The 72,089-nt window shown below is 37.1% G+C and overlaps 5 protein-coding genes across 7 annotated transcripts in view; 3 read left to right on the top strand and 2 right to left on the bottom strand.

The window, feature by feature from the left end:
• The window catches only part of IAA33 (indole-3-acetic acid inducible 33), a 1,330-nt gene extending 1,032 nt beyond the window's left edge, over positions 1–298 (bottom strand). Inside the window, exon 1 of one of the 2 annotated variants that reach the window (XM_088683214.1) lies at positions 1–298. This exon is cut by the window's left edge and continues 436 nt beyond it. The gene's annotated coding sequence lies outside the window, so the exon portion shown is untranslated. The other variant, XM_068475826.2, reaches the window with a different exon arrangement.
• A 15,867-nt stretch (positions 299–16,165) lies between these two features.
• LOC137737420 (putative small nuclear ribonucleoprotein F) lies at positions 16,166–19,526 on the top strand. The gene is made up of 5 exons (XM_068476881.2): positions 16,166–16,305; positions 16,857–16,944; positions 17,073–17,110; positions 17,235–17,299; positions 19,194–19,526. The coding sequence occupies exons 1-5, from the start codon at positions 16,300–16,302 to the stop codon at positions 19,261–19,263; spliced, it is 267 nt and encodes an 88-aa protein (XP_068332982.1). The 5' UTR covers positions 16,166–16,299; the 3' UTR covers positions 19,264–19,526.
• Positions 19,527–22,596: 3,070 nt separating this feature from the next.
• On the bottom strand, positions 22,597–27,735 carry LOC137736987 (NADPH--cytochrome P450 reductase 2). Its single transcript, XM_068476321.2, has 17 exons — positions 27,194–27,735; positions 27,000–27,059; positions 26,830–26,906; positions 26,676–26,733; positions 26,469–26,552; positions 26,300–26,336; positions 25,981–26,050; positions 25,679–25,876; positions 25,483–25,575; positions 25,032–25,341; positions 24,760–24,911; positions 24,431–24,527; positions 24,021–24,170; positions 23,842–23,919; positions 23,601–23,723; positions 23,392–23,505; positions 22,597–23,082 (listed from the first exon to the last, which is right to left on the bottom strand). The coding sequence occupies exons 1-17, from the start codon at positions 27,548–27,550 to the stop codon at positions 23,002–23,004; spliced, it is 2,139 nt and encodes a 712-aa protein (XP_068332422.1). The 5' UTR covers positions 27,551–27,735; the 3' UTR covers positions 22,597–23,001.
• A 17,308-nt stretch (positions 27,736–45,043) lies between these two features.
• On the top strand, positions 45,044–50,927 carry LOC137737588 (uncharacterized). 2 transcript variants are annotated; one of them, XM_068477120.2, is made up of 16 exons: positions 45,044–45,176; positions 45,259–45,287; positions 45,409–45,520; positions 45,641–45,738; positions 46,025–46,121; positions 46,205–46,294; positions 46,404–46,466; positions 46,618–46,692; positions 46,788–46,853; positions 46,930–47,007; positions 49,166–49,276; positions 49,360–49,437; positions 49,524–49,643; positions 50,048–50,091; positions 50,157–50,217; positions 50,655–50,927. In XM_068477120.2, exons 1-16 carry the CDS (start codon positions 45,144–45,146, stop codon positions 50,667–50,669), a joined length of 1,170 nt encoding a protein of 389 aa, XP_068333221.2. In that variant the 5' UTR covers positions 45,044–45,143; the 3' UTR covers positions 50,670–50,927. The 2 variants fall into 2 exon arrangements, with proteins under 2 accessions (XP_068333221.2, XP_068333222.2); XM_068477121.2 differs by lacking the exon at positions 50,157–50,217.
• A 2,371-nt stretch (positions 50,928–53,298) lies between these two features.
• Positions 53,299–53,970, top strand: LOC148691763 (uncharacterized). Its single transcript, XM_088682365.1, has one exon. The coding sequence runs from the start codon at positions 53,313–53,315 to the stop codon at positions 53,922–53,924; it is 612 nt and encodes a 203-aa protein (XP_088538491.1). The 5' UTR covers positions 53,299–53,312; the 3' UTR covers positions 53,925–53,970.
• Positions 53,971–72,089: the final 18,119 nt, after the last annotated feature.

Genomic DNA, 72,089 nt, shown 5'->3' with positions numbered 1-72,089 from the left:
ACTGAGAAGGGTTTGGTGTTTTTGGAGGGATATATGTTAGGAGAGAAGGATTCGAGTGAGGAAGCTGATCGAGATAGGTTTGGTATTTGTTGGGTTTGGACAAGGAGAGTGGGTATTTAATTGTGTCTTGGTAAAAATGAGTAGAAGAGTTAGGGAGAGGATAGAGAGAGGAGAAAGAGAGGAGAACGCACAAATGTCGGAAAAGTGGTCAGTTCAGTTAGGTGTCTGAAACTGCCTTAACTTGGAGAGTGCTTAATTTTCCTTTGTTTTATCAAAGCCATTATATAGCATATGTGAATATACCGACCTCGTCGATATATTTATACGTATAGATAGATGTAAAGGCGATTCTATCTTTCAAGGCAGGTCCTAAAGTTTAGAAGAAACTAATAACTATGAGGAACTAATAACTAAACCACATAAGGTTTCTTCTTTATTCTTGGTCCATATTATTCTTTAAGAACCAGAATTGCTACTGATTATTACAGTCTAGTGGAATTCATTTTCAATTGTAAGTGAGAGGTTTTAGTTTTGATTCTCCTCAAAAGCGAATTTAAATCATATTATTACTAGTTCAATGTAAGGCTAAGCTCACCCTCTCCTTATTAGTGTAGGTAATATCGTTTGTTCGAAGAAAAAAACTCAAAATTTGTAGTTGAAAATCATTATTCGGGAAATAAAAGTCTCAATTCCAACCATATATGTCTAAATAATAAAACAAGTAGAGTGTGGCTTTGTCTAAACCAGATAAATTAAAATGAATGAAGTGGAATGTTCAGATTGCCTCGTTTGGTATTTAGGATTTAAAGATCGATAACACCATTAAACTAGTATGTTGAAGGAGCAAAAATGAAAAAATTGTCTCTGACGTTAGAAAAAGGATTACTCTCATTAAAGAAACTTATCCATTCTAACCATTTCTCCTCCTCATAAATATGAGGATTAGAAAGGGAAAAGTTTCTTTCATGTCTAATCCTCTTCTACTCCACTGAAAATGAAAAATGACTAATCTCTAACTTCAATACACCTTTAATTTAGTAAGTTATCCATTAAAATCCAATCTTAGATATCAAACGAGGTCATATGGTATGCCACATGTGGTGTACGATTCCCATTTACCAAACTGTAAAACATTACATTCACAAAATATACCCTATATGTATAAAACTATTATTATTGATCTCTTGTTATAAGTTGAGTAGATTGGTAACACGGTATAATTCTGGTCACACAATAATTTTCCTTGTAATCACACACCAGTTGAGTAGTACTCAAGAAAGAATTAATCTAGCCATGCAACACTACAAAAGTTAGTGATTAATTAGTTATTTACGTTGATCCCAGTTCACTTAGTATGTACCCATGAGCTTCCTTTATTACCTGGTTTATAGGGAAAAGGGCAAAACCTAGATAACAAATAACAATGCGTAGGGTTAGAAAAGAGTAAGGGATGTTTGCTTGTGAAAGCAAAAAGCAAAAGAGGGTGTGTGCGTGTGTCCCCATTCTTGTACTGTTCTCTTATATTTAACTTCAGTTTTTTTGCATTATATCTGTAGGGGTTAGGTTGCTGTCATGAATTTTATTTTATAAAATAATTATGGTATTGGGATGCTGATAAAATGCGTGAACGAAAAGCAAGCTGAAACTGTAAAAAGACAATAATAAATAATTAAAATAGAAATAAAATATTGTTAAACATAAACAATGAATCTTGTAAATTGAAATGCATGGGCTGTGGTGACGACCGCGCTGCGGTCGCCGAACGGCTCGTTGGTTTGACTCTCAGATGGTCGGAACCCACACATTCCTATGTGTGAGAAATTTTTTATTATGACGAAAACATAGTTGAAATATTATGTGTTTTTATATAAATGGTGAAAATTTTTATTTTTTAAGTTATTAACTTTGTAACACACATATCCCATTATATATATAATAATACGTTATGTATTATTCCGTGTTTCTATCTCACTGAAAAATCTCTCCTTCTATATGATCATATCAAAAGTAGGTGACGCTCCTAGTTTCTACCCTTTTCTTTCCTAGCAAAAGACCACTCTGTGCCTTATTAACGGATCTTTAATTAAATGCTAGGTTTAGCTAACCATAATTGAAGCTAATTACAATTCCCTCACTACTAGATAATACTACAGTGATTTTTGTCACGACAATAAATGAAAGACTCCAAATATTACAGTGGTTTAGCTAACTTGATATGAATTATGCGTTTATGACACTACAGGAAATGAAAGACTCCAGTGATTGGCTATTAATCGTCACCCCATTTTTAAGGCCTGGGTCTATCCCTGTGCAGTGGTGAAGCCAGAAATTGTTGGGAGGAAGGGTGAAATTTAAAAGAGTAAAAGGTTCAAAAAAATTTAGACATTCAAATCCCTTAGATAGTAGACAATATACTAATGTCATTCATAATTTATCAAGCCAATCGTATTACACACTACGCGTGATTGCCTACAAATTCATTGAAAAGGGAATGGAAGACTTGCCAACCCTGAACTACATGGCCCACTACCTAGTAAGTATTTAACTTAACTTTTCTTTTGGTGTGAACATCCCTGGGCCTGAATTCGGAGTATCTTGACTTATCTGACTTTGCAGAGCAACTTGTTCATAGAGATAGAAAGAAGGAATTATTGGAATCACATTTGCAGCTGGATCACTCTTTTAACGAGCTTAGAAAGAAGAATGTTTCCTTCTCTGCTGAATAAAGTCGCATTCCTACTATCTCTCAGCAGCGGGAATTATTTTTAATTTGATTCTACAAATTGGCAAGCAACCTTTATTATGTGGAAAGGTTATTGATGGATCTCAATTATTGAAAGAATGCCTAGTTTCACATATTGGGTTTGGTAATAACACTAGTTTTTTGACAGATTCTTGGTCCAAATGTTGTTTCCTTCAACATCATGCTTTACTACCTCTCTCTTAGAATATGCTTAACTCTCATATGACTTAATTTTATTTTAATGGATGGTAGAGTGTTGAGAAGCTTTTACTTGTGCTTCCTAGATATATTGTGGATGAAATCATTAACATTCTTATAAGAGCTACATAGAAGCCCAAGATAAATGTATACAGGGTGCCACAAGTGAAAGTAATTTGACTGTAAAATCATCTTATAATCTTGTCATTCAAGGTCCTAAGTTGGTTTATTGGAATTGAAAGTTTAATTGGAATATGTGCAATCCAGAGACAGGCTATGTGATACTCAATATGGAGAAGCCAGACTGGAGGGTCAAGATAGAAGCCAATTTGTTGGAGCATGAAACTAAGCTCTTCACCAACTTCTTACAACCTAATAGGGATATTTTTCGCACTTTGCGTAAGACATTCCTAGGATCAATCAGGATGTGATATGCCATAAACTCCACCAGATCCAAACTGTAAACTAGTCATTTAGAAAAAATGAAATCACAAGCCGAATCGTGGCAAAATAAGCGTGGTAGAAATTGACAAACTCAGGTAAGACGAGTTTATTGTGGAGGTGTTCCACCCATAGTGGTTGGTCAATGTTGTTTCTTATAAGGAAGAGTAATGAAAAAAGGCTTGTATGTGTAGATTTCATGGTTTTCAACAGGGCATGCCCTAAAGACAACTTTCCATTGTCGTAGATTGGCCAACTCATCGACTCCACCTCGAGTCTGGAGAGGCTTAGCTTCATGGACATTTACAACGGCTACAACCAAATCCACATGCACGAGTCCGACAGGGAAAATACTTCATTCATAACCGACAATGGCAACTGCTGCTATAGGGTAATGCCCTTTAAATTGAAAAATGTCATGGTAAACTATCAGAGGTTAGTCAATTGAAGCTTTATGGAAAACATCAAAGTAACTATGAAGGTTATATCGATGATATAGTGGTAAAGAACAAGCGAAGCGGAGACCACCTTGCTGACCTTGCATAGTCCTTCCACATACTCCATCAATACATAATGAAACTCAATCTGGAGAATGCATCTTTGAAGTCTCCAGTTGAAAATTCATGGGGTATCTAGTGGCAAATCAGGTTACCAGGGAGTATAATGCCCACCATCCAACCATGGCTCTGTATCTGGAGAAATCCAAGGAGTTACTGGCCAAATTTACTGAGTATGGCATCCACCGACTCCCCTAAAGTGAGAATAGTCACATAGATGGACTAGCAAACCTTAAATCCTCAATCAATCATCAACCTTGAAGAAGCATTCCATTCTAATACTTAGAAAGCCCAAACGTCAATCAAAGCAGGCTAGAGTCTGTATCTACGATCAGTACTCGTGAGAGTTGGATGGATGAAATCCTGACTTACATTATAACGCACCCGTTAGAATGATCGTCACCATAGAAAGAGGATTGTGCAGATATTGTATCAGTACGTTATCTTTTGAGATAAGTTATACTGCCACTCCTACTCTAGCCCACAATTATTTTTTGTCCATCCAAAACAAAGGTTATGCATCCTGATAAACATCCATTCCAGGGTCTACCAAAACTATTTTGGAGGACAATCACTCCCCCAAAAAGCCCTTACCATTGGCTATTACTGGCCTTGGATGCTTAGAGATTCCCAAAACTATGCCCTAATATAAGAAGCTGCCAAAGGTTTTCCCCTATGGTTCATCAACCTATGGAGGAACTGATCCCAAAACAAGCACATAGCCATTTATGTAATGGGGAATTGATCTTGTCGGGCCCTTCAAGTAAGGTAGGGGCAACAAATAATAACTAGTAGTCGTGACTGACTATTTTACCAAATGGGCTAAGGTGAAAGCACTTTCCAAAATCACAAGACCCACTATAAAGGCGTTCATCTAGAAGAATATTATTTGTCATTTTAGCATTTTGCACACTATTGTCTCCTATAGCGATGACCCTTCCGCGAATCAGCCCCAAGTCCCCAATGTCTCCGCAAAGTCATCCCCCCAGCAGTAATAAGAGTTGACCAAGTCGTTGTCTATTTTATGGAGTTGAAATTTCTCTCTTTATTTTTGTTCTGCAATAATTTTCGAACAATTTTTTTTTTATTTCCCGCATTACACTTTTGTTATGGTTTGGGGTGATTCCCTTTTAACTTTGATGCATATTTTGCTTATGGAAGGGAATGGATGTGTGTTTTGCCCATTGATTGCTAAATATCTATTACTATATATGTTTTTATTTTGACCTAGTCCATTAATCACAAAGTGACTGAGTTAAAACTTGTTGCAGTAGGAGTAAAGAGTGATTAACAGTGTGCCATAGATCTAAGGATTTAAACTTTAGCTTGAGGGTTCAGTTGGATAATGAGCCTTTGCCCTTGTCTATTTGGAATTCCCTAAGTAGGCTTGCTTTGGATAGACAATTTAATTCCCCAACTAAAGGCTTTTTGTTCAGCTCAAGGTAAAGTGGCCCTTTTTTTGTTTGTTACTCTCTTTCATGTGTTAATTGCTCTTTTGGAGTTTTAGGTTCTTTAATGTTTTGGCCCGTTCCTCTTAGGTGTCTCTTAGGACTAGTCAGAAAGTTGCGAAGTTGCTCTCTCATCATGAGATTGGTTCTGAGCGTGAAACAGCCTTGGACGTTAATTAGGTCTTGGCAAGCCTTTTACAAACTAGGGATTTAGTTATACTTGCACCCTCTTTGAACATGTTGCAACAATGCTAACAGCTACAAAGTGGGGCGGAAAGCTCGCTTCAGTTGTTTTGATTTCGAGGTCGATTATTCCTAATTTACTCTCTTTCGGGTGACAGCTCTTCTACCCTCCGTTCCACCCTAGATGACTCCGGCATAGGCTTAGATTTAATAGGTTTTCCTATCTCCTCTTACTCCTCATCCCAGGCTAAAGTTTCCTCCACCTTGTCGAAGCACTTCGACATAGTGATATACGCATATTTTGGCTTGTGGAGTTTTCTACTGAGTTGAAACTTAATAAGGAGTCCCTTCTTGAAGGTTATAGCTATCATTCGCTCGTAATCCGTCTAATTCTATGAACTCCATCAGAAATCGTTTTATGTATTCATAAAAACTTTCTTCCTCCTTCGAAACTTTCTTCCTCCTTCTGTCGAATTAGAAGCAAAGTGTATGTCACTATCTTTACTTTTTTGCAGGCAGAGGAAGCTTTCATGAACTCTTTGCACATAGTCCTGAAATCAAGAATGGATCCAAATGGGAGTTTATCTTGCATATCAAAAGGTCATTAAAACTATATAGAGCCATTTCTCTATGACATAACATGACTAGATGGATTAGACACTCCTTTTAAATAATTTCCTTGGGGTTGAGTGAACTTATCTAGTGGAGCCTCCTGTACCAAATCTGCGGAGATAGGGTTGTCTCCGATTTGCATCAGTGGCATGCTTTCGGAGTGAGTTTTGGTTGGGTCCACCAAAATTAAAGTTTAAGCCATCCAGGGTTGCTCGGGGGCATCTTCATCTGGCTCATTGTGCCACGTAACTACACAATAGGCAGCGCCTCTGCGAAAGTAGCTCATGTGCGATAGGGTGTCTCTGTAACTACAGGAGTGGATTCCTCCAACATATTAAGGAAACCTATGCTTGTAGCAAAAACTATGTTGGCCTCTCAATCCAAACAAGAATAAAGCCTCAACAAACACATTTTGGTATCAAAGGGTGAAGCTACATGGCCACATCGCAACCCCTCCATATCAATGCTCAATTTCTTCAGCATTTCTCAAATGGGATCCAAGAGTGTAAACAAGATAATCAAAAGAAAAGGGTTACCCTTCACACTAAGAACTTAGAACAAGGTTATAGTAGGCGCAACACTGGCCTCGAGGGTAAGAGTGTCCATCTTAACTATGAAATGATTAGATTGCACTGGGTTCGGTTGATCAGGATGAGGAAATATGTATGGGTATGGGTAGAGTTGTTTTTAGGGGAATAGGAACTTATCTCTCAATGAAAGCGCCAAACTATTCGACCCAATTTTGTGCAGCAAAGGATGATCAAACATGCCAGAACAAAGACTAAGAAAGATCATGAAACCAAAAGCCGGAGAGGGTAGTCCCCAACATAGACATTCTGACGGTCATCAGGAAGTTAGAAAATAGGTATAAAGGGTGTTAAGTGTATATAGAGAGCTCAGAATTTCTAACCATTTGTGAGGAAGCGAGATGCCTATTTATAGGTTTTAGGATCATCCTAAGTGTTCTGCCAACTCTTTGAGTCGTCAGAATGGTTGAATCAGAGGTAAGGCCCTGTTCACTCAAATGTCTCTACTGCATGAATTAGAGCAATCTGCCCCCTGCACAGCATGGGTCAAAACTATCTGTCCACTACACGGTATGGTCATTCACATCACCTATGTCAATCACTCTGCCCAGACTTTTCGTGTAGCAGAGTAAGGGTGATCAAGATAAGACTAGAAAGACTAGTATCTGAGTGGAAGTGGTTGGACATGACATGGGTGCTTGCGATGTCCACTTCATCCAGAGTACCAGGGCGAGACAAATTGTATGACCCCGTTAGGACTTTAATTGTGGAATAGTCGTATAGAGTTTGATTAACAACCACCAAGTTTTAGTATCTCGGGATGAGAGGAGTCTGATGCCTTATTCACTTAGTCCATGAAGTGGATTCATATATTCACTATTTCAGGGAGGTGGAAATATGGTCTCACATTGACTTCAGACCAAGCTCTTATGTGGCTAAGCAAGAAGCCTCCTCTAGACATGGGTTCTTTCCTAGCCTTGAAAACAAGGCTTTGATTGGCTTTCACTCCCTTCGTTGTGTATGTTCCACACAATGATGGAAACCATGTGTGAAAAAGTGCGATTAATTGTTAAAGTAAATTAAAATTTCAAATTTGTTGCTAGGAAATGAAATAAATTAAAGACAAGGGAGTAGCAAGAAAGGTGTTTTGAAATCAAGTAAAAAGTACAAAATAATACATAAAGTAAAATGCGTAGAATAAAGAATTAAAATGACAAGTACAAAATTGAATTGTACGAAATAAACTAGTTAACAAGAACAATATAAAGTAAATTAAGACATATTGAAATTGAATTGAAAGACAATACGTGAAACATAGTAACATAGGAAAAGAATTTAAATATAAATACGGAAATGTAACGACAATTAAAATCCATGGAAGCTAGAGAGGATCAAATATAAGAACTAGTCTACTAGGTTATGGATACATTACGCTATTCCTAGGGTAGGAAAAGAAAAGATAGTAAAATGAATAGATATTTTCAATGTTTACATTGTATGCCTCCTTCATTTGCAATACTTGATGTGCATACTCTTCATTTCCAATACTTGATGCGTATACTCTCTTGTGGCTCCAATTTGGGAAGATCTTCATTCATCTTGATTTAGGGCTCATCTAGCAAATCCTTCCTTCTTTGATTTCAATTGTAGCTTTGACTTGTCTTGAGATTCCTTCCTTCCCTAGTCGCATGAATTTGGACGATATGATGTGCTTTAATCATGTCTAGCTTTGATCCTAATTTACAGGCTTGCAATATCCCTGATATTTTTGCATGCATTTAGCATGAATGGTTCATCACTTTTGGGTCGGCCCCAGCATGTCTAACTCATATCGCAGTATGCAGTTTCTCCTACGCCTAACCTAGTGAAGCCTAACTTATACGTCTAACTCATATCGCAGCGTGCAGTTTCTCCTATGCCTAACCTAGTGAGGCCTAACTCATACGCATCCCAAATCATTACGGCCTACCTTAGCGAGGACTAATCCAACAAGGCTTAACTCATATCGGCCAAATATTGGTAACACGATTAGGATGTCAAAATTGGGCTTAAACAGTATGAAAAAAATCGTAAGGCATGACTATGTTATCCATAATATGATGACCAAGAATGAAACTGACCTGTTGGGAGTTGATTAACTTAGTCAAGAGAGGCCTGAGGTGGTCAACCAATGTTTTAGTGACAAGTTTTTAAAGAGTACATCATAAGCTAATTAGATAGAACTGAGTGATTAACTGAGGCCTGTCAATTTTGGGAACCAAGGTAATAAGTCGTGAGAAAGCGATCCAAAGTGAAAACATTGTTGTATCACACTCACGATGTCATTACCCCACATATCCCAGTAGAGATATGAAAGAAATGAGTATTATGATCCTCTTCCCGCAACCACTGAACTTTGGACTTTAGCATCCAAAAATTCTTCTCTTGGTCAAAAACATCGATTAGTTCCTATATAAGTTGTTGGTCAAGATTGATGAGGAAAGGATTCGAGTTTCTATCCAGTACCCGTTGATTCCGCTCAATCCTATCTAATGACTTCTTTTTTGTGGAAAACGTGACCGAAAACCTCATTCTTACCATCACCATTGCCACCACCATCTCCACCATCTCCATCTTGAGATATTGGGTCTTCAAGCTAGTTACGTATGAGGATGTCCTTCGGGTAAGATATTCCAATCTTTCCACCATACCATATGAAGCCCAAAGAGGCAGGAAGTTGACCTTTCGGAGTCTCTCTTGGGTGTCCACCGCTACTATTGTGAATATTTAGACAGTCAATAAATAAAAAATCTAAACACAAATTTACACCTCGCAAGTATAGAATTGAATAAGATAGTATAGCAACAAGCAAGGATTGATCCCATAGAGACAAGATTAATTTAAGCAAAAATAATAAGTACAACTTAAGAATGCAAATAATGACTCTTTTTATTTTATTTTCTTATTATGACTCAACTAAACACTAAAGTAATCAAATAAAAAAGACGATTTGGTTGATTGATAAGCAAATAAGAAAAGCCAACGAAAAAGAATAGTAAAGGGAAGAAATAATAAAACACGACAATGAACAAATTATTTTAACAAATTAGGGTTGTACTCTATGGATGGTGAGCCTAAGGTTTCGGAATCCACACTCAATCATACGTTTCTCAAATCAATGCACCGTTCATACAATTTCAAATTTAATTCTTGAAGTTTACCTACATAAAGATCTTGGTCTTACTCAATATTTAGTTGTTTCCCTTAAACATGATTTCTCTCAATGGTCATGGCAAAAGTCAAGTATTTTCGTATGCAACTAGCATGTGGTCAAGGTCTAATTTAACGTACAACAATCGTTAAGCTCTTTGGAATCGATAAAAATACACACTGTACAAGTCTAGGTCTATCTCAAATGCATATGCAATTTCTAAATCGTTGTGCTTACATGTAAGTCAAGATGGTCTCTCAAGACAAACAAACACACTATATCGATGGAATAATGGTAGCTAAGCATCAAACCATAAATAATCAATGAAAAATTACGTTTAGAGATTCAAGAATACAAATATGAAAGTTACATCAAGTTTGCATTGAAATTGAGAATAAATCAAGTGTTTCATCCTAACCTTAGGATAATAGGTTTAGCTAGATAATAGGTTTAGCTAGACATGGAATTAAAGTACATAACAAAATTGTTAAAAGACGTTGACAAACTACACAAGGGAATTGAGTAGAGAAAAGTGATGGCAAGAATTTCCCTTGGTTAGGAACAGGTCTTTGACAATCTTCTATGCAATTGAAAGGGATCTTTTATAAAAGTTTTAATCCCTTGTTCCAAGCCTGCAATTCTTTACTTTATTTGGACTAGCCTTCTTGCAAGCACTCATATACGTGCATAAGGTATTTTTTGAATCACGATATGTTACACGCGACTTACACATTTTAAATGTATTTATATGCGTGAATTGACAAAAGGAAATCGGTCTTTCAATTTTCATCTACATTCTATTGAATTTACATTAAGAATAGAGAAAATAATATTTAATAAACAACTGATTGAATCACATTATTGCCCATCATCTCCCCCTTAGTGTAGATAATATCGTTTGTCAAAAAATAAAAAATCATTTGACAACTAATTTAATCACATTATTATGTGTGTGCGAAAGACTTTGTTTTATAAACGGCATTACACGCTTCTTTAGATGTTTTGAACGTGTTTAAAAATAGAGAAAATAATATTTAATGAACAACTAATTGAATTACATTATTGCTAGCCTATTGTGAGGTACTAACTAAAAAAAAATGTACAAAAAGAATTAATTATTAAAAAACACAGTTAAAATGATGAAAATACCCTATATTATTTGGTGCATTATTTTAGGCTACTTTTGAAATTTTTTTTTTTTTTTTGGTGGCGCATTTTTGTCCAAATATTTTTTGTGAAGCTTGTGACCCCAAAAGGGGTTGTTGGCTTTATATATTAAGATTCCAAAAAAACCCATTTGAAATAAGTAAATATCTTACGAGCCCAATTAGTCAGCATATATCTAATATTTATCCAACCTTAACTCGCAACTCAAAAGTATTGCCATCATACTAGTCATCCACAACACCTTATTGTCAAACCATCATGAATTCTTCCCACTAAAAAAATTTCAAACTGAACAAAAATCTCTAAAAATTCAATAAGTTCTTCTTCAGACCTCAGTATCACAAACCATAAAATTCTCTCAAAACTTAATATCAAGATCTTTCTATCCGTATATGGATCACCACCTGGATCGTCCTGATTTGTTCTTGATAAATTGTTCTGGTTAATGTAATTGCCGAACCATTCCAGCACTTGGCATAAATTGCATCCAATTTCTTCAACAATTCTCCTTTATCTACTTTTGCTCCAATTGGCCTAATACAAAAACAAAGTAAATGACTCAAAAACAAAAATACAAGTAACAAAGTTGAGGAAAAACTAATAAGAATAAAGACTAATTAAGCACTTATCAGCTACAACACAGTTACCAACGAGAGGCTTCCTAAGGACTCCTCATAATCGACTTCCTGCCTCCTTGGGCTGGGTAGTGGATTGGTCATTGTTGTTTTTGCTCGTGGCCCTTTGTGTGTTCAATATAGTCATTCAATGTAAACAATGGACGATGAATAATGAACGAAGAACGAATAGTGATGAAGAAAGATTTTGAGATTTACTTTCTTCGCTCAGATGTCTAAGCACTTGTTGAGTATAACTCAGTTTCTCTCAATGAAGCACCAATTTGTGGACGCAAATTTCGTCCAGGGTTGAATTGATGAAACTCCACCTTTAAAACAAGAAACACCGTTAGCCTAATTGACAAACACCAGAGAAAAGGGGGAGGGTGTTCGTCAAACAGCCTCCGATGTCTAAGTTAGACAATAGTATGAGAGAAACTAGAACATAGAGAATTATAAGTAGTAAGCAACAATTACCAATTTTCTTGTTAGACGCTATTTTTAAGGAGGGGAAGTCATAGTTTATACTAAGCATACCACTATGTTTGGCTTATGTCACTGTCCTAAAAATCCCCGCCTAGCACCGCCTAGGTGCTAGGCTGCTGGCCACCACCCTGATTAATCTATATGCGTTTGAAAATTAAGAAAATGACGCCTAGACCTGCCTAGTTGCCCGCCTAGCCTGCCTAAATCCACCTAAATCGCGACTCTCACTTAGACATAAAATAGATAACTTTCATTTTGTATTTTTTAATAAATTATAAGAGACATGAATGCTTGGATGAACACTCATTATATGCTTGTTCCCCATGTTTTCAATATGTTCTAACACTTTATTATCTATATATCATTCTATTATGCAATGTCTGTATCACAATAAAACTATGTATATAAAAAGTCTAAGTAGAAATCTATTTATATGTTATATAATAAATTTAATTAAAAATTAAAAAAACAGCCTAAACCCCCATCTTGATGCCTAGGTGATACGCCCCCTACCCGCCGCTTGACTAGCACCTAATCTTTTAGAACCTTGGCTAGTGTGATACAAACCAGTCTCCGCAGACAGTTACCAGGAATCTTTATGAGGCCTCTGGTAAGTAACTATGCTATAGCCCAAGAAAGACTCTGAATAGTCAAATTCCTACCTCTTTTGGGCCAGGTATAGCCTAGTGGCAGGATCTGGATATCATGGGCCCGAAGGACACCCATATATGTAACTGACCCAAATGCCTAGTACCTGTAGGGCAAGCAAATGTTAGGCCTTTTGAGGTACTATGTGGTTTGCTCACGATATCAAAGGCAAAACCATCGTATTGAGTTGAAAATTCACGTGCCTTTATCATATTGGATGTGGTTAATTTTTGTTTCCACATTCTTCATTTCTTAATTAGAGATTTTCTAAGTGTTGGTTAAAGGTAGTTCAGAGCAAGTCTAGTCGTTACCCAAAAGGCAGGGCAAGGCTGCCAAATTACCTTTTAGCCCAAAAAATTACTTCCATCAATCCATTTTGTGGGGGGCCATTGGTGGGACAACAAATGCCTAGCCAAAAACCTGAGCAATTTGAGCCCAGCCTTGCTCCAGTAGCCAATGATGATGTCAAACACATGCTTCCTTTTTTGTGTCTACCGCGTGTAAAACACACGAAGGCTAATAGGCCGACAAATTCTGTTGTCATGGGCCCGTTGCTGTAAATTTTGTACCAACTGCTGATTGACATGGCCAGATGAAAGTTGTGACAGCCCGTTCCGGATTTTCGAACCGTAGGGATGAAATGATGTTTTTGCCCCTAGTGTGGTTATTTAGTTGTGTGGTAGTTTTTGGACTTTGTTGGCAGGTTTTGGGCCACACACACACTCCCCCACACCTCCCTCACCCTTTCCCTGCCCTGCACCCCTGTCCCGAGCCTTTCTCTCTCCCATTTCCATCCCCATTTGTACGGACACACCCCAAAACCCTCCAAATCTTCACAGATCGAGGAAACAAAGTACATATTCATGCTCGTGAGGTCCATAGGAGTTTAACCATACCCATTTCAGGTAAGGATACCTTCATTTTTACGTCGAACTCGGGATACCCCGATTTTGTCACTGTTCATGCACACGTTAATTCTTGTGTTTTTGGGAATTTCAAGCTTGTAGGAAGCTTGGTGAGGTCCTTAGGAAGCTCGGGGTGGTTCATTTGAAGGTTTTGGACGTCGGGATCGTGAGTTTCAAGGTTGGCCGGAGTTGGTGGTGTTTTCCCAGCGAGATTCCGTGGATTTTAGTGCTTGAAAGTGGTATGGATTTGTTCCTCTCGTTGTAAGCTTCATTTTGGAACCAATTTTGTGAAATTTGGTTGAAAAACGAAGAAGATATGAAGTTTTGAAATTTTCACGATTTTCCGGCGCCGACGACGGCACCGGAGCTTCGCCGGAGAAGACGACGGAATATTCTGTCAGTTTGGACGGAATATTCTTAATGGCATCAACGGAATCCATTAAAGTTAACGGAATATTCCTGACGGCGTTAACTGACGCTGTCAGCATGCCAGGCACGTGCCTGCACGTGGCCGACGTGCGACGGTGGAAAATTTTTCTAAAAAATATGGGGATGTTCCTGAGGTTGAGTAGATCACGTTGGTGTATTCATACACCCCATTTGAGCATTGTATGAGAAGTTATTTCATAAGGTTGGTTATGTGCTTTAAAATTAACGTTTTTGTAGTTGTTTCGCATATAGGTGAGACCTATCCCGAGGACGAGCGCGGTCACTCGAGACAAGGGGGTTACGACCCTTCTACATACCAGTGAATGGGCTTTTGGTTTTCCGTATATATCTATATACTTATACTTTTCCCATAAAGTGAATTGAAACATTTATACGTTGCATGCCATGTTTATTATTTGCCATTGAAATACGCATTATTTGTCGCATATGTATATATATATATATGTTTGGTGCCGCGGACAAACAGGTAAGTGCCAGGTGAGTTATGATTTATGTTATGTTTAGTAATGGTTTGAGATGCATAGAGGGCTCATAACCTGCACCCCCGGTGTTAGTGCTCCCGCCCAGAGTTGGGCACAGTCCTTCACGTGATGTTCACCTCCCGCACCACATGCTCATCTTGGATCCAAGTTAGGTGCACAGTCCTATCGTACAAACCACTTTAGATGGTTCCGACTCGTAGGTGACCCGCGATTAGTCGCCCAGCCTTCACGTGATCGTAGCACTTGAGCGTATATATATTACACCCAGTCCTGTCGTACAGACCACTCTAGGTGGTTCTGACTCGTGTGCAGGTACAGTTAGTGAGATAGAGATTTGAGCTCTAGATTCAACCATACAGGTCACGTTAGGTGACTCCGGCTGATAGCTTACATGGCATTGTTTTGATATTCCTGAGCACTTGCATTCTATTTAGAGACATTTGGCATAGCATATTTTCTGAGCATGATTTATGTATATATATATATATGTATTATGTTTTCTGGGAAGTATACAGGTTTTACGGCGAGGGGTTAGAATCTTGTTTATGAAATGGTTTTTGAAAAGCTTTGTTTTTGTCCACTCACACTTTTGTTTTGCGCCCCTCCAGGTTCTAGTTGGCTAGCACTTTTGGTGGCTCCCCAGAGGATTTTCCCCGGCATATCTGACAGATCATCACCAGTGTAGGACCACCTTCGGGTGTGTTTATGTAGTGTTGTTTCTCCCGGACTGCATTAGGTCTTCGTGCTCTGAACTTTATTTTTCACACTTACGCTTGCACATGTATGTTATTACTTTGTGTAAAGCTGGATTTTATTTATTCGTACATTTATTATTATTATTTTATTTAGCTTCCACACTGTGCACATGGTTACGTCACTTCAACGTGACGGCCAGCATGCCCTGATCTCGGTCGAGGTGTGTCAAAAGTCGTTCAATTTCTACGACTTGATGATCATGACTGTTGGATTTGTGAAAAAAAAATTTGAAAAAGTTATTCATGTGCCACGTGGCACGGTTTGGACCGTCGGATTCAATAATAAAGAAAATCAACGGTCAAGATTAATCTAATCATTAAAAGTGTAATATAAAAAAAAAGAATATGGGGAAAAAAATACAAAATAGGAAAAGAATTAAATTTTTTATAGTATAATTATCCAACCATCTTCTTCATTCGCCTTTTATTTTTAATTAATGCTTTTTCTTCCAATTTAATTGATGCTTTTTTGTACTATTATTATTATTATTATTTTCTTTGTATTTAAAATTAAATTATTAAAGTTAAATAAAGAGTTTTATTTAAAAAAAAAACAAACAAACAAACAATCAAAGTAGATATATAGACACACTCACAAGGCATAGTAATCGCAATTGCACTTACTTTTATTTTTACCTATGCCAAACGAATGAACTTGTACAATTTCAAAAATCGATTTACATGCCCCTGCCCTTGCCCTAGAAACAGTTGGACTTATTTTAGTGATTTTTTAGAACAAAAAGGGCAAAAGAATACTAAGAATAAAATATCATATTATTAAAACTGACCCAATATAGCTCCTACCCCAAATACAAAAAAAGTGAAGAAAAACCCTAAACCTTCTCGTCAAGCTCGACTCTACCGCTGAAGCCCCTCTTCTCTCTCTGTCTCCAATGGCTGTGAGTAATTTTTTCTGCATCAATTTTTCTCCATCACATTTGAATTTTCTTAAACTACTATGGATATTTAATTTACTGGGTTTTTTCGAACTGCTATTTCATGTTTCTGAGTTTTCCAATTTCTCCCTAAAATATACGATCTCTTTGAGGATTTTTGAATGCTCATGATTTCTTATTGGGTCGTTGAAATTAAATGCAAGTTTTGGAAAGGTTCCATTTTGTAACCAAACTTTGTTCCTTTGGAGATTTTTTGTTTTAGGAGAAATTCGGGTTTGTTAATTTGTAATTTAGTACTTGTGTGATATGGAAGTATGTATGTATGTTTCAATTCATGATGTTGTCTATGGTAGATTATAAAACAGTGTTGAAGTAGGGTAAATTGCACGAAAATATCATTGAAATCCGTCCCGTGTTTAACTAGCAGTTGATGAGTAAAATCTGAGCATTCTGTCCTCCAAAATATTTGTATGTGCTAATATAAATTAAATTCACTTGTTCAACTTAAAGGCGTGCTTCGGATTTTGATACTTTTGGTTATTTGCATAATGCAGACAATACCAGTTAACCCGAAGCCGTTCTTGAATAATCTGACTGGAAAGACTGTCATTGTGAAACTTAAATGGGGAATGGAGTACAAAGGTATGTTGCGTACGGTTCTGTAAAAGTATTGGATACTTATGCCGTGTTTTCTTTTGTTTCCTCGGGCAAATTACTTTAATTATCCCATGCTTAGTGTATTCCTAATCCTGTTTTATGCCTCAATTCAGGTTTTCTTGTCTCGACAGATGCCTATATGAACTTGCAGGTACTATTGTAAACTTCAACTTTTTGTTTTTTTTCTTTCCTTTTGTTTTTTTTTTTTTTTTTTTCAGTGAGATATAAATTTGAAGCTGATGGATGTGTTTAATATTGACATCTTATATGCATAGTTGGCAAACACTGAAGAATATATTGATGGGCAATCCACTGGAAATCTTGGAGAGATTTTGATAAGGTGAGTTCATTTGAATGCTTTGAACTTCGTAGCTATATTCTTCCTTGGAATTCCATGGTCTGGATGTGCTTTGTATTTTATTTTTGCTAGTTTTGTAGCATATAGTATGACTTTTTTTTTCCTATAAAGCACATATGACATGTAATGTATAGGAACCACAAATGACATAGGGAGTGTGAAGGCTGACAGGGGACTTTGATCAGTCCCTAACTGAATGAAGCAGGCAATCGCTGCCTGTACATTCCAAAAGTTAACGTCGCTATCGATTACTGTTAATGTTGATGGTCCTCCCAGCTCTCATTGAGAGCTCCTCCGTTGATGGTGGTGTCATATCCTATTGCCTTGTGGAGCAGTGTCACTGCCTTTATCATTTGGGATTGGCCATGAGACCAACATTTTGTTTTCTAATTTTACACATAACATATGGAGTAACTTTGAAGCTTCCAATGGATTTGGTCAACAATGTATTATAGTGTCTTGTATATTGTGATTCATACAAATCTCTCTGAACGGAGTGTGACGAGGGACATTGATCAGTCCCTAACTGAACGGAGCAGGCAATCAATACCTGTACATACCAAAAGTTAACGTCACATATCAAGTACTGTTAACGTTGATGGTCCTCCCAGCTCTTGTTGGGAGCTCCTCCGTTGATGGTAGTGTCATATCCTATTGCCTTGTGGAGCAGTGTCACTGCCTTTGCCATTTGGGATTGGCCATTAGACCAATATTTTGTTTTCAAATTTTACAACTAACATATGGAGTAACTTTGAAGCTTCCATTGGATTTGGTCAACAATGTTTTAGAGGAATGTCTAATTTATTGTGATTCATACAAATATTTCTGAACGGAGTGTGACGGGGGACATTGATCACTGATCAGTCCCCAACTGAATGGAGCTGTCAATCAATGCTTGTACATTCCAAAAGTTAACGTTGCATATCAAGTACTGTTAACATTTACGGTCCTTTCAGCTCTTGTTAGGAGCTCCTCCGTCGATGGTGGTGTCATATCCTATCACCTTGTGGAGCAGTCACTGCCTTTACCACTTGGGGTTGGCCATGAGACCAACCTTTTGTTTTCTAATTCTACAAATAACATATGGAGTAAATTTGAAGCTTCCGCAGGATTTGGCCAACAATGAATTAGAGGAGTGTCTAGTCTATTTTGATTTTATCTACATTAAAAGGCTGCAATAGTAATCACACGACTCTCTCTCTCTCTCTCTCTCTCTCTCTCTCTCTCTCTCTCTCTGTAGAACATAGTACGTAGTTACCAGTCTAATTAACTCTTTGCGTACCTCGGCTCTTCTTATCACGGTGTTCAAATTTCAATAGAGAATGTTCTGGTCTAGAGTATGTAAACTTACTTTCAAACAAAGAAAAAGGGTATATTGACATAATTATGAACACCCCTTGAGTAAGAAAGTTGGGAACATATGAAAGAAGATAATACAATAGTCGAGTGTTAATTCGATGAGAGCGTTTGAAGAGAAGGTTGAGCTTAGAGATAACTAGTGGAGTTGATCATGGTCTACAAAAGTTGCAATAGTGTGGATCACGTAGTAGTTTATTCTGCTAGAGTCCATATGTGGCAGGAGACCTCTTGGGGTCTAGAGAAGCCTAATATTTGTTGATTCAGAAATGTCATTCGATCATTCATTTTGGGCATTTGTATTTCTTTCCCTTTGTATCGTAGGATTTTAGTGAGATTTGTAACAAATTGCTCTGTAGTTAAGGACAATAGATAATTCGAGTTCTCAAATTTCTAGTCTATAAAATCCGTTTCCTCAGCGAATAAGATAGGGGATGTGTCCACATGAAACACAATGGACATACATTCATGAACCGTAGTTTTCAATGAGTAAATAATCTTTTCGTGTTTCCTTCTGCAGATGCAATAATGTTCTTTATCTTCGTGGGGTGCCAGAGGATGAAGAAATTGAAGATGCTGAACAGGAATGAGTTTTGCAGCAGTGATCGTGCTTGAAAAACAGTACTTTGGTAACCAATATTTTTTCTCTACTTCTGCTGTTGCTTTTCTTCTTTTCACCTGGAGTGGTTAGATTGTATTTGTATTGAATGTAGAGGTGGGTATCCTACTATCCTTGGATATTAAATCGACATGCCTGTGCCATTTAAAAAGGGCTGTAACTGACAAATGGTTCTCTAACTTGAAAGAGATTGTTTGCAAGACCATGTGAGTTGAAATGAAACCTTTTTGGTTATTCGCTGAGCTAAAATTGACGCATGGTTTTGCAGGATCGTAATTTTTAGTTTCATCGACTTTGTTGATGAATTGCGTTTTATTAAGAGTTAATAGTGGTAAGACAGTTGAGACCGCCCGAGTAGTAGCACGTAGACAACATTGTGGATCATGTGTAAATCCTTGATCACTGGTAATTACATTTCTTTTTGCAGCTTCCTATGTGATGCATCTAATGTTCTACTGTATCCGCCTCCGGCAACTTTCGAAGTGAATGATACTCAATATGTGACTTTTAAGTGACTACTTCTAGTTCAAAGGGCTTGTTTGGGATGCAACCCCCAAATCTTCACAAGTAGATATGTGAAAGGGGTAAACAGTTACTATTTTCCTCCAAACTTATTAGAAAAAAAAAAAAAAAAAAAAGAAAAAAACGCACGAGATCATTTTTCACCCGAGCTATGAGCAAAATAGCATAGGCATTGAATTTATTTTTTTTTATTTTTTTTAATATACAAACTATTTCTACATTAAATTCATCTAAACAAGGACAATGATTTGAACTTGGTTGCAGACGAGCATACTTTTGAAAACCATACACATTTTTCAGTGGAACGGGGCCGAACAACTTGGTTCGGCGAGGTCCTTCAAAACTTGAATTTAACTTTCAGCTCCTGCGCACCACATGTTTCTTAATATTCGGTTCTAGTGTACCGAATGAAAACACAATTTGCAAAATCTGATGAAAATCGTAAATATTTTAACGAAACTGAAAAAGTCAACCTCATACTGAATAGGCTAGAAAGAGAGGATTCAATATTTACACAAGTGGTAGTTTATCCTAGTAGTTAAGTTTTTCTCTTATTTTGTCCTCGTTTCAAACCCTTTTTCTGCTCTCAATGTAGGATACCGTTTGTAATAAAATAAATATTTAAAATACGAGAAAATTGTAGTAATGGTCCTCCAATTTCAACCCAATTGGAGTAATGATCACTCAGCTAAAAATTCATGCCTATTGGTGCCTTAACTCAACAAAACCTAAAGTTTTGTTAACTCCATTAGAACTTTTGTCATGTATGTGAGGCTTAATCAAGAGGTTAATATGGAAAATCAAATGAGAAAAATTGTAGCAATGATCCCTTAATTTTAACCCAATTGGTGAAATTGTCTCTCAACTTTAGCCAAATTGGAGATATGGTCCCTCAACTTTAATCCAATTGGAGCAATGGTTTCTCAACTAAAAATAAACATAATAAAAATATAGAATTTGTTTCATTAAATCTCAATGTTCATTTCACGTTGCATTGAATACAACGTACTAGTACTGTAACTTTTCGACAAAAAGTAGTTTGGCTTCAATTGTCATTTTATATCAAGTGGTATCCTACATATTTTAAATATTTATTAGTTGTTAGTTGTTAATGTGGCATCTCACATTTTATATCAAGTGGTATCCTACATATTTTAAATATTTATTAGTTGTTAGTTGTTAATGTGGCATCTCACCTGTGTGAGGACTTGCATACCACAAGCGTCGGTCACTAGCATTCACCTTTACAACAACAAACACTTGAACTCCCATCATTCAATCATTCCAACTTCCTCTCAAAGTCAAAAACTCATCTGCCCTTCCAATTTAGCATTTGGTGCTTCTTGACTTGGAACGCCATGTAAATATTATATAAATGTCATCATCAAAGGATTGGACCCAACAAAAATGTCCCCATCTCTCTGTCCACCCTGCCCCAATTCCCAGCGCTGTTGTCGGTCGTCGACTCGTGTGTGGGTCATTTCCAACCGCCAGCCATAGCACTGCCCATTGCACTAAATCGAGTAGTTCCTCACCTAAAACTGGTGCTTGAAGTAAAGTGCGAAGACATCATCCTCATGTCCCAGTGAAAAATGACAATTGAAAATTACTTTTTCTTTTTTGAACAAACGATATTATCTACGCTAAGAGAATGGTGTGAATTAAACCTCATAATGAGCTAACAATAGCGTGGTTTAAATTTACCTTTGGCGAGAAACGAACCTAAAACCTCTTACTTAAAAGTGAAGAGAAATACCACTAAATGTAGTGCTAAGTGGCGACAATTGAAAATCCCTCACACATGACGGACTGCGTGGTCTTAAATTTGCTGAAAATTTTATTTTTTTAATTTCTTTATGTGATAGAAGGACGTCACCATTAACATATGCCCGTCATTGCAGGTAAGGAGGAGTAGTTTCTGGTTGAGCTTCTGGCGGACCTAACCCCCTTCATTTTATTTTACATTCTAATTTGTTTTGGAGCGTAGCTATAATACCTCATGACTTTAAGTGCACCGTAATATTAACGGAGTAGATAAAGATGATGACAGTATAAAGTTTGTTTTAAATCTCACTTGTTTATTTTACTTTGTACTGATCGCAACGTGATATTGTAGATATTCTGCTTGTAGTGAACCGTTATCATCGCATATAAATTGTTTTTATTTTTTCAATTCTTTAGTTGCTGAAGTTCAAATTGTTATATTATTTTCCTAAAAGATTGTTGAATTATTTATGCTTTATGTCAATTGTGGCAGCCGGAAATTTATATTCTTAAATAATTAGTTCAATTATCAAAGAAAAATACATTATTTGTCCAAATTTTCTGCGTCAGTATGGACTACTAAGGGCTGGTTTGGTATTGCTATACTTTGAAAAAAAAACTGATTCTGCTGTGCTGTGAGAATAAGCAGCTGTAAAATAAAGCAGCAGAGTGTTTGGTAAACTTTTTTGTAAAAGTGCTTTTGAAAAAAAAAGGCAGTATTATAGTGTTTGGTAAACTTTTATGTAAAACAAATGTGAAAAAAAACCGGTTTTTCAAAGCTGGGTTTTGCAGCTTCTTCTTGTTGGCTTTTTTTCACCCAAAACTGTGAAACAAAGCTGAAGCCTTCAATGTTTACCAAACACAAAAACAGCTCCCAGCTTTTTTTGATATCAGCTTTTTTTCAGAATTACCTCAGTACCAAACCAGGCCTAAGTCAGAAGGGGTTGCAAGAATTTCTGCATCAGTATGGGGATCTGATGGATCTTTGCAACTGTTAGATCTAGCATAAAATAGAAGAGATGATAACTTGCACTCAGCATAGATATGATCCATATAATACAATTACAGAGAAGAATGAAACAACATTTGACTGTCATTTGAACCTTCTTGTAGGTTCATACGAGGAAAATTAGAGACACATAAAACCTGGTTCCTATTTATAATTATAATTATTATTATTATACATATCGGCAATATATATAAATTACACGAACAAAATAATTCTACATATTGGATAAATACCGTAGGGTAAAAAGAATCACAGAACCGAGTTGCTGTAATCACAAGAAGACCAATTGTTCTTCCAAGGCTGGCAAAGGGAAGGCGTCCGAAAAATCCCTCCCGTAATGTGTTCATCCCGAACTTCTCCTCAGCAGATAAATAATTTCTAGGGATCTTACTCTAACAGATAGAGGAGGAACTGTTACCACACATCACGCAGATATCTTCCGTTCATTTGCAGATTTTTCACCAGGCTCTCGGCTTTGGAGCTGTCCATGCATCCCTGAAATCAAATAAACAATAACCGGCTTAGTACTGCATAAAATTACAATGATCGAATAGATTTTACCGCAGTTGTGAAAATTACAATGCCGGCAAGAATAGGTTTTCCAGGTACTGCATCAAATTACAGTCCTGTATCCGCCGGTTTTGTTTTATATTAACTTCATTGGTCCCGACAACAGGGATCTATATGATATGCAGCCACAAAGATGTGGTAGGTGGTTTTAGTTTGTCACATTCATAATTGGTAGGTGACAATTGCAACCACATTTATCAAACCAGTAATTCATATGCACGCATATTCGCACACCTGCTCCTGCACGATTGTGTGAAGAGTCCGGTGGACATCCCTGGCCATGCCCTTAGCATCACCACAAACGTAAATATAACCTCCCTGAGATATCATGTTCCAGACGTCTGACGCCTATACACAAGCCGAACAATGTCGTTAACATCTCAAATTAACCGAAAGAAAAACGTCAAACTGTTAAAGTATGTAGGCAAGAGAAGGTGCCAAACCTTCTGCATCATTCTATGCTGCACATATTCCTTGGTGGGTCCCTGACGTGAGAATGCAACCACCAGCTCAGAAAGTGCACCGGTTGCTAAAAAGTTGTTCAGCTCATCTTCGTAAATGTAATCCTGCAATATTAGGAGTACATCAATTATCAAATGCCAGAATCAAATTAGGCAAGCAACCCAGCACGCACTGACGCTCACCCGCCAGAACCATAAATAGATCTTTCTAGAGCATACTTACCATTTGACTATTTCTACATCCAAAGAATAATGTGGAGGATCCCAATTCCGCTCCATCTTCTTTAAGAGCCAATCTTTCCTGAAATGGTGAATCCATAATAACTTATAGTTTGCTCGGATACTGTAACTTATAAAGAGTGATAAGAAAAGTGAGTGGAAATCAAGTTAGCCAATAAATACCTGCAGGAAACCCCTGAATGGAGCAAATCCGGTTCCAGGACCAATCATAAGAATAGGTACTTTAGTATCGGCAGGAAGTTTGAAGTTGGATTGTCGAACAAAAATGGGTGCCCAGCTACAGTCATCGCTCTTCTCCAAAGGAATGGAATTCTGCAAAAGGATTAAAGAGAGAAAATTGGCATCCATTCGAAATTAAAAGTTACTAAGAAAGCCGAACAGAAGTAACACAACTAAGTTTAAATCAACGCAAATGACATGCAGGAACAATGGCTTAAAATAAGCATATGTACAATCCCAGAAGAAGACAAGTGATTCTAGAGTAAAGACAGCTCAGATACAAAAACAAGTCTGCCACAATGGTTAAGCTCTTCTTGAGGAACAAGAATGCAAAAAGAAAACAAGTAAATTACCTTCATCCAGGTTGAACACACTCCTTTGTGGATCCTTCCTGCTCGTGTTTTCTCATGAACTAAAGCACAAGTAACGTGAATTCTAGAAGACGCCATCCTGTGGAACATATTTGTAACAAGTACTTGATCACGTACATGTTAAATAAGATGTAAAACAAAAATTCAACCACAGAAAGTGATAAAGAAAAGTCACTTTATCTCATAGCATTCCTCCATTTCAATAGATAGTCCTTTTTGTCTGAAGGAAACTCTTGGTATCTCAAATTGAGTTACTAATACGGAAAAGAGACAATTTGAGAGGAGAGAAGCAAGAAGAAAGAAACATTTACCTTGGGGATGATGAGATTGAATAGTATCTAGGCTGCAATCTTGGAGCGACTGCCGCGAAGAAGACACCAAGCGGAGGCTTGGCTGATGGAAATTCAGCCATGACCTCAAGAAGGCTTCTCTGACTTGCAACCACCCATTGTGCATATTCATCCTGTGCAAGCTTACAATAAGATGTTAGATACTGACAAACATCTAACAATTAGAAATTGGTGACGTAATATTAAGAGAGGTACTTAGTAGTTGGTTCATATCAAAGTACAAATTATATTACCTTCCCAGCTGGCGAAGCAAGATGTCTTAATTGATCAGCTTCAGTTGGGTCAGATGCATGTGCTGCTAAAGCGAGTAAGGCAGACTTTTTCGGAGAATTTAAAACATCAGCATATCGAGTTAGTGCTGTTCTTAGTGTGCATGGTGGGAAGGGAGGTGTCAAGGAGCTTCCACTTAGTGGTGTGCCATCCTCTCTATCAGTGTGTATTGAGAAGTATATTTCTGGGGACAAACCCAACAAACTTAGCGCCTCTTCCACAACTTCAGGAAGATTCTCACAGTAAACACCAACATGATCCCCAGTTTCGTATCTGAGAAGGACAAAAAGAACAGGCATGCATTAACCACCATGGGTAAGCAGTGGGCATTTCACTTTCAACATTATTTTAAAGCTTAAAACAGCTTGCATTCTCATAAACAAGGGGATAATACGCCTTGGAAAAGCAACTTACGTAAGTCCAGTGCCAGAAATATCAAATTCGAGATGGGTGCAAGAACGATCAGATGCAGGAGTATGAAGTTCTCTTCTGACAGCCACATTAGCTCTACATGTAGCAAAAAGTATGTCAAATAACAGATACCAGAAAGTTATAAAACAAGTTGCAGTCTTAGTCTTAGAAATATAAAAGATTATTTCATCTTTGTTACCTGCATGGATGTTGGGCATCAATGACAGCATGACCATTTGCATTATTCCAGCTCTTACTTTCAACTGATGCATCTGCAGCATCCTTAATTATAACTCGATACTCCAATACAGCGGCAGTGTACGGTGTAGAAACAGGTGACTTGACATCATCCTCATCTCGAAGCAACTGATCCAACTCAGGCCACATCAACTCTCGCCTAGAAGAGCAACAATGTAGAAATGTATGAGATTTTAATAAATAATTGATGAAAGATTATGATCTCAAGCGATTAACTCAAATGATTATCAAACTTCTTCATACCATGCAGAGAAGTCATCCTCAATGCATTGATCATCATCTCCAAGACCGACTTTAACAAGTCGCTTCCCACCTGAATGTGGTAACATTCTCGTTAGCTAACAGGAAACTGGAATGTGAATAAGTAAATGATAACTATGAACCAACTCTAAGCTAGAGTGCAAAAATCAACAACTCGATCGAGGATAAAGCTACATCATAGCAATGTGAATCATCTCAGAATGGCAAATGGTCACACTCCAACACAATTTTCATCATAACGGAACAAAACAAAAGTACCCAAAATAACATGAAGGCAAAAAAATAAAATGTAAAGGCATACCCTGTGCAGCGAGGATCTCATCCACAACCACGGCAACCTGATTAACAACAATAAAAATACAAATCAAAACAGCCAAAGAAAACAGAATAATGTAAACTAGAATTCAAGCTCCAAATGGTAGAGTGACATGAATATTGGCTTTACTTATAATCAGAATTGCATTGCAAACCTTATTGAAATGCTCATACTGCCTGTTTCCGAGGCCAAACACTCCGTAGTGAAGATTCTTAAGCCACTCCCCTCTCTCTTCACCCTACAACAATCACCACAATTCGCAATTATAACCAAACATTCTAATTAATTTCAATCCAAAATCGAATTTCACACCACCACCTGAAAAACTTTGTTAATTACAATCCAAGAAATCAAAATTTACCTCTGTAAACCATTTGTAAAACCTTGCAGCGTTGTCGGTTGGCTCACCGTCACCATATCTGCATCCACCACCAATCAAACATGTCATTTACGAAACCCAAAAATCAAACTAAATCATAAAAATTATAAAAAATCTAGTTGAATTCGGAACTTACGTGGCCAGGAAGAAAAATGCCAAGCTCTCATTCTTCAATTTCTCCTCATATGCTTCGTCATCGGCAGCGTAATCATCCTACCAAGTACACACAACTCCATTCAATCTCATGATCTCCAATATAATTTTACAAAAAATACACCAAATAATCAATATACTTGCGAAGCATACCAAATCAACAACTTTGAATGTGACCTTCTCGTATCGAGCTTTTGCTTCCTCGGCCAAAGCCTGCATTTTTGAACCAAAGGAAACGTTGAGACAACGAAACGACGCCGTCGAACAAGTAGAAGCAAAGCATGAAAGGAACTAATAACAGAGCAAAAGTATCGATTGAAATTGAAGTGTTGATGGTAAAAGCAGACCTTGGCGAAGCCTTCGGCGGTACCAGTCTGAGTGCCGAAGAAGATGGTGACCTTCCTGCTGCCGTCGTCGACCTCCTCCGGCTCCGGCTCCAGCACGATGAGGGGCTTGGGATGCTGGAGGACTCGAGGCTGCTTCTGGGAACTGGATCGCCGCAAGACCAAAACGACGACGCAGCCGATGAGGACGGCAATGGAAGTGGTCAGGATCATGACGAACTCGCGGTTCTCGAGAATGACTGAGGTGACTTGGGCCCCGGAGAAGTCGGCGGAGGCGTTGGCGGGGTCCATCTTGCCCTTGATGATTGCCGCCATCAGATCCAAGGGTGAGACTTTCATCGAGTTGGAAGAGGACTCCATCTGAAAAGAAGCTGATTGGTAGCTGCTAAAGACGATGTGGTGCCCGGAATCCGGTGGCGGCAACGGAGGTGTGAGAAAAGGAGTTGTCGGATTCCGGTGACGGGAGAGTAATTTTAGCGGGGAGTTTTGGTGGTTGGGGTAGTTGGAGAGAGAGGGAAATTCCGCGTGAGGGGAAGGAGGGAAGGGAGTGGGTTTATAAACGAGGCTGGTGTGCGTGTGTTGGCTGCGAAGGTGTGACGGAACCAAACGCCTACCAAACCAGACTGGTCAAATGCACCTAACGCTAACCATGGTTAAGTCCATACCTTTTTTTTACCATTTTTTTTTTCTAAATTTTTATTTTCTGTGGACGATATGTTATTTGTACAAAATACATCTCAATTATGAGAGATGGATTCGAATTTGAGAGCAAATGCATCTAAATTATGAAGGGAAAATTCAAATTTGGATGCTAATTCCGGACATGCTTTTCTTTTAACTTTTTTTGATCAAATAATTTATTAACATACTCGGAACACCAACATCAAGTAATGATTTGGCTAAACTCATATTTACTTTAATTTTCTTTCTTTTGATCGAGTATCATTTTATGATACTCAAAACATCGTTGTTTGATGTTATTATGTCGTCCACCTATACTATAACATGCAACATAAAAACATTATATGAAGATTTGGCTAAACCCTGATTTGCTTTCTTTTTTCTTTTTTGAAGCGAGTAATTTGTTATGGAACTCAAAATGTTGTCACGTATGTCATTGTCTATCTATATTATGACACGTAACGAAAAAACATGAGTTAGGAAAATTTCATTTTGATGGTGATGAATTGGTAAGAGTAAAATGATGATAATAAAGTGAAACGAGTGGAGAGATTTGAACAAGAATAATAACTATGGTAATGGCATTGTGTATTGGTGTGGTGAGATGGTGGTGGTTTAGTGCGGCATGACACGCTCCTTCCTGTCGTTTTCTAATTTCTATGCGAGGAGGAAACAATACACAACCGGAAGAAAGATGCCTTAGGGTGTTTTGTGCGTTTGATGGAAAGGAAAAAAAATAAAATAATATTATTATTATCTTTTTCTTAGTCTTTTGTCATTCCCTTGCGGGATGGCATCTCAAAGTTGATTAGCGAGATCCCCAAAAGAGGAGGAAAAGTTTCAACAAGGAGCTCGTCAACCAGGCACGAGAAACATGTGAACTCGTAACTCTTTAACAATTCGGTTATGTGTATTGGGATGATTGGTCTAAAAACTCAATTATTTGTTTTTTTTAGTTGGTATGTGCTTCATTTTGGACTCAAATCTCATATTGAAACTTAAAATTTGGTCCCAACTTCAGCGGATACTTGCCTGTAAGTTTTAGTTTTTGGTGCATTAGAGAACTTTAGACTCGTATTTAGACTCAAATATAGGATTGAAGTCCAAATTTTCCGATGTATTGGAGATGCTAACCAATAAAGATACCAAAAGTGCATAACTAATAGGTTATTTTTTATGGAACACTTCTCATAATTTTGGTCATCTATTATCTCTTAAGGTAGTGCTTTTCACCTCACGCCTTATTAATTTTTGTCAATTAATCTTATTTAATTCATTCTATCAACGGTCAGAAATTGAGAGGGAATGTAAGAGGTAAAAATGGGTATGTAAATATATAGCACCACCTCTTATTTGTTCAATCCAAAAGCTAGAAAAAATGTGCAAAAACAGAAAATGAAAGTGCATAATAAATCAGCTCCTTTATCAAATAAATAAATTGAATAAAAAAGACTTGTACCAGTTCATGAGGTGGATACCCCTTTCAAATAACATGTTTTTATCATACAAGTTCATAATCGGAACAGTTTAATTTTTTTAATCATTATATAAAGATTATTCTTATAAAAATTCATTTGAATTGGCGATCATTTAGTCATCTAAATCTATCATATAAATGGATAGTTTATCAAAAATGTGTAACTTGGCACCAACATCGTCAATTGGTTCCACACTCATTATATGATGATTAAGAAATTAAAAGGTTTTGAATAGGAAATAAATGAACAATTCATCACAAAAATGTAACTTGGAACCAAAACCGTCTATTGGTTCCACACTCATTATATGATGATTAAGAAGTTAAACAGTTTTGGTTATGAATTGTGTACAGTAAAAATATGTTACTACATGTGGAAATATGTATTCGCATAAAGTGAATACAAGTATTCCCTTATATACAAAAGGTCGTGATTTTTCCATTGGGATTTTGTGCTCAATCTCGGCCACATCTTTTAATATTGCTTGTATTTAATAAAAATGAAAATCAATATGACATGGGTTGAGAAACATAATTCCCAACGAGAAATACCATAAAGATTATTTTAAAGTGAGACTCATTATAAACTTTCCACCAGACATAATTTTCGTACTAATATTATAAAATATTGTGTCAAAAACATAAGGTGACAGAGAGTTTATGAAAGTTTAATTTTGTAAAAAGTCTCCTTAATGTTTGTCTTCTCCCAACAATCTAATGAGATTCCAGAGTGGACGGAATTCATTGAAAATTTGAACGACACCAACTGTGTTGTAATCCGTGGAGGGAAGCCATTCACGTGAACCCATGCCATTGCCATTAGTTCATGAGCTAGACAAAATGTGTGAAAATGTCAAACATTCAACACGTTGTCGGATGGATCGACAACTGCCATGTATATATTATTAAATCCCACATCGGCAGTAGAAAAAGAGAAGTAACAGTTTAGATACATTAACTCTACTTAACTAATATCGAGGTTTTTTATGATAAAATTTTACATCTAACGAATTGTGCAGGTGGTAATTACCAATTTGGGGACAGTATCAGTCTCGTTGGAAGTGGGTCTTTGGCCCGTCTCTCTGATAATTCTACACGGTATCAGAGCCAAAAAGTTGACTCGTACTACCATGTGATGGGTGGTCCCCGCAATGATGGTGGGTCCCTTGACCCTGCGTGTAAGGTGAGTTCTCTTGGCTTCACGTGGTTACTAATGTGTGGATCTCCTATATGTGATTCACTAATTGAGTCTCATGTGAGGAGGTGTGTTCAATCCTACATTGGCTGTAGAAAAAGAGAAGTAATAATTAAAATACATTAACCCTAGTCTAATTAATACTAAAGATGGTGCAGGTGGTAATTACAAAATTAAGGACAATATCAATATTGTTAAAATAAATCTTTGACCTGTTTCTCTAATCATTCTACATATATATGTGCATATATATATATATATATATGCTGTATGTAGCCGTAGTCTGGTTCTGGTTGTAAGTTGTAAAACCTGAGTTTGTATTATTATTATTCAATCAGATCTTCAATGTTGAAGATGATTGGTGGTAGGTGGACGCGCATGGTGCGGTGCCCCTCTCTCCACCTATCACTATTAACTTCCATTTGCTAAAACTCTGTGGTACTGTAATTGGGATTTGGTTTGCATCCGAATCCTTTTTGTAAGAATTTTAGGGATCTTTACATTTTATCTGCTCATTGTATATTATGTGGTAAAAAATTATTATAAATTTTTTATTTAAAATTAAACACAAATAGTACCTAACGAAAACTGACCGCAAGATGGATAAATGAACAGATAAAATGTGATGATCCTAGAACTCGGAAATGACCATCATCCCTATAATTGGCCAGCCCCCACTTCCCTACATGGATTCCCATTTTCTTTTTGAAAAAATCAAGACTAAGTCGTACTACTTTCCTTATAGTTATTTTTATGAATTCGAAAAAATTGACGGTTTATCGTTAGAATGTTATTTGCTATCATAATTGTTGATTTATTTAACACCTTTAGATAGCTAAATAGCATCCAAATCGAATGTATTTTTCTAGAATGATAAAGAGAATAAATAATTCTAATTACGACGTTAGTAAAAGATAATTTTAACACGGCCACACCTTTCATGAGGACTTGAGTTAATTCCAACGGTTTTGGTGGTTTTCATTGTTAACTTTGATCAAACTAGTGACTTATTCCAAAGATGATCAGTCTGCTGCCTCATAAGTGCGAGTCTTTGTCACTTTGGTTTGTCTTCATTTAGTTGAGTTGATCCTTTGTCAAACCTTTCTGAACAAGTTTTGAGGCGTTAATAACACTTGTTACTTATTAGTTTCTTTTAATTTTTGAAGGATTGATATATTTGTTAGTCCTCATATTATTATTTTTTTATGGGTAATTAGATTATTTGGACTATCATTAAATAAGCTCTCGTTTTCAACCAAATTGTCACTTATGCCCTTAAATAACGTTGAATAATATGTACAAAATTAAGATCTTAGTAACTTAATCATACACATATCTTCTCACTTACACCTCATAACTTATTTATGTTAAATTAAGGGAATTGTTATTAGCACTCTAAAAATCTCATTTGACACTCCAAACTTTCCATAATTAGAAAGAAAAATACACTTAAGAGGAGTGTAAAATGAGATTTTTAGAGTGCAAATAACAATTTCCTAAATTAATACTTCCTAACTTGAATCACAGGCATAATATGTTCTATAATATGTGATACAACGATAAGAATAACCAAGCAGTGTTATACGATAACCGAGGGCCAAAGGGCTCATTTTAGCCTTGTCACAAAAAACCGTCTCCAACCGAGGTCCAAAGGGTCAAACACAATTTATTATTTCAAAACTACAACTTAAATTCAAATCTAACGGCTAAGTGACGTCAGCTAGCCGTTGGATTTGAACCAAATTTTGTAAAATAGAAGTTATAGGAAAAAAAAAATAGAATGGAAATCTGATAGTTTTAAGCAAAATTATGGACAGCTCTCTGGCCCTTTCAAATTCCATGGGGCCCACGAGCCCCCTGTCTAGCCCTCTGTTAGAGATGATTTTCGGGCTATTTTCGATTATTTGGACCCTTCGGTTGGAGATGGCATAAGACCTTGTGCTGCCGTGCGGATTAATAAGATACACAAATAAAATAGTCAAAGTCCAAGGCCTTACCATAATTTATTTATTCCTATTTATTTTTATAATGAAATAATAATAATTATCAATAATGTGTGATTGATACGGTCAAAGGCCCTCGAAAATCATTTAACTATTCTTAAGAAGATGCGCATCGAGCTCTAATCAAACCTGCAGGTCAATTTGGACTTGAACAGCTTTGCCTTCTTCTCCTTATTTTCCCTATAATTGTTCATATTATATACGTGCATATGCATGTATGATGTATAGGCACAGCATTTGACACACTTGAGAGTATGAATTTCATATCGAAGAGCTAAGAGACTTTGTAAGTGTTTATAAAGAGTTTGGTTATTTTTAATTTGTCAATTGGCTTTATGGTAAAATCTCAATTTTTTTTTCATGCTATCAGAATAGTTTGATCCATGTGTGAAACTCAACGGTCACACGTGCTCCACTTCATCTAATTTTGTGTTGTTCACGTGTTAAGCTTAAAAAATCATTACATGTAATGGAGCGTATTGAGAATATATGAATTTCACGTCGAAAAGAAAAAAACATGCATGTGTATTATAAAAAATTAAAGTACTCCCCATATTGCTATTGAATCAGTTCATGTTATGACGTTCTGAAGCCAAAAAATATTAATTCTTTGTTTCTAAGCTCATCTTTTGAATTTTTTTTTTTCGCCCCTTTTGTAATTCAGCCCTTGATTTTAAAGTAGATATACCTTATAATCAGCATAAGGTCAAGACAGTTGATGATCTTTGCCCTATAAATAAATGAGAATATACGATATATTTGCTAGTACAAAAGAACAAAAAACAAAAACAAAAGAATTATATATATTGACGTGTATATTGTATCCTTGCATGCATGCACGGTGTGCGAGAGATACTATATAGTTGTTGTCCACGAACCCGAATTATATTAAGTGAATTGAAAACAGAGAGAGAGAGAATAAAATCACACACAAATACAAAATAATCAAATATATAATACATAACCTCGTACCATATGAATCATGGAAATAGAGAGACCGGTATAGTTGTCAAGTTTTAGGTCGATCCAAAATTGTAAATATTACCTCGACATTTTTGAAACACAAAGGACTCAATCCCCGCCTCTACAAATCTTGCTTATCATGTTATGACCTTCAATTGATAATATTTAATCATTTCTTTGGATATATGTATCTCACTCCTCACGAATTGCGTATCTTAATCTTACAAATATATAATTGAAACATATCAAATCAGAAACTGTTTAGTCATTTAAATATATGAAACATATCGACGGTGTAAGTACCAGTAACATCTTTTCATTGTTTCATTTCCTCTTCATAATTATAAAGTATTACCATACACAAATTACAATCATAATTTGATTTATAATTTGAACAAATTACAATCATAATTTGATTTATAATTTGAACGTGATGTACAGGTGTTTTAATCTTTTTAAAATCATATTTTAAGTTTAAAAAAGAAGCTAATGAAGAAGTTGTGCAAACACAAAGTTCATGTTCTTTTTTAAAGAGTGTTAAAGAAAATATAAAGGAAAACTAATGAAAATGGTTTGAAAACTTTGAGTTTTAATGATAAAGACAAAATAAAGGGTAAAGTAAACAGTATCAGAATTGATTTTTTAGTGTAAAAATATGATTTTTCGTTAAAGTGAACAGTACCGTAGATTTTTCGTTAAAACTTCCAATATATAATACTATTTTCTCTGCATATCCACTTTCCAGCAAACCAACCACCCTCCTTTTATTGACAGGTGCAAATTATTGCTGTAGAAAATCCAGAAGAATCACCATGAGGAAGATCTAGAATATCATCTTGGTCTCAAAATTGGTTGATTTCCTGCTGGCCAATAACAAGCCCCATTTATAGTTGTCACATATATATGCCCTAGCTCTCATGCTATTTAATGTAATTCACATGTTATAATGTACGTTTGTGGAGCAAAATCCTTCAAGACAACCATTGCTGTCAATTAAATAATCATGGGAGACGACGTGATGTCACCAGCTATATTCACCAGTCACCATATTCACTGACACACCTCGATCCGGAAAGTCCACTTGGACTCCAAATTGAGTTGTGCTGGTCGACACCAAGAGGGTGACGAAGCCATAAAGTATAGTGATGTGGGAAAATGTGAATAAATTTAAATCTAAAAGTACCTAAATACGAGAGTGCGCTGTGAGCGGAAATGAACCCATTTCACACGTGATGTCAGAGCATAAGTAAAGTACAGTAGAGTTGATTGAGAATCATACCATTGAAGGTAATCTCTAATACCAAGATTTGCCACGAATCCTCGTCGATAAGAAAGCCCAACAAAAAAAAAAAAAAAAAACCTGGAGGGTGAAAACAAAGCAAGGGTGAGTGGCCATGGAAATAAAATTTTAATAAAAACCTTCTAAATCATTATAACCCCTCGCTGTGACACCTGTAGAGTTTCAAAAAAAAAAAATCATACCACGTATCAATGTAAAATCAAAATTATATCAACAGTAAATCCATAAATATACCACAACACATCATCTCATGAGCAATATAAATAATCATGTGCTCAATAAATCAATACTAGCACGTAAGTCGGAGTCACCTATAGCGACCTGTACAACAAGTTGGGTGTAAATAAATACACTCACCTTGGATCCAAGGTAGGTGCCAGCCTGTCGTACAAACCACATTAGGTGATTCCAACTCATAGATGACTTGCGATACTTCGCACAACCTTTACCGCCTGGACCGGGACGTAACATTCACACACACATATTATATACAATGAAATTAATAAAATGATTTTCATATGCGCCACATGTGTCATATGCTGCCCGCCGCCCTTTGACTCCATCATACATGTATTGTGTGCTTGTTGTGTGACCAATTCTATGAGAAACTTTACAACCAACCATCAGCCATCTCATATCATTATTTTTCGAGAAAACTAGAATTCTCTTGCACTTTTTTAATACTCTTTAAATCAAACATTGGTTCTCTTTTGATATTTGATTAGAATGCCTAAATGATAGCCATGTCAACAATTTTATATTTATTTAGGTTACATGTCATTATTGTGTTTTTTTTTTTTTTGGGACATGCTATCCACACACCCCAAATTACTTCTCACACACCCCTTGTTAATTTCTATCCATTGATCTTCTTCAATTCATCTGATCCGACAGCTGAAATTTAGAAGGGTGTGTGAGAAGTAATATGAGATGTGTGGATATCACACCTTTTTTTTTTAAAATTTAAAATGTTAATTATTAATTTCCATATATATCCTTTTAGGCTGATATATTTCTGTACATGGCCTTTTTTGTAGGAAGACATATGGTTTGGTGGTAGTGTTTCCAAGAATTCTTCTCCCACGTTTGAATTCTGTGATCCTCATTTTTGAATTCTGTGATGCTCATATGAATATCATTTTCTAATGCTCCCTTGTGGTCATACGAACGATTGCTATTCTTTTGTACATCCTTGTCTTCTTCTTTTTTCTTTTTTTCTTCTCTTTTTTCAAACAAATCTATAAGTTCAGCCTGTTAAAGTCACATAATTGAACTCAAGTCGCAGAAAAACTTGGCTGCAATAGTTAGGATTTTCCTAATCCTTCCTTCTTGAAAAGAAGTATTTTTCTTTTCCGCAGACACCAAAAGATTGAATATGGCAGACAGAAGAATGCTTGGTTGATAAATAACGAGTTATACAAGGTAGCTACTTAAATGGTAGAATTTGATTGAGGCATCTCTGCGGCAGGCGTCGTTCCACACTGGAGCTAGGAGCCACCAATCTCAGTGCTCTGCTAGAATGAGTGCGAACGTTCAGCCAATGAGTTGGGGGCGGCAGACTCCAACCTTCTTTATGTCAGTATCAATCACCAGGCTTGAATTCCGAAAGTTTTGCCTTCCCATTCACTGTCAACAACGAGAACGTCTTTGTACCAGTCATTGTCTTGTTTTGGCAAATTGGTTATGTATGTGTCCTGTTGAAGACTTGCACTCGCTCGGAAGTAGCGGTGCTCGGTATTCTGAAGAATCGTGTCCTGAATTTCGAGTTCTGCTCCATGCCATTAATTGAGAAGTTTGAAACTTGTGATGATCTAAAACGACGTTGGAGAATGCAGATCCAGGTACCACGGATGAATCCTAGTATGCAGCCACTTTAAAGTTGAAGGATATGGAAGAGGAGCGAACACATCCTCACCGGTCTCCCACCCAAGGGTGTAGCAGTTGAGGATATTTCACCCTTCTCTAGCGAAGGTGTCATAGTCCTCTTGGTTACGAATTCTTATCATGGGCGGCTCGTACATGGTGTCATAGTTGTGGCTGGGGCTAGTTGCACACTAAAAGAAGCCATTTTGCTCCCAAAAAAATGAAGAGTAAAGTCAGAACTTAAAATTTGAAGGAAGTTGGGAATTTTCAAAGCTTTTTGCAAAGAGAGAACCTAGAGGATTTGGATGTGGCGAAGATAAATGAGAGGGGAGATGTAGATATTTATGGACAAAATAATAGAATTTCATAATCATCGACTCCAGAGCTATTTGCTTCTAGATTCGTGATCCAACAGTTGAATCCTTTCGAAAAAGTAAAAATTCGTTCCTCAATTTTTGTGAACATGCGATGTGAGGGCTTTCCATACATGTCTTAATTAGATTTGACATTCGTGTCGTATTTTTCGTGTTCAACTCTTCCTTGAACATTGCATACAAAGAAATGGAAACAGATATTAAGATATCAATCTATAAACTGAACCGGTGTTGCGTGCTTAACTTACATACAAAATAATAATAAAATGAATGCAAACTTTGCTGAACCAGAGGAGTTTAGAAATCAGAAACAAAGTACTGAATCCACTAAATTCATAGTTAAGAAAAATGAAAATCACTGTATAAAAGAATATCTATCAATAAAATAGAAATAAATAGTTAAATACCCAACATTAAACTGAAAAATCAGCACAAGATTTGTAACTAATTAGCACAACATTAAACTGAAAATCAACCAAATAAGAACCGACCTTTCCTTCCAATGCTTCAACTACAACAAGGGCCTTGTCCACTGCACGAGGGAGGAGAAAAGAGAGACTGAAAGAGGCTACATACAGCGGGAGAGAAGGGCTAGGAAAAACAGACGGCGGGATCGGGAGAGAGGGTTACTAGAGTGGGGAGAGAGAAAGGGATTAGGGCTTTTGTTTTGATCAAATGGTAAAATTGGAAAATAATGGAATAGAGAAGAGGTTTTTTCGTCCAAAAAAGTTCTAATAATATAAGTGAAATAGAATCCAACGGTACATATTTACTCTTATTTATCTTACGGCTGTTATTTAAGTAAAGTCTTTAATAGTTTTTTAATTAATGTAGAAGTGTAAAAAATATATAAATTGTCACATCCCGGCCCGGGCGGCACCACTTCCCGGGCCCACTCCACCACCGTAGCACGATATTGTCCGCTTTGGGCTTACCATTCCCTCACGGTTTTGTTTTTGGGAACTCACACGAGAACTTCCCGATGGGTCACCCATCCTGGGAGTGCTCTCGCGCGCTACTCGCTTAACTTTCGGAGTTCCAATGGAACCCGAAGCCAGTGAGCTCCCAAAAGGCCTCGTGCTAGGTAGGGATGGGAATATACATATAAGGATCAATCCCCTGGGTGATGTGGGATGTCACATAAATGCTTGTAATGACAAGTTTTACAACTTTCGTGAAGAGCTTAACTTCGAAATTCTCCACTATAATCATATAAATCATAGATCAAAATTTAACCATTGATTGTTGTTTACATTTACGCTTCATTTTTCTGATCAAATTTTGTTTTTTCGGATTTTCTTTTTTGAAAACATGATCTATTAGAGGATGCAAGAAGATGAACGGTTTGGATTGTTGATTTTATGTTCAGAGTTTTACAGTTAGTGAAAATATTGTTTGATGTTTATAAAGTTTCTACAAACTATATGACATCAACTCATATTTCAGTTAATCGCAAATATCGAAACGTGATATTAAAGATCTAAGCCATTCATCTTCTTACATCCGCCAAATGATCATGTTTTCAAAAAAGAAAATTTAAAAAATGAAATTCAGTAAGAAGAATAAAGCGTAAATGACAAACGAGTTTATGGATTATAATGTTGGATTTCGAAGCTAACCCTTCATGAAAGTTGTACAGCTTGTCAGTATGAGTGATTGTATACATATTACATTTTTTACACTTCTACAATAATTATTATTAATTTTATTAATTTTGCCCTCAAATAAAAAACATTATTCATGAGGGTTTGGAGGATTTTAAAAATCTAAACGATAATGTAAGTGTAACCATTATCTACTTGTGGAGGAATAATGATGAATCACGAGTGTTTATATATTCTTTCACATTTTTCATACTTGTATGTATATCTTCTTAGTTCTTGCATATACAAATACTATACTAGTTTATTTTAATTTTGGACAACAACATGTTAAGTAAAATTTATCTGAGTAATGATAATAAGGAACTCTTATAATAAAAATAAATAATGACTAATTTTTTTTTTAACTTATATAGAATAATAATACAAAACTATATATTTAATATAGAATATATTGTATATATTAATATGGCTATTGTATTTTATAATAAATCTTTTAGTAATTAAACTTTAAAATTATCAAAATAATTTTTCTCTTAACGAGTCGAAACAGGATACCCACGTGTTACCCGTGTGTATATACTCGTTAAGAACCTGTTATTAACAGGTTCTTAACGGATCGCTCGATAATGACCCGATTAGTTATCGTGTTGATCCGAAATCTGTCATTTTCGTGTCGTGTCAGAAACTGCCGGATCTAGTCTTAATGGCATAACTCTTAGATCATGTACCTAAATCTGGAACGTCTCCACTACCTAGCATTGATAACAAAATCAGATTGACACATGTCAAAGAATCCGAGCAACAAGCAATTTCAAGCTACTCCAAAAGGTAAGGTTCCTGAGTAACTATCCTTAAGGGGAATGTCCTTTTCCAAAGCACAATTAGGGGCATTTGTGGGACCATGATTTTTTCGTGGCCAGGGTAAGGCGGAATGCCAATGACTCATAAGTCTGGTCATGAACTCAACGGCTCTAAGACTAGGCCAACAAAATGGACCAACGGTTCCACCACACTATGTTGGCTTCGGAATGGTAGGCAAGGCCCACATACCATGTTGAGATCAACAATGTTTGCTCCGCAAGACATGAAAACCTGATTCGACTAGGGATCAAATTAGTTTCCTACATTCTTGGCGATTTCTACAATCTAGGGATTGGTATACGCCGTAAGTAATCACATTTCTGGAAGGAAGCAATATCTTATGCTAGATGTCCTTTAGGATTCCTTTGGTTTGATACAAATTCTATACCCTAAAATGACTTTCTTCCAACTAGTATAAATACACTCATCTAGGGTTCATCTATGGCAACATCTTCATAACGCATATTTTGCTCTCTAGCCCACTACTTAAGTTATAATATTTATACTAATTTGATCATCAGAGAGCTTTTGGTTGGTACCAGACTGGTATCTTAGGTTAATCACAATTGTTTGTTCTTGCTTGCAAGTGGTCGTTCTCACACAACTCCACGGGGCAAATTTTTGGTTTCAACTATTCATTAAAGGCTTAACTTTGCTTTTTTTTTTCTTTTTTTTTTTTTTTTTTTAGTGAAAACATCTTTTAAAAGAAAACTACAGACTATTTTTAAAATTTACTATCTGGAGGCCAACATAAGTAGAACCTTTTATTGCTTAACGTTAAATTAAAGTAGCTTTTGATATAAAAAAAAAATAAATGAATAACAAAAAAGGGCCAAACAGGGCATGAGGCCCAATTTAGGATTGCTGTGCTTTTTTGTAAAAAATTGCTTATGTTTGCTTTAAGAATATTCAGCTGTAAAATAAAGCAATTGAGCATTTGTTGAACTGTATTTTTAAAAGTGCTGTGAGAATGAAAAACAGTGTATAGCGTTTGGTGAATTTTAATGTAAAACTGATATTATTGTATATAATGAGAAAAATGGACATAGTAGTAGGGGTGGTGGCAACAACATCGGTGACGAGGTTAGTGGCGGTGATGACAACGACAATGGTGGGGGTGTGGTTGTGGTGCCAATAATAGAGTGTGGTGGTTGGGATGTAGAGGTAGTAGACAATGGTAGTGGTGGTTGGGATGTAGAGGTAGTAGACAATGGTAGTGGTGGCGATTGTTGGAAATATGCCCTCAAAGTAAATCTTGAGAAGAAATCTTTCAGGATAATGTCTAAATGTTTAGTTATGTCAAATAAACAAATGGACAAAGTCACTCACTAGGACTATCTCATTTAAACGATATGTGTCCAAAATAGTGAATACATGGACAATGGAATGATGGAATAAGTAATCTAAAGGAGTTAGACTACATAGGCATTCTTTACATAACCATAATGTCCAGGGAGCATGTCAATCACAAAAGTACACATGTATTAACTTGTGATTTGATATCCAAAAGTGAATGACTATCATGGGAATCACTTCCAAATATTACTAAAGCCAAGATTACAACCTGGCAACTGATTGAGTATTGTCTTTGAGAAAGGAATACCAGAGTGAGACTCTGAAAGCGTGCACTCACTTAGGTTATAAACCCAAGTGAATGTAATCCATTTAACAAATGGAACTTCATGTTAGTAATTGTATAATTTATTGTTATTATGGTACTACAATGGTCTCAAGGTAGAAGAAAGTTTGCATATGGTATACAAATAAAATATATAATGATATATTGAGGTTTAAAAAACTACTTCGAAAGGAGTTACGAATAGATAGAGTTCATCTTAAACAAATGATTGAATCCAAACCATTAGGATGTCAGTAGCACATTGAGACGCAATGCGTCAAGCCATAGAATCAAGGTCTCATCTAAGTATTTAAACACAAAGAAGAGACAACATTATATGTTTTGGAAACATGTAATAGTAAATCATTTTCTAAATTAAAAGAATATTTAGTTATGTCTAATACAACAAATGGGCAAAGTACTCATTAGAACTATCTCAATTAAACAATATATTTCCAAAATAGTGAATCCATGGAGAATGGAATGATGGAAGAAGTAATCTAAAGAAGTGAGATTGCAGAAACCTTCTTTACATAACCATATGTCCAAAATGTGCCTGGTCATAGGATTGTCAGAGGGACATTGACAATTAGGATAAACCAGTACGTACTATGTTTACTTCAATTGGAAGGATGGAAAGTTTCAAGCCATTCGTGTAGGGACATTAAGATGAGTATGTAGACGCTCGTTAAGAGAATGAGTCCGCTAAACAAAATCAAACTAGTGTACTTACTTGTATGGAATTCTACATATGCCAAGCAAATGTACACGCTCGTTAGAGAAGGATTGAATAACATTGTAATCCAAATGAATAAGTTCTTCTACCAATATTAGTTGTGTAATCATGAGATATGGTTCGATGCCACTCAAGGTTTGTGAGTTAATCATCAAAGTGTGGGAGAATTAAAAGTAAGTTTTAGTTTGCAATGTGATTGTATAAGTACTAATCAATTGGCCTGAGACCAATCACCTCAATGCCTCGCTAAAACTAGAACCTAAACAATTGTATGCCAATACACTCGTATAGTGAGATAAATAAAGGATGATAATTAATTAATTGGATTAATTAAGTGACATGATTAATTAGAAAGTCTAAGTTAATCATTAATCATGGAAGTGATCAAACATCGCTTTTGGGCTAGAAAAATAGTTTGGGTTATATTGTGTCCATTAGGCCCAACCATTGGCCTTTTATTCAAGCATGAGATGAATTGAAATGTTAAAAGCCCAAACACAAGCCCATCACAAAGAGGGTCGGCCACAATAAAGGAAGGAGAGAATGAGAATAACATTTTTGGAGTTGTTAACTTCTCTCTCTATATAAAGGGAGTTAAGGAAAAAGTTGTAGTAGGGGTTTTATGTTCACTTTCACAATAATGGAAAGAAAATATCCTCTCCTTCTATAACACATAGCTGGCTACCAAAGTGAGAGATTGCTAGCCTTCTCTTGTCCTTTTGGTTATTCCCTCATGCATCACAACACTTATGGGTGTAGATCTTTAGAGGCTTTCAACTTTAATGTCACATCCCGGCCTGGAACCCCACCACATCCCGGGCTCGATTCCACCGTAGCACGATATTGTCCGTTTTGGGCCCCTACCACACCCTTATGGTTTTGTTTCTAGGAACTCACACGAGAACTTCCCAGTGGGTCACCCATCCTGGGAATGCTCTCACCTGAACTCGCTTAACTTCGGAGTTTCAATGGAACCCAAAGCCAGTAAGTTCTCAAAAGGCCTCGTGCTAGGCAGAGATGAGAATGTACATATAAGGCTTACAGGATCCACTCCCCTGTGCAATGTGGGATGTTACAATCTACCCCCTTAGGGGCCCAACGTCCTAGTCGGCACACTTCTGGCCAAGGATTGGCTCTGATACCAAATTGTCACATCTCAGCCTAGGCCCCCACCACATCCCGGGCTCGACTCCACCGTAGCACGATATTGTCCGCTTTGGGCCCCTGCCATACCTTCACGGTTTTGTTTCTGAGAACTCACATGAGAACTTCCTAGTGGGTCACCCATCTTGGGAATGCTCTTGCCCGAACTCGCTTAACTTCAAAGTTTCGATGGAACTCGAAGTCAATGAACTCCCAAAAGGCCTCGTGCTAGGTAGAGATGAAAATATACATATAAGGCTTACATGATCCATCCTCTGGGCAATGTGAGATGTTACAATCCACCCCCCTTAGGGGTCCAACGTCCTCGTCGGCACACTTTCGGCCAGGGATTGGCTCTGATACCAAATTGTCACATCCTGGCTTGGGCCCCCACCACATCCCGGGCTCGACTCCATTGTAGCATGATATTGTTCGATTTGGGCCCCTACCACACCTTCACGGTTTTGTTTCTGAGAACTCAGACGAGAACTTCCCAGTGGGTCACCCATCCTGGGAATGCTTTCGTTCAAACTCGCTTAACTTCAGAGTTCAGATAGAACCCGAAGCCAGTGAGCTCCCAAAAGGCCTTGTGCTAGGTAGAGATGAGAATATACATATAAGGCTTACATGATCCACTCCCCTGGACGATGTGGGATGTTACATTTAGGGCTCAAAGACAATTAGGGAGATCCAATCTTTTTCAAGGTGGAGGAAGAAATGAGTCAAGCTAGGAGGAAGGAGTTCCAAGAGGAAATAAGTTAGAGGTGGTCAATCATTGGACTTAAGTCTAGGTCCAAAGGTATGAGATACAAATCCTTCCCTTTGTTCTTTGATAAATTAGTTTGATGCATCAAGTATGAACCTATACTTCTTGAAGGGAATTTGCAGGACTATATCTTTGATTATTTGCTTACATTGCTTAGGTACATAAATTTTGAATTGTATAGATCCCATATAAATCTTCATATTTACTTTCAGCGATTGTAGTGGTGGCGATTGCAATGTTGTTGAATGTGGTGGTGACAACAATTGGGGTGGTAATGGCGGTGGTGATGTAATGTTGTGGTTGTAGTGGTAGGTGATGATGATCATTTTATTATAAGGGAGAAAATATGCATAGGAGGATAAACAACGTTATTTTTTAAAATTAATGAGGGTATATAGGATTTAAATATATTCATTAAGGGCTTATTCCACTTTTTATAAAAATAGTTTCTAAAGTAATCTACATGTTGCTTTTAAAATCTGTTGTCAGGAGACTGTTGCTTTGAAAATAAGCAAAATATTTTATTTTGATCAAACACATTTTTATTGCTTAATTTTAAGTAAAGCAGTTTTTGGTGAAAAAAATATAATACCAAATGAAGTCTTAGTAATGTGCTAGTGGCCTCACACTTATAGTCACTACGCACTACCCCCTTGGAAACCACATCCCCATTAACACACTTTCGTTTGGGTTGAACTCTAAATACCAATTAGTACTATAATCTGGTAGTATTCTTCTTCATTTGTAATTGAGATGTCTTTGATTCGACTCTCACATATATTCCTTAAGGTATATAATATCGTTTGTTAAAAAAAAAAGAATTGTTATTAGCACTTCAAAAATATCATTTTAAACTCCAAACATTCTATAATTAAAAAGAAAAATACACTTGTGAGGAGTGTAGAATGTGATATTTGAAGTGTTAATAACAGTTAAAAAAAAAAAAAAAAATTCCTCTAAATACCAATTTGTTGGTTTCAATGAATAAACTTTCAAATTAAAGGAAAAAGGGTCCACTATTCCACTTTATTCACTTCACTCACGCCTTCTGTGCCGTCTGGCGCCATTTACTTCACATCCTCTACACTCAAAAAAAATCATCCCACCACAAACCCACCACTCACATCCCACCACGTCACTGAACGAAACTGATCCACCCTAAAAGCCTCAATCTTATTGGTCCATACATGAAACTTTAATAGACCAGTCAACAGAGGAACATCGATAAAGTAACCACCCCGGTCCAAACCAAGTCCAAAAAAATTTGAAACATTGAATATCGCCACCGCTCAGATCTACTGAGGAGGGTCTCACTCTCCCCATCTCTCTCTCTCTCTCTCTCTCTCCCCGAGCTTCCCTGCCTTCAACAATGCCGGCGACGGACACAGACTTCGATCTCAGAGTACTATTCCTCCAAACCCTAACAATTCCACTTCCATTTTATCTTTAATTTTCTCACATTATCTTTCTCTGTATTGGTGCAGCCGTCGCCTCAGTCCGCCATTCCAATCGGGTCAGTTCCCCACCTCCATTTCTTGGGGTTTAAGCTTATGTATTAATGGGCATTGTGTATATGTAAGTGTGTTTATATGTTTGTGGGTGTATGTATGGGATTTTGAAATTTTGTGCTTCAGAGAGTTCGCATTTGCCGATGTGGGGAATTTGGAGCATTGCATTAAGTATTTGAATCAGACACTTGTTACCTTCGGATTCCCGGCGTCACTTGATCTCTTCGCAAATGATCCGGTCAGTTTTGTTTTGGTTTTTTAATTTGCTCCAGCAAAATTCTCTCTCTCTTTTTTTTTTTTTTTTTTTTTCTTTTTGATTGATGTATTTTTCAAATTTGTATCTGCTGCAATTTTGTAGGTTTCTGTTGCTCGGACTTGCAATTGTATGTATGCTTTGGTTCAGCAGAGACAAAGGGATGTTGAATTTCGGGAGTCCACTAACGAACAGAGACAGCGGTATGATTCTCTCTAAAACTTATGCATTATTTGTTTGGACTTAGATCTCTGAATCGATAATTTGAGTGGAAAATGTGTATAAAGTTTCCCCTTTTTGTTTTCATTGGGGTTTTACACAATGTTTTGGGTTAATGTACTTGTATTATGTATTTGATTAAGCACATTGTTGTTATTTATTATGTTTGTCCGTTTTGTATGGACCTTTCATTTAGTTGAATTTTTTTTCGAATTTCAGTGTCCTGACGAGTGATTCCAATGCTTGTTGTACTATATTTTTATGTTATAGGCTGGTGTCTGACATATCAAGATTAGAAGCTAAAGTTGAGAGGCTTGAGGGGCAGTTACAAGTGAAAGATAGGGAGATAGCAACAATGACACGAACGGTTAGAAACTTTCATTTCTTTAAAAAGGATATTGTACTGGTTATGTACTTTTATTGATTTTTTTGGGAATTCTCTATGATTAGGAAGCTAAAGCTACAGCAGCTTTGAAGGCCCAAATTGAGAAGCTACAGCAGGAGCGAGACGAGTTTCAGAGGATGGTTATTGGCAATCAGGTTGGACCATTTGAATTTAATGGACTTTGTTTTCTGAATTTTGGTAGCTTCTATGTGAAAATGGACAAAAATCCTGACAAGTATCATTGCTATGTTGATGCTGCCAAAGCAAGTTAGGACTCAACAAATGCATGAGATGAAGAAAAAAGAAAAGGAGTACATAAAGTTGCAGGTAATATTGTCTACGTGTATTCTTATCCTGTGAGGAGAACGTATTGGCTTCCTTAGGTTTAGAGAACTTGGATTTTATATGTGACCAACAATTACATGAGTGGACGAGATATTAGATTTGGAAAGAAAGAGTGATGCCATTCTAATTTCAGGAGAGGCTAAACCAAGTGTTGATGGAGAAAAAGAAGGAATCTAGATCAGGCATGGAGATAATGAATTTGCTTCAGGTATTAAAAGGCTGACTTACTTAAATTACCTTTTAAAATTTCAAAATCATCCACCTAATTTTACATTTCTCTCCCTTAATATTACGTGCAAACAGAAAGAAGGGAGGCAGCGTGGAACATGGAATGGAAAGAAGGCTGATAATGATTTTCACAAAAAGATTGTATGTAGCTTAATTGTCTTATTTAAGCTTTTTGGAACCACATTCTTGTCAAATTTTGAATTTACATTATTTCCAGGTGGATGCTTATGATGCAAAAAATCAAGAACTAATGGCAGAGAATTCCGATTTAAAGGCATTATTACGATCCATGCAGGTAAGATTAATCATTGTTGTCAATTTTGTGGCTCATGACTCCCAATTTTCACTAGGTGTACATATCTTTAAATGGCAGCATCTTTAAACATTTTCACTGACTGCCATGGCAATTTTTTTAATCCTATTTTTGGTCTTTTTGTGTTTTTCTATTTCATGATAAAGAATTAGTGAAGTATCGAAGATACAAGTTCTACGTTTTCAATCACACCAACAATTTAAATGGGTCAAATTTGTGTAATATTCCTGTTGCTGTGGGTGAGGGGAAAATACCAAAAATATTGCTAGAAACATGGATTGTTATGTTGAAGCAGAACTTTTTGAGCTATCTACCTCAGATTAAAAATCATGAGCGTGAACATTATAGGTGAGAGGTCTTATGTTCGATTCTCGTCAAAGGCGAATTTGAACCACATTATTGCTAGCCCATCGTGAGGCTAAGCCCACCCCCTCCCCCTTAGTGTAGATAATACCGTTTGTTCAAAAAAAAAAAAAAAAAAAAATCATGAGCGTGATTCCTGTGCTTGAGTTTGGAAGCAGAAGCCATACATAGGGTTATGGGAGATGGGGCCTGTTAATGTGCTTTTGGTTTGTTGGATCTATTGTCCTAGTTTACTTTGGGGTGATGTTAAGTTTGTTTTTAGGACCCCCCCTATATAATGAAGATTTTTTCCTTTTCTTGCCTGATCAGTAAATCAATGCATCATTTTACTACACTTTATTGTAAGAAGTTTACCCTCCACTTTGTTGGAAACAAGCATGAAATCAGGAGCCTTTAGTGTATGAATGTGTTCACGTTTCTAAGATTGTGTCTTTTAATGTTTAGTGCTAAAGTGTTAAGGACAGTTGAAGAATTGCCATCTTCACGTTGCGAGTTTCTTTCGTAATCTGTGCATAGGAGGAACTATATCCTGGATATAGGGTAATTTGGAATTGAAAGATTTTGTGCTTCCATCGTGCCCCATGTGTGTAGTTGTACCTATGTATTGTTATGTTGAAGCAGAACTCTTTGAGCTATCTACATCAGATTAAAAATCAGGAGTAATTTCCTGTGCTTGAGTTTGGCAACAGAAGCCATACAGAGGGTTATGGGAGATAGGGCCTGTTAATGTGCTTTTAGTCTGTTGGATCTGTTGTCCTATTTTACTTTGGGGTGATGTTAAGTTTGTTTCTTGGACACCCCCTATATAATGAAGATTCTCTTTTTTTTTTTTTTTTTTTTTTTTTTCTGCCTGAATATCTAGGATTAGTAAGTTAATGTATCATTTTACTACAGTTTATTGTAAGAAGTTTACCTGCCACTTTGTTGGAAACAATCAGGAGCCTTTAGTGTATTAATGTGTTCATGTTTCTAAGATTGTGTTTTTTAATGTTTAGTGCTAAATTATTAAGGACGGTTGAAGAACTGCCCTCTTCACGTTGCTAATTTCTTTCGTAATCTATATGAGAACAATATCCTGGATATAGGGTAATTTAGAATTGAAAGATTTTGTGCTTCCATCGTCATTCCCCATGTGTGTAGTTGTACCTTGTTGTTTTATTCCCTGCCAAATATGCTATTGTTGCAGCCTTCTGATTTTCTTCCCTCTGCATCACGTTTGTTCATATCATTTTAATTCAAATCCTTCTGTTCTGTCTTTATTGTGTAATCTTTTCTTTGGTCCCCATTTACTTGTCCGTTTCTATCCTATTCTATGACAACAGCTTCTAAAGAACTGTCATTTCGTCTATTGATGCTCACATTTTGTGACACCCATTTTTGCTTCATTTCTGTTGTATTATTTTCGTTTAGGGTTTTGGGTTGAAGAAACCTTGAGTCTTTGAAACTCTTTACCTTATTTTCGGGCATTAATCCTTGTGCCATGTAGGAAACTGATCTCTATCTGCGTTAGATGGTATCATAATTTGTGGATTCTTTTGTGATAGGAGTTCAATGTCTTCATTTTGTGTAGTTTCTGAGGATGTTGAATATGGGCATGTTAAGTGGGGACTGTAGTCAGCATCTAGGAAGCACCTCCCCCTTATGTAACATCTTTACATCACCATATTAATTTCATGTTTGTCATACTTCTATTCATATTTTTTGTGGAGAAGTCTCCACTATCTTTTTCTTCGTATTCCATTGGGTCGTAACATTAACTGGATTAGTTGCCTTGCAGGTTGATATGCGCGATTTCATAAATGCTCCAAATGGGCTCTCCAAGCAGTCCCGGGATGTAAATGAACGAGTTGAAACTGACCACACTCTGTCTCCACTGGGCGGGAGGACGGTATTACACTTTCTAAATGGTGCATGGATGAAATGTTTCATCGGTTCAAGTGCTATTTGTATCATTGAATTTACTCCTTGCAGGATGTCTTTGACTTGCCTTTTCACATGGCTAGAGATCAAATAGAAGAAAATCTTCGAAATAAGATGGCTTCCATAAAGGTATTTTGTTTTCCATTAATAAATGTTCATCATGTATCTTGCAAAAAGATGAAATACTGATGGGTTTCGTTTCTTATGTTATAAAGGAGCGCATGGTTCAATTGCAAGATGCACAAAAAGAAGCAGAGGTTACATCTGAAGTAACCGAGAGGGAGCTTGAGCTTGAAGCTCAACTTGTTGAGGCGAGGAGCATAATCCAAGAGCAGGTTTCATCCTTTTGCTCTTATGTATACATACAGACTAATGATCTCTGGCGAGATATTTTGCATGTTAGTTGCCAGGCTGTGGATCATGATCGCACATTCAATGGTTCTAATAGACTTCTTCTGCATCTCCTCTTGTAAAGTTATGGTTTCCTTTTTATTTTTGAGGTGTCACCAGAAAAGTGCACAAATTTGCAACATTTAAGAAGCTGAATCTCCAACTTTCTGGTTCTGTTTCAAATGCTAGAATTTCTTTGAGAATTTATATACCCGTTCAACAATGTTATCTTACCATTCAGTTTGTGCAAGTAGAGTGGACTAGGCATTTACCAGTTCAGTTTAATAAAATTCTGCTGTTTATTATGTGTTTTGTTGAGGATAAACATAGAAAATTGGTTTTATTGCAGGCATCCATAATGTCTAAACAATTGGCTAAGTCCGAGAGGCCAAGGTATTTCCCTTGTCCCATTTACTCTTTCTTTTAAGTAGATATTTATATGGTTATATATTATGTAGGAATCTGAATGGCAGCCGTTTTAATTCTGGCGGGGAACCTAATATTTCATCACCTGCTGAGGTAAAAATAAGATACTTATACAAACTTCTAATTCTTAGGTTTGAAAATGGTGATTCGGGTTTTTCATATTCACATATATTCTTGTAGAGTTTCCCCACATATTTCTATGTTCCACAAGTCTTATGTACGAACTTAAAACCCGCACAAGTTAGAGAACTTGATTACTTTTTACCACTAGATCGTTCATCCCGGTGCTTTTTCATATGTCAGCCTCCATTTTCCTGTGTGTGAGAGATACTTTTCATACTGCGATAGTTTTAGATTCCTCTCATGTTGCAGTCTAGACTTATTTCAAACGGTTGCTTCTTGGCAAAGAACCTTAAGCATCACCTTAGAATGGAGCAACGTAATAAAAAGATTATGCAAAGAAACTAACGAAGATGTCAACTACGTATTCTTAGCAGTATGTCTGATTTTCTTCTCGATTTGATGTTCAGGGGGTAAGAAACTAACGAACCTGGTGACACCGAATTCTTTTGGCCAATGTCAAAGATTGTTGAAGCTGGCTGTACTACGGTGAGATAAATGACAAGAAGCATGTAAACTATTCTGTACTTGTTTTCTGACCGAAGTATTCCGAACACTCATTCCGCGACTGTAACGTAGAAGACTGTTAATCTGTATTGCCAATGTAATTATTATCTAGCTTTCCTTGTGGATATATGCCCCAAGCAGTTTAATCGAGTTTTATGATTACCTTTGACCTGAGATATCATAGTTGTCTTGTTCTTGCAAAGTCCTCTCACTTTCCTAGATCTCTCATTTGTTCCTATCTAAGTAGGATTGCCGTGTGGGATGATACGGCTGCAATTTTATAAAGCACGGCATCAGATAATGAAGCATGCAAGATGGGGGAATTATCACGACCGAATATCCTGGCGGGATGCAAGTATTTTAATTAGACGGGATCATGCAATTGCATGCATTATCACATGTACGGAAAATAGGGATTGCATGCAAGACTTGGACCTAAAATGGGAGTCTGTATCAGGTTGCTACAAAGGAACAATGGGCTTTTTGAATGATGGTGATGATAAGATGGCAACAATCAGATCATTGACCTTTGGTCTTTTATGCTAAATGATTTACCATATTGGCATATGCTTTTACGCCGTGAGGCAGCGTGTAGATTTTTATGAAGCCAGATTCGCTCAGCATGAATGTTGGGAACTCGTTCAACCATGCATGTCGCCAATTGTGTTGATAAGGATTGCTCAATATGATTATCAAACAGTGGTTGATTATCCATTAGTATCAATACGTGATTTATTGAAGCCCCTCCAATTCAACACACAATTGTTCTGTGCAAACCTCTCAAACACCTTGAGATTTTTATTTTCTTTTTCTCGCTAACGCATCTTCACTTTGGATAAACAACATTGAACAACACTGGAGTCGTAGAATCAACTGATAGAGGAGCATCTTCAGTTTGGATAAACAACACTGCTTTGAGACCGACTGGTTATTTATCCAAGTCTCGGTCAACAAGGATTTCTGAGTCTTTGTGGGAAGAGGTCATCTCAGTAGCCTTCTCGATGAAGTGAGGTGTTACCAGGTTACTACATTCAGCACACTGAAAGCTGAATTTATTATTGAACTTCGCAGAAATAGCAGCCATGTCTTCAAGCTCTAGAACCCAAAGGCCGAGACGTGTTCCTTCCTCGGTCGCAATCGTGAGATCAAGAAGTCAGTAGTGCGCTCAACGCCACATCAAACATATTTTACTTCCCGACTGAACTCGGTCGACGAGTTGGCATGCCTTACATTCAACTGAATGACGCAGTTAGCCCATTAAATACTCTATCTACGCATCACGTAAGTTAAGTAGTTTTTAAAGTCAACACATGGTCAATCCAACCCAAACCATTTTCTTTTTATGAATTTTTATTTTAATACTAATCACAGCAATTAAGTTCTCATAACACCTTCATCAGTGGAGATATTAATGGGATGACGGAGGATTACAGCCTTTTTGAGTAGTCCATAAGTTTAATGGAGTGGAATCCAGTTTCTTAATGTAGTTTGGTTAACTACTTTCTCTCTAATCTCCTTAATTAAGTAATATAATCATTCTACCTTTCCAAAACACCCAATTGTAAAATGCAGGAAACACAGAACATGAAAAGTCAACTTCATACGTGATTTTATGGTTCATTGAATCAATGATGCTTTACAACCACAATTGATTCTTCTTGTTTTTCAACACAAAACGGGGTTATTTCTAACTTTCTAGACTACTAGATAATACATGCATTAGTAACATATTGTGGTGTTGTGTAAAACTTCTCTCTTGTGCGTACGGGTTGTGCGCATGAGCTCCGAATGACTTAGAGACGACGATATTGCAACCAAATATCAATGTTATGTTAACGATGCTCATTTTTAGTAGGATGTTCTTGTCACTGACCACAAACCACGCTTGTATGTGCGTGTGTGATTACTTTCCAACTTTCTAATCAACTTTCTAGATTTCTGGATAACACATAAACGCATTGGCACAAAGTGATTGCAACACTCAAAATTTTTCTCCAATAATTGTCAATTTATTTCCTTTGTAGGTAATTAATTGGCATATGCAAAATATGTTAATGCATGAAGTGGTAAATAAGAAGCAAAGGTGAGTTGTCTTGAGAGTTTGGTAAAGCACATGCAAGATAGGCCGCCCAACACCAATGGAACTTTGATTGGATGCATGTTTAACGTAAGCTTAAGAATAAAGGTAAAATTCCTCTTTCTCTTTGCCTTCCTTCCCTACCTATATCACTTGCAATATTCAAATAAATTACAAATAAATTGCAAATAAATTAACCTAAATCTACTTTTTGGATTGTTAATCAATCTTCAATAATCAAAACAAGGGGATCATGCACCCCAAGACACCATCACATGCCTTCAAAACCGGATTCAAATCTCTCTATATTTATACACTACCATTCTATAAACATAATACTTCCATTAAACTTCTCATCATTGCCTCGAAAACCCAGAAAACCAAACTGCAAAACACATCGATTCAAGTCCTCAATTTCGTTCTAAACATTCGATTCAAGTCCTCAATTTCGTTCCAAATAATGGGTTATGAACCTCGAAAGGAAATGGAAACGAAAGGAGTTTCGGCGCTTGGAGGGGATCAAGAGTTTTTGTTCAACAGAAACCTCTCAAGAAACTCCTCATCCTCATTGGGTTGCTCTTCTAGGGTTTATTACTGTAGGAGCACCGAAGGGGTTCCATTTAACTGGGAAATGCAGCCAGGAACACCGCGGAACCCTCCGAAAGAAGAAGTGATTCCACCGATAAGTCCTCCCCCGGCTGTGCTCAGCTTAGGGCTACCCAAACCCTGCATTGATCAACATCCTCGTAGTAATAAGCCTCCAACAAGCCCTCTGCATAGGCTCAAGTTTTGGACAAAAAAAAGTAAGAAAAATAAACAACGTAAGAATAATTTTCAACACAATGTTAATGTTGTTGGTGAGTCAGATAAGTTTGATAAGGTCGAGTTTTGCAGCTCTGACTCTGAGTTCATGGCATCGTCAACTTCGCCTCGGAACTCAACCTCGTCATCTTCATCCTCGTTTTCCTTTTCGAAAGGGCAGTGCTCGAGTTTAAGGAGTACTCCGGCAAGGGATTTGTTCACTAGTTCTGGTCATTTCAGCTGCAGTCCTTGGAAATTTAGCTCGCTTCTCACTAGTGCTGGAAGGCGAGTTTGATACAGCGTGTCGTTAAGTTTTGCATTATGCTTTGTAATATACTATACATTTGTTTCGTTTCTAGCAAGGTTCTTTATTAAATTCTGACTTAATTCTTAGCCATCTAGATGTTATTACGGTTAATAAAGAGTAATGCTAGGGAGACTAAATTTGTAAATTAAATGTTGTAAATCAAATGACATGAAAATTTGTGATTGGATTATTACTTAATCGTTGATAAACGTGCTCATTTTCTATCAGTGACAACTCATTTGGTTTGCTAATTTAGTTTACAAATTTAGTCTCCCTATGACACGTCCCAACTCCGTTATCCTCAAATATTAGGGTAGGCACGTGATGGCCGACACCTGAGGGTGACGAAACCATTTAAAATATGCATACAACTAAAATATTTAATTAGAACAGATTAAACTAAATCAGAATCGTGTTCAGAGCATACAACTAAGCAAAAATAATGTGAAAGAACTACTATAGAAAGGTACGAACCAAGGAATGAGACTCACACAAAAGAGGCTTGAAGATGCCTAAGTGGGAAAGTCCTGACGACGGGATAACGTGCCTTGAATCTAATTCCTGAAGGGGGCACAAAACCAGAAAAGGTGAGTGGATCAACGTTTATAATATTAGTACTAATAGTAAGAAAACATTTTATTTTTGAACATAATAACCCCCTGTTTTGAAAATATATATATAATACTACATAGTAGGTTTTATGAAAACCCTAGCATGCAATGAAAAATGTTTGTAAAATTGATACGTGTAAAACCATGCTAAAAAATGATGAAAACGTCGCTCGAAGGTAAATTCGTAAATCTCATCAGTGAAGTACTCAACTAAGGGTATCATAGTTGCCTGAAGGCAGTACCTGTCCATCACCCGAAGGTGAAGCTGAATAACCTGTCCATCACCCGTAGGTGAAGCTGTATAAAATAGCATACATACACACCGACACTAGATGTGGCTAGTGAAGCTGTCCGACATCGCTTTCGGTGGTGAAGCTGGGAGTATATAATATATCATATCTCACTCCTCCATCATCTGTGTCCTATGGCCATAGACATATTGCCCATGGTGTGCAGATGTGTTGTATGATAACCCACTAGATAGTACCGAAAACGTATCTCAAAATCTCAAGCCAAATCACCAAAGCTCAAGGGTTCAAAATCTCATTTCATAAATCGTATATAAAACATATTTGTAAATCTAAGGAGTTTCATATATGCAATTCCAATAATTCATAACTGTTATTAAACGTAAATTCGATAAATTATAAATATTCCGTAAAACAATTTAATTAAATCATAAATTCTATATAAACCATAATTATAGAAATCCGGAAAACATAATATAAAACATATTAAAGGCATGAAATATGAAATGCATGCTAGGCTTTTCATAAAAATATATAGGTTATGAAGGGGTCCACTCACCGATTTTATTGTCTGAGACCCACTCGAACTAGTGAAGATGACGTCGCTTCCCGCCAACGCGCCTAAACACAATTAGGGACCATTTAGTAAAACCATACTAAAACATTATAATTTCAAAAAATGGATGGCGGATTCGGATTCAGCACGTTGAGCAACCTCAGGTTTTTCTTCCATGCGCCACCACGCATGGCGGTCGGCCGACCCGACTAACTGGAAAATCCAACATATCCAAAAATTCCCAAATTTTATAGGATGAATATCTCGATGAGATGAACAACTTTCATACCTGAGACCAAGGCCAATTTGGCCGGTATAAGCCCCAATTTCACGAAAACCCGCCGAAATCCTAGATTTGGGTGTACTTTGATTCAACCTCCATAATCACTTTAATGCCTCAATGATTGGGCATTGTTTTTGAGCTCAAGGGAAGTACATTGGTGGTGGAAATTGCGTTAAATCATTGCAGGAATGGTGGATTCACCACCGTGGGTGCCCTCGGAGCCGACGGCTTCGATCTTCATGAATCAAGGTCCAATTCCTTTGATTTTGGAGTGAAACGTGAAGAATGAAGGTTGTAGAGTCGGTTCTAGATGGTGGATGGCACAATTTGTCGAAAAAACTGAAGAAAACCGAAGAGAACTGCCGGAATTAGCGCCGGGTCAAAACCAGGTTGCCCGGGTTGGCTGGGTGTAACCGGGTCAAGGGTGATCCGGTGCATCCCCTTTCTCTCATTTCCCCTCCTTTCTTCTCTCCCCCATTGGTCACTTCCCTTTTCCCTCTCTTCCTCATTGTTCGGTTTCCCTCCCTTTTCTCTCCTTTATTTTCCATCTCCACCGACCATCTTTCCGATCCTTTAATCTGGACCACAAATTTGGCTTTCCAGATTTTGCTCCAAAAATCCAAAGCCTTCCAAAAAATATTCAATTTACTAAAATACCCCCGACTTTAAACATTAATATCTCCTTCATTATAACTCCGAATCACATTCCGTTTGCGCCCATGCATTCCTAGCGATGAGTACTACAATATTACGCCAAGAAAATGAACCTTATGTGACATGACAAGGTGGTCAACAAAAGTCAACACTTTACCTCGAAGGGCATTTCGTAAATTCAATTATTAAAATTATAAAAATCGTAATTTTTAGGAACAGGTCGTTACACCCTAGCATTACTCGTTAATAAAATACATGATTTGTATATGGATTTAATGGTTTTTATTTGTTTGGGAGATTAGTTAACCAGGGTCTGCCACTAGTATTGCAGCTTAATGATAATCATCTTTACCTAATTTATTATGCTGGTTTAAAATGTGACTTATCCCGAATTTACAACCAAAGATGGAGCCGTTATTTTTTTTATCGGGTGGGCTATAATTCTAAGTTACATAACATATTATAAGAGCCTCCCACATTGTTTCTCTCGTCCACGCCTAATATGTATATAATGTATAAAAACATATAAATAAAATCTTAATAAACAAAACTCGATTGTACTAAAGTAAAATTTTAATATAATACTTAATTTTAATACAATGAGAATATGTCAAAGACTAAGACAATCAACAAAAAAAAGCTCCACAAACATAAACAACTTAGTAGAATCCTAAATTACGTATCCTAATTTAAGTGAAACATTAAGGCCTCATTTGATACGCTGTATAAGGCACCGGCTAGGACTAAGAACACAAAACCGAGTGTTTGGTGTCCATACGTATTAAATAGTGACCGGATTATATAATCCGGTCTCACCTCTTTTATATGGCTTACACTCGCTTGGTTATATGCTCCAAAAGCACCGTATTATTTAGTCGGGTAGAAACACACTTGCTCGCTCGTTTTCTCCGTCCTCTCATCGCACTCTCTTGTTCCTCTTGCATCAAGAATCTCAGGTTGCTAAAATTTTTCTTCTTCCCACTTTGTTCTACCCTTCTATTTTTCTTGAAATTTTCCACGGCGGTTGTTGGTGGGACTGCTGGACGTAATTAGCGGTAGGGGCAAAGCAGAAGTTGCTAGAGGTGGGTTTCTTGTAGTTGACGTCGTGCTGGGCTTCCTCCTTGAGAGCCATTTGGAGGAGCTTGTCCTTGTCCAGGTCATTGCTGTCACTCAACATTGCTGGAGATTCTATCCCTCTCTTTCTCTCTTTTTTCACACAACTACGTATTTACGCATTATACTCAAATTGTCAAAAGTGTTATGGACCGAATTGAGAGATTTCGTCTGGATTGATTAATTAGTAATTGATATTTTGTTGTGAGGTAATTAAACTCAAAATTGCGAAAGATTTTATTTGGGCTTTTGAAGGAAATTAAAGGTGGTGATGAATCAATGATAGATTTGTAAATTAGGTTTTCTTGGGAAATATTTCAAAATGAGAAAGATGATAAGTTTTGCTGGGAATTGATAATAGGATTTGATGAAAAATGATAGGATTTGAAAATTATGAAATATTTCATCTGGGCAATTTTATTGGGGGAAGATGAAGAAGGGAAGATGACGACCTGCTTTTTTTTTTTCTTCCTCTTATAGGCACAACACCAAACACAGTATAAATAATACGGTCGTTATTTGATATCGCACCAAACATTTGCTAATTTAGTCAGTAGTATTCGATGACTATTTATCCTATATGATTGAAATAGTAAGTACAGTCCGAGCTGCCAAACGAGACCTAAAGGTTCTCAGTACTTACTCGGGCGAGTTGGGTTGAATTTATCGTTTTGAAGAGATACACATTCTACAAAACTAGTTTCAACAATCCAACCGTCAAACTTGTTTGTATATGCTCCAAGATCACATACGTAAAAAAATCGTAAAAAATAGACATTCAAATATTAGGTAATGGGACGAAACCTTTACTCACAATTTTGTTGTGGAAGTGATGTGGTTATACTTTGTTTAATGTCCAGGACAAATGTTATGAGTTAACAAAGACATGCAAATTATTTCTTTATCATAAAATACTATGTTAAGTTATATGCCTTTTTGCTTAACAGTTTTATTTTAATTTTATGGTCCACTTTTCTCCATATGTATTCTAAGTTATATGATCCATTTCTTGTAGAATTTAAATTAAGCATCAAACTTATTTCAAGAATATTCCAACGACACAAGTGACCATTGGTAAATAATTGATTCCAACAAAACCATATGCCTTAAAAATTTATTCTGACAATGAAAAAATTTTGTCAGAAAAATATGATTACTTCCGACAACAACTAAGCACCCTTGAAAATATAAAAGCATTACTGGGAGGACTTTTTTTCCCTCAAAAATATAAAAACATTACCAAGAGGTCTTTTTTCCCCTCAAAAATGCTAAATCAATTTTGTCAACATGAGTAAACCTTCGGAAATAACCATTCTATTTCCGATAAGAACTTTACTCGTTGTTAATACAATTGGCGCCAATTCTTCCCGCCAAACAAAGTGCATTTCCGACGGAAACTTGAGACTTTTTCCAAGGACATTATGTGCATTGGTAATAAAAATTTGTTTCATGTCATGTTAATGACGACCCATATTTTATGGTCACAAAATGTGCTTTTTACAACGGTTTTTTTGGACCCTAGGAAAATCTTTGTTAGTAATGACTACGTTTTTTGTAGTGCCTTTCATCCAATTGGACTCTAGGATAAAATTATATCATAAAAATCCTTCCCAAGTTTTTTTGCATGACATTAATGTAAACACAAATTTTTTGTGCCAAATGAAACAAGAACACATGTACAAAATAAATTTGTATTAATGAATTTGTAGGGTTACAATCTTTGTTTACAAGTTTCCTTTGATTCGATTTCCAAAAGATGTGTGGATGTGTAGGTAGTTGATCCAAGGGTCGTGATGACTTGATCTTGTATGAACGGTTGCCGTGAGGTTCTGGCTCTTGGCAATTTGAAGGATCGGCACGGGTAGTAGTGCTTGATGATTCTTCGAAGGTTTGGTGAAGCATACATAGAACTTTCTGAATTCTTCTAAGAGTTTTGGGGATTTGTATGCTTGAGCTTTGGTAGCGACTGGGTGCTTGAATGATTTCTGGCTCCTTTCTTTTGTCTTGGAGCTTCCTATTTGTAGACTCTCTAAGTCTTGCATACATATGGATTTGACCTTAATTGTGGGCTTGATTAATTGACCAAATAACCAAGACTCGATTTGTGGGCTGGTTCGTGATTTGACTTCATCAATTAACATTTTATTTAATTAAATTAAAATCAAATAATTCCCTTCTGCCAAGTGTTGACACGTGTCCTTCTTGATTACTCGTCCAATTTTGATGAGTCATTTCCATGTGTACGATTTATGTAACTGTTGACCCCAAAAACTACCTAGCCTACATGGCACGCATGCCGAGTAATTAATAAGATAACTACGTCATTCGGTTGTGTGCGGGGCGTGCCAACTTGTTGGCCGAGTTCGGCCGGGGAGTAAAATATGTTGATGTGGTGTTGGGTGCGTTGTTGACTTCTTGATCTCGCGACTACAATCGAGGAGGAACACGTCTCGACCTTCGGGTTCTAGAGCTTGAAGACAAGGCTGCTAGTTCTGTGAAGTTTAATATCCAATTCGGCTTTTAGTGTGCCGAATGTAGTAACCTGGTAACACCTCACTTCGCCAAGAAGGCTGATGAGATGACCTCTTCCAACAAGGACTTGGAAATCCTTGTTGACCGAGACTTGGATAATAACCAGTCGGTCTTGAAGTAGTGCTATTTATCTAAATTGAAGGTGCTTCTTGGTCAGTTGATTTTACGGCTCCAGTGTTATTTATCCAAACTGAAGATGTCGCCAGTTACCTTCATAGTGCTGTTTATCCAAACTAAAGATGTGTTGGTGGGAAGAAAGGGAAGGGAAAAATCTCAAGGTTATGGAGAAGCTTTGCGCAAGGCAATTTGTGTGTTGATTTAAAGAGACTTTCTCAATTGCCTGCCGCTTTGTTTTTATAGAGCTGTTATACTTGCTTGGTGGCTGATACTTGTTGCAGAATACAATTGCATTCCAAACTCATGAAGCGATTTACGTTCTGCTAAAGCCTATGTTTTAGTCATTTGACTTTTCCAACATGGCTAAAACCTATCTTTATCTCATTCTAATCCCTTTTATTAATCCAAAGCTCAACTCCAGATAATCACCTCTTGCAAACTGGGGCCACGTGTTTATTTGCAGCAACTTGATACTCTTCCATTTTATCTCCAATCATTTGGTTGTTATCACTAAGCCAATAACACATTAGGGACATGCACGACATTAATCAAACAGCACTCACATTGTTAATTTCTTCAAATTTGACTCTTAATTGTATGGAATTAATCTCGAAATAGAAGTCTCCATGGCCTCACGCTGCATGCAAATGCAATCCCATCTTTAATATCTCTGTGCTGATCTCCTACTCCAAGCTGTTCCAATCTACGTGTCCCAAGTTAATTTGAACTCTGTTATTGCTTCCAGATTGGAGATAATTTGAATCCCATTTATCCCGTATAAGAAAATGTCAATGAATCTTATTAAAAGATAATTATTATGATAAAAACCATAATATTATTCTTCAATAATAACAAAATTATCTTCACTTTTTCATCCGACAGTTGGGAGCTGTGCTCATTCATTGGCCTTGATTGCAGAGGCCGATGGTGCAAATTTTTGGTCCAAACACATCCCCCCAATTTCCATGAGTTTCAGCCTTTAAGCTAAATAGTTGAGGAAATTATGCTTGCATTTGAACATTCGTAGCTGCCAGATAACTCCATCGAATACATATTGATTCGACGAAATTTGGAAAAACCTTGTCTTTTACCAAATATGCCCACCAAGCTCACATAGGTGAAATGGTGTCCAAGTCGTCGATCGAAATGATTCGTCGAACCGAAGAAACCATCGAATTAACTCCTCAAATCAAGGCCTTGGATTAGAGTTGACGGTTGAGCAAAATTTCGAATTCGACGCTCTCCACAGCAAGCGTTAAGATTGACATTGATGTTGCCGAATGGGTCAATACTACTAAACTCGGCTTATAGCGCAGTCAAGCTTAGAAAAGCATTTGCACTTGGCCTAAAAATCTTGAACCAATGCCGACAACAATGGCTTTGTAAAAATCTAGGCCTTACAATCTTGGCCTAATTCTTTTCCACCGAACGACCTCTATTCGACCGAGTGCAAAGATGTTGATATATATATATATATATATATATATATATCTTTCTCTCTCTCTCACACAAATGCACCACTAACTCATTTTTAAATGGCCAACCAATTAATTACTAAAGAGCTATTGGCCTTTTCATTGTTGAGCGTTACTTCGATCGAACCTCTTCGGTTGTGGCCTTTCGTCGCTCAACCTTGATTGTAAGACAGCATTCAAGTTTAAGATCCTTGACAAACTCCAACTAATGACTACACCAAAGAAGGATATCCTACGTGAAAGCCTGCCACTTGAAATGGGTGGCTTTTCATTTATATCATGAACATGCCTCTTATCTCCTTTTAAACTAAAATCATATAATCTTTTGCATGCCATCTTTTGGCTGTAAAAAAAATATGATTCCACCAAATTTTTTCTTTTCCTGACAAAATATACCACCGAGTGGACCAAATGCTGATGAAAAAATCCTCGACCGAGAGACAACAATTGGCCGAGACTCCACCTAAAAAACTTGTGAAATTGATGGGTACCACTTCACCATTGAACACCACTTATTGCCTTAGTTGGAACCACCGTCGGCTATTTAGCTGACCTAAAACACCCGAGATCATGGTGAAGCAGCACCTTCAGACCATCCACTCTACTTGGTCGAATCGGCTAAAGAAAACAGGATCGAGGAAAACTTGATTCTCGATAGCTCGGTCTACCATCAATTTTCGGCCATTGCTTTGGTGAATACTGCTCTTTGCCTGTGACCATCGACAAATGCCCATGGTGATTGGCATCCCCAATTTCTCAGTTGATGGCAGAAAAATTGAAGCGATAAAAATTTGAAACCAAGACAACGAACCCGAGAAAAAAAATAAGACTCTGGGCGAGGAAATGAAACGGTGGACAAAGAAGCCGAGAAAAAGATAAGACTTTGGGCGAGGAAATGAAACAGTGGATAAATACCACTTTTTCCCTACTTTTCTGCAGCAGACAGTAAACAACAAATGCCCTTTGCATGCTGACTTGTAGTACAAATATATGCTGCATATATTCTCTATCAGCGAGTGCAAAAATGTTTAACTATTCAAACCACATGTTGCCCCCCTTATTTTCTCAAGTCTCGACCTACACAGTAGAATGATTAAGAAAATAATTTATTCATATATATATATATATATATATATTTTTTTTTTAGTAAAGGAAAAGAAAAATGGCTGAATCATAATTAGGAGGAGGCCAACGATGCTTTACTCCGAGCCAAGATAATTTTGTATTTTGATTTTTTCCAAAAACAAATAAAAGATCATCTCTAAATTATCTTAACTCAGCTAAATACTCCTTATTCTCGGCCGCTGAATGTGTTGAACAATTATTAAACCCCTTGGGCATAATAATTTCGCCAATCTCGGCTTTTAACTCGAACAACTTAGCCAAACGAGATTTCTCCATACCGGCTTTACCGCTAATAACCATATTGACTGTCATGGTCTCAATGTCTAAGATCACATCTCCAATTACCATATCAATTGATGTGGTTTTTTCGGCTAGGCCTATGTCTCGGCCTTGTTCGTCATTGGAGCATTCCTTTGATGAAACATTTTTTGAGTCACTTTTTGTATTTGGCTCAGAAACTTGAACCTTTTCTTCTAGGCCTACCAAACTCTCAATCTCGACCGAAAAAATAGGTGGCTTAACCTTTTCTTCTCGGGTGACAATATTTTCAGTCTCAACTGAAAAACTAGGTGGCCTACCGTTTTCTTCGGCCAAATTAACAATTTTCTTAGGCTGATGTTTGATTGCGGCCAGAGCAGAAAATTGCCCCCCGGTCTTTTGAACAAACCATTCTTCAAATGGAATTGATTTGAACCTAAGACCAGAAGGCGTTTTCTTATCGAGCCACTCATAAAATCGAGCTCTTTCTTCATTTAACCATTGATCTTGTAGGCTGTGATGAACTTTCCCCTTTATCATGTGAGAGAAAGATTTTTGCCTTTCTTCACATGCTTTAAGGATCGGTTCTGCATCAAGTTGAACTAGGAATGCATTTAATCGGCTAAACGGAGCCGGATTGACATCTTGATATATCATATGAACTTCGTAGTTTTAGCACAAAGTCCCACTGGGCATGCCAAAATGTTAACCCTAAAAACTACCTAGCCTATGTGGCATGTAGATCGAGTAATTAATAAGCTAACTACGTCATTCGGTTGTGTGTGGGGCATGCCAACTCGTCGGTCGAGTTTGGCGAGGGAGTAAAATATGTTGTTGTGGCGTTGGTCACGCTGTTGACTTCTTGGCCTTCGGGCTCTAGGGCCTGAAGACAAGGTTGCTAGTTCTAAGAAGTTCAATATCAAATTCGGCTTTCAGCGTGCCGAATGTAGTAACCTGGTAACACCTCACTTCACCGAGAAGGCTGATGAGATGACCTCTTCCAACAAGGACTCGGAAATCCTTGTTGACTGAGACTTGAATAATAACCAGTCAGTCTCGAAGCAATGTTGTTTATCCAAACTGAAGGTGCTCCTCGGTCGGCTGATTTTACGGCTCCAGTGTTGTTTACCCAATTCTGAAGATGTTGCCAGTTGCCTTCACAGTGCTGTTTATCCGAACTGAAGATGTGTTGGAGGGAAGAAAGGGAAGGGAAAAATCTCAAGGTTGTTGAAAAGCTTTACGTAGGGCAATTTGTGTGTTGATTTGAATCCCATTTATCCCGTATAAGAAAATGTCAAGATGAATCATATTAAAAGATAATTATTATGATAAAAACCATAATATTATTCTTCAATAATAACAAAATTATCTTCACTTTTTCATTCGACGGTTGGGAGCTATACTCACTTAATGGCCTTGATTGCAAAGGTCGATGGTGCAATTTTTGGTCCAAACAGTTACACATGGCGTATGCCACGTATGCCCTGATATGTCAAAACTTTAATTTATTTCACCAAAATTTCCATCTCTACAATTAATCTTCCTGATATTTATCCAAATATGAGACCACGTTCAACCTTGAAATACCATCTGCTTACAAATACTATGTCAGACTCATCATATCTCCACCCAATCTAACCAATTAATATCACCAGACCATTGCATTAGGAGTCATAATCTCCCACGTGGCCAAAGGAACATCACAAATGAATAATAACAAGAATATACCATTTGTCTTCATGTGATAATCATCCTATCTTGCATGCTTTGAAAATCATTGGATAAAAAACACAAGGAATGTGTATCCCCATTATTCCATCACCATTCAAACCAGCTGGGATCTAGATTTGTCGAATGAAGCATGGTTTGTACTTACAGAAGCTCGGCAGTAGAATCCTTGCAAAGCCCTGTTTGAATATTGTGGAAGGCGGTGGGTGCCATAAATTACTTGACAAAATTGGTGACTGAATTAAATAACTGGAGAGCCAGTCTTTCTTCTTCGGTATGGGGTGCTATAAGCAAAGGAGAAAACGCCATTTTTCTCGGTCAAGTGTGCACATTTTTCTCGGCCAAGTTGCGCATTATTTTTGGCTTACGTTATTTTGATCAAGAAGAATTCGCCCAAATGTGCGCATTCGACGTATACTACATTGTTTTTAATTAATTTTTTTTATTTAGATCGGCCCGCAATCCTTTCTCTCTGTTCTCCATTTTCTTGATAAAATGATGATAGGAGGACCCTTTTGAAAAAAAAAAAACTTTATTTCTGTTTGACAGAATAAAACGTCAAATGACCCTTTTTTGTTGAGTTGACCTTATTTATTTATTTTTTTAGCAGAAGTTGGGTTGACCTTATTTGAATTTTTTTTTCTTTATCTAATTCATATCGCATTAGCTGTGCAAAACCATTGCTACCTAATTAAAGTGGCTATGATTATGCCTAAAATTAGGAATTAATCCTTGGTTAAATAGAACATTAATACTTAACTGGTTATTGCCCCCTTAATGTCTCATTAAATCTTCAAATTTGGGAAGTGACTAGACAAATTTTGGGTTTACGGTGTGATTTCTCGGGATTAAATTCCTGAATATGTGAAATTGGTACGACTTTGATTTACCTTCCAAGTATGCGGGTCTAACTTCCTATATAAACAAAATGTGTCAAGGGGGACTGATACTGCTCTCCAATTCAACATACCAAAAAGAGGAAAAGAAGCAAAAATCCATGGAGAAATCAACTAGCAAAAATTCTGATCCGAAAACCCTTTCGCTGTTCCAAACCAATGAGTTGTTTGTGCACAAAATTCTATCGAGAAATTCATCAGTTGGCAGCACCTCTTCACGTTCTTATTTTGGCCGTGTGGTTGGAGCTGTTCCTTTCCAATGGGAAGCAAGACCTGGCAAGCCAAAGTTGGATGCACATAAGGAGGAACCACAGCGTTTTGATGATTATGCAGCTGAGCTTCCAATGGTTATCGGTCCTCATCCAGCTACTCAAAGCCCAAGCATGAACATGGCTAGGCATATTAATTATTCGGGGCCATTAACAAATTCGAGATCGCGTTCGTTCTGGAAGAAGTTGAAGAAGAATCACATTAAGGTGAAGAAGAAAAATTGCCAGAATACTCACAAGGTTCATCAGTGTAATAACAATGTTAACGTTAATGGGTTGGAACAATTTTGTCAACAGGCTGATTTGTGCATGCGTGACGAGGAATATATGAAATTTTGTTCGTGTGGCTCATCAAATTCCTTCTCTTCCTCATTAACTACTTCAGCTTCTTCATCGGCTAGCGCAATGGATGCCCTAGCCAACTTTCAACCCTCCAAGATACAAAGGCTGGCAAGGGGTTTCATAAGATGGGCATTTTAGAGCTTTCTGTCGCTACTTGTTGTGGAACCTCAAGCTCTTCATCGTCACCAACAATGTGCCCCTTGGTGTGGCTTTATTGTTTCTTACGTTCGAATCTCGTAGATGGTAAATCCGCTACCAAATTAGGTTGTCAATTGTGTGCCTCAGCCGAACTCCCCCTTCCCTTAATGTAAAATATATCCTTGTACTGGAAAAAGAATAGTTTTATTATTGTCTAATTAGAAGTTAGGTCAATAACTTTCTGTTCCTCTTGTGAGTGTATCGCATCAATTTTAGATATAAAGGATATTGATAATGTGATGCAACAATGGCGAGTAGGTGATGAAACAACCAGTGCCCTTGTATGCTGGAAAACCACAATAAAATGGATTAGTTGGCCACAATAAATTCTCCCTAGAAATAGAGATATACATAATTGCTGTGAAGCATATATATCATTCCCATTGGGTTCTCTTAACTTTCAACAATCCATGTTGGACTTTTATCTAATTATACATTTTTGTTTTTTTTTTTCGTTCTTTTGAGTCAAAAGGAGACCAGAGGTGAGGGGAATTTCAAATTTGGTCTTGCTTGTGACTTGTGATCACAACTAATTTATCTTGGACTAATGTGTATAATTTCCCTAATTGATTATCCTAGGTTAAACATTGAGGCTGTCGCTGGTGTTAGTGATACATTTTGTGGTTTAGGCTTTGGTCATCGGGCTACAATAAGTCACTGAAAAGAAACAAACTAGAGGGATAAACCTCAAAAATATTATATGTAGTTCAGGGTGGGGGGAGGGGATGGGGTCGGTAGTCGGGCTGAAGATTCTGGAAGGTTACCAATTTCTGGGATTAGCTGCAGAAGGGGATCGTAGGGCCATCTCCAACTAAGGGTTGGCTAGAGAGCTCGTTTTAGCCCTTTGGCCCTCCAATATATTAATATTTTAATGAACAGTACATGATCATATTTGCCTTCTTCTCCAACCGAAGGCCAAAAGGCCAGAGGGCTCGTTTTAGCCCTGTCACAAAAAACCGTCTTCAACCGAGGGCTATAGGGCCAAACATAATTTATTATTTAAATTTAAAAACTACAACAACTTAAATTTAAAAACTACAACTTATATTTAAAATGACACACCCCGATCGAGATCAGGGCATGCTGGCCGTCACGTGGAAGTGACGTAGCCAAGTGCACAGTGCGGAAGCTAATAAAATAATAATAAAAGAAAAATAATACGAATAAATAAAAACCAACGGCTTAACACAAGGTAATAACATACATGTGCAAGCAAAGTGTGAAAACAAAGTTCAGAGCATGAAGACCTAATGCAGTCTGGGAGGAAACGACACAACAAAAGTACACCCAAAGGTGGTCCTACACTGGTGACAGTCTGTCAGAAATGCCGGGAAATTCCTTAGGGGAGCCACCAAACGTGCTAGCCAACTAGAACTGGAGGGGTGCAAAACAAAAGTGTGAGTGGGCAAAAACAAGCTTTTCAAAAACCATTTCATAAATAAGTTCTAACCCCTCGTCGTAAAACCTGTATACTTCCCAGAAACATAATATACATATATATATAATCATGCTCGGAAAATATGTCATGCCAAATGCCTCGAATATATGCAAGTGCTCAGGTAATGTCAAAATCAATGCTACGAAAGTTGTCAGCCGGAGTCACCTAACGTGACCTATACGGCCGAATCTAGAGCTCAAATCTTCATCTCACTAACTATACCTACACACGAGTCGGAACCACCTAAAGTGGTCTGTACGACAGGCCTGGGTGTAATATAAGTACGCTCAAGTGCTACGATCACGTGAAGGCTGGGCGAATAATCGCGGGTCACCTACGAGTCGGAACCACCTAAAGTGGTATGTACGACAGGACTGTGCACCTAACTTGGATCCAAGATGAGCGTGTGGTGCGGGAGGTGAACATCACATGAAGGACTGTGCCCAACTCTGGGCGAGAGCACTAACACCGGGGGTGCAGGTTATGAGCTCTCTATGTATCTAGAATCACTACTGAACGTAATATAAATTATACTCACCTGACACTTACCTGTGAGTCCGCAATGCCAAACATATATATATATATACCAAATGGGGCGGAACTAATGGTAGGAGGCATAGCCTTCCATATAATTCAGAGTGCAGAAGTAAAGCAGATAAAAAGAAAGAAGCATATCAATATATTGAATTAAAAAGAACAACAGCAGGCGGCAAAGCCGTCCATAGAATTCTCATTGAACAAGATTGGGGTCTCCTACTTTATCATACCAAACCCCTTCACACCCATCATGTTCTCATACCGAACAACAATTATAATTATTATGATTACATTCAAGCTTGGACTAATATTTTTCTTCATCAGACGGAAGATTTTAGTCATTCATGGTTCGTGACCTTTGATAAAAGTTTTAGATTGAGATTCCCAGCATGGTTTCCAGATTGGTGGGCTACTCATGGCCCAAATATTTCCCTTGTCCCTGATGATCTTCGTCAAGCACTAAACAATAGTTTCAAGACTGGTTTTGACCGAAGCCGTTTTGACAGCAGGGTTTCCTTATTCTCTTTATTCATGGCCAAGTACAAAGTTCCATGGATCTTAAAATGGAATTTCCAGTTAGACAACGGAGGAATTTTCAGGACCCGGTGGGTAAAATGGTGGGACAAATTCAACTACCAAAAGATTATTGATCTAGTTCATGCAGAATTTCCCCAGAATTCGTCCCCAGCAATTGCTGCATCTTCTTCGCAGGCCTTGCTAGACACTCAGCAATTCCCTGAACTCCCGAAAGCTCAAGAACCAGTTCAGTCTCTATCAGACATTAGTCCATCCTCCTCCCTCAAAGGAAAGTCCAAGTCAGCCAAATCCTCTAGCTCGAAGAAAGAAAAATCTGCAAAGACTACCCAGCTTCTGGATATGGCCCAACTGCTCATGGCCGAAGCAGCAATGCTCCATAAAAAGAAAGGTTCCGATTCGGACTCTGACGCTTCTGATGCAGGATCTCAACCTCCCGCCAATTGGGCTGATCAGGTGGACCTTTAAGACGCACAAGATCCGTTTGATTTTTGAAACTGCTTTATTTGCCCATGTGATTGTGTCAGCCCAACAACATCATCAGCAGTAGCTGCTTTCATCTCTTCCGTAAAAGATAAGGCATTATTCTCCAATAGTGAAAAACAAAAATGTCACTATTCATCCAGCTTTTGTAAAAGAATCAAAGCATCTTCGCTATTCATTTAACTTTTGTAAAAGAATCAAAGCATCTTCACTATTCACTCAACTTTTGGAAGAGAAAGAACGTGACTCCACAGTAAGGATTCTTCAGTCAGCCAGCTTTGCCAGCTTTCTCCTCATGCCAGCGGGATTCCCGGATTAAATTTGCAGTCCTCAATCATTCTCCTCCTTCTATAAAAGAGGAATTCATCTTCAGAAGAAAAACACGGGTTTTTTAACTCAAGAACTCAGCAAGATATCTCTCTGCTTATCCACAAAGGACAGAGAATATTTTCCAAACACTTGTAATACATATATTATTCAGGATGCCTGCGAGCTCCACCTTGTTTACTTGTTTCATCTGCCATTAGGCAATACCTGTTTGTAATCTGCATTGCAGTAAGTTTTTAATAAAACTTATTTTCAAAATATATTTGCATCATTACACTTAATTCATTAATTTCTTTATATGCTTTACTTCCGCACTCTGAATTCTATGGACGGCTTTGCCGCCTGCTGCTGTTCTTTTTAATTCAATATATTAATATGCTTCTTTCTTTTTATCTGCTTTACTTCTGCACTCTAAATTATATGGAAGGCTATGCCTCCTACCATTAGTTCCGCCCCATTTGGTATCAGAGCCAAGTGGTTGGTAATTGCATTAGCATCTATTTGATTTATTTCTGATTCATACATTCTTATATTCTATCTGCATTTCTTAATCGTCGGTCCTCAGTTCTTCTTTCTTCCAGCCAAACAGTAAGGCGTGGTCCAAACATTAAGTCCCAGGAGAGGCATGAGCGGGGGAAGAGTCTAGACATACGAGGAAGGTGAATCTTTTAAGTCTTGCATATAGCATATTTGTTTTTGTGTGCATCATGAGTAGATTATTTAGATCTAATTCAATAGCCAGCACTAGCTCTAGATCCAACTTAGGAACTATACCTGACATTGTCAATGAAGAACAAAAATTGGATTTTCAAACGGACGAAAGTATTGATTTTTCTGAGTGGAACATTCCAAAGGTTTCAACCCAAAATATTTACAAGAAAAAATGGTCTTTGACCTCTTTTAAATCAGAACATCACGTCAAAACAGTTGAGAAGGCTTATGCTCTTAGCAAAGAACATGAGACTTGTCAATTATTTTCTCCGGAACAAATCAAAGCGCATCGCAAAAATGGTCATAACTATCTTCATATTGGTTTAGTTCAAATCGCAGTTAAACCATTAACACGAAAAGGTCTCAACACTTCTATCCTTTTATGTCTACGCGACGCTAGATTTACTGATTTCAACGATAGTATACTCGGAATGATCGAATCTAGTCTTTACAACGGACCTATCCATTTTGATTGTTTTCCAGATCTCACAATAAGTCTTTCAGATCCACATGTTTTAAAAGCTCTTACTCTCAATATCAAAACCTCCGGGTACCAAGTCCTGGAAGGAACACAACCTTTGGCACTTCTTTTTAGAATTTATTACAAAGTCACTGGCACAAACATGAATTTTTAAGCTTTGAACAAAAGTCCTCGTGACCACACTCTTTTGATCCAAACAACCCAAGAAGGCGCAAACATAAGACTACCAAGAACCATTAGGTGGTCAGACATCAGTCTCCCTTCAGATTGGTGTTTAATCAACGAAAGTAAACCGGTTTCCGTCCAAAACAGTCTTGTTAATCTTGACAACATTGAACAATATTTTGACGGCACTGTAAAAATCAATTTTGATAGACCAGCAAGAAAATCTTGTGAATCAGTACATTCACATAAATCTTTTACTCCAAGTAGACAGTCTTTTTCTGGATCCACGTCAACCGATAGACTGGGTCGAGATCAAGATTTAATCAAATCTTTAGTAAACAAAAAGTTAAAAGAGCAGGAAGCTGCACAACAAGATTTAATCAATGATTTGCTCAAATTAAAGTCTGTCGACACTTCTTCACAAGTTGCATATCCTGTTTATCATCCTCCAAACCAAGAAGAACCCACTTCTCCAACTGCTTCTGATTTTGAAACAACATCGGTGAATCACCAATTACTTGTTTTAAACAAACCACATAAAATCCGATGGAGGAAGCTTAAAGCAGACATCGCTTCTGAGGAAAATATTCCCAGAAGAAATATTTTTAGAAAAAAGTATTGTGATGAAGAAAAGCTAGCCATATATGCCGAATGGAAAGCTTTTGTAGAACAATACCAGTTTGAAATATCTTTCTTTGATTTTATTGACAAACATTATGAAACCAAAAATAAAGTTACGGTTGTTACCAAAGAAAATTGGGTTAAGGAAGACAAAACTTTGATTTCTTCCAGTCATCCTCCCAAAGAAACTATTTTAATTTCCACTGGTAATACCAACATTCCCGCAACCCCTTTCAAAATTCCAAAAGAGGATTCTGGTTTTAAACCTGTTATTGAGCAGAATAATTTTACAAACCAAAGTCTTCACACTATTGGAAAACAGTTAGATAAAATTGAAACAAAAATTGACAAATTGTCTCAACCAAAATCTTCTCAAAAAAAAAAACCTTTAGTAAATTTTACTAATACTGCTTCAAGTTCCACTGCTTTAAAATCTATGACTACTTTACAA

This window comes from Pyrus communis, chromosome 13 (assembly GCF_041283825.1).
Source record: "Pyrus communis isolate YQ-2024b chromosome 13, ASM4128382v1, whole genome shotgun sequence".
In the NCBI taxonomy this organism is placed as follows: Eukaryota; Viridiplantae; Streptophyta; class Magnoliopsida; order Rosales; family Rosaceae; genus Pyrus; species Pyrus communis.
The sequence above is the reverse complement of the archived record's forward strand: the minus strand, read 5'-3'. Positions and strand labels throughout refer to the sequence as shown.

What these genes read in the sequence shown, in the direction of transcription:
- LOC137737588 (XM_068477120.2), top strand. Translation starts at nt 45,144, where the DNA reads ATGCCGGCGACGGACACAGACTTCGATCTCAGA. An exon ending in ACTAACGAACAGAGACAGCG is followed by an intron (nt 45,739 to 46,024) that starts GTATGATTCTCT and finishes TTTATGTTATAG; the next exon opens with GCTGGTGTCTGACATATCAA. An exon ending in ATGATTTTCACAAAAAGATT is followed by an intron (nt 46,854 to 46,929) that starts GTATGTAGCTTA and finishes CATTATTTCCAG; the next exon opens with GTGGATGCTTATGATGCAAA.
- LOC137736987 (XM_068476321.2), bottom strand. Translation starts at nt 27,550, where the DNA reads ATGGAGTCCTCTTCCAACTCGATGAAAGTCTCACCCTTGGATCTGATG. An exon ending in CCGCCGAAGGCTTCGCCAAG is followed by an intron (nt 27,060 to 27,193) that starts GTCTGCTTTTAC and finishes TCAAAAATGCAG; the next exon opens with GCTTTGGCCGAGGAAGCAAA. An exon ending in ACACAATCGTGCAGGAGCAG is followed by an intron (nt 23,083 to 23,391) that starts GTGTGCGAATAT and finishes ATTTGATTTCAG; the next exon opens with GGATGCATGGACAGCTCCAA.
- LOC137737420 (XM_068476881.2), top strand. An exon ending in ATGGGGAATGGAGTACAAAG is followed by an intron (nt 16,945 to 17,072) that starts GTATGTTGCGTA and finishes GCCTCAATTCAG; the next exon opens with GTTTTCTTGTCTCGACAGAT. An exon ending in ATGCCTATATGAACTTGCAG is followed by an intron (nt 17,111 to 17,234) that starts GTACTATTGTAA and finishes TTATATGCATAG; the next exon opens with TTGGCAAACACTGAAGAATA.
- LOC148691763 (XM_088682365.1), top strand. Translation starts at nt 53,313, where the DNA reads ATGGAAACGAAAGGAGTTTCGGCGCTTGGAGGGGATCAAGAGTTTTTG.